Below are 59,670 nucleotides of genomic sequence, written 5' to 3'. Positions count from 1 at the left end.
TTTTGTTACTAACTCAAGCATAAGGTATGTAAAATTTAAAGGATTAAATATGTTTTTGGTCTCTCAAGTCTCAGTGAAATTTGAAATTAGTCCTGCATCGAAATTTTTGACCAATTTAGTCTTTCATCTTTAGAAATGCGTGGATTTAGTCATTTTAATCAAATTTTGTTAAGTTTATTTGAAGTTTCAAACACGTTTTATGATAATATTTGAGTTAGTATTTAAACGAAAATGGGTTAAATAATGTAAACAATTCAAATATTATTATGAAATGTGTTTGAAATGTTAGATAAACTTAACAAAAAAATCGGGTTAAAAGTACTAAATCCATACATTTCTAAAGATGAAGGACTAAATTGATCAAAAGTTTTAGGACTAAATTGGTCAAAAGTTTTGAAGATGAATCAATTCCAAATTTCATTGAGGGATCAAAAATATATTTAACCCAAATTTAAATAACACGATAATAACACATGTAAAAAATTGAATAGTAAAATATGCGAAAAATAAAAATAAAAACTTGATGGTAAAATGTGCGTAAAAAATTTAAATAATAAATTTTACTAAGGACAATATTTGAGTTATAAAATGTATGAAAAAAAGTAAATAATAAAATTTGTTAAAAGTAATAATTGAGTAGTAAAACGTGAGCTTCTTTTATATGTAAGAAACTCCAGCCCAATATGTATGAAACTCCAGCCCAAACACTGTGCGATTTTGTAGAACTCCTGACCATTTATTTTTGGCATTTCCTCTTCTTCGTGTGATGGGCTAAATTATGCATTATGGACTAATTTGAAATATAATTTATATATTGGATAATTAAAAATAGTCTTCTTTTTATGATTCAATTCAAAATATTGTTTTTGATCACCAAATCTGAAATTATGTTTGAATGGCATAATGTTGTTTTTGTTAATATAATTCTATTTCTAATATAATAATATTTACTGTTAAAAGAATTTTATAGTATATGTTGTTGGATAAGATAATTTAAGAAAGTAATTCATTTATTCATTTGGTGAATTTGAATTTTTGAAGTGAAGTAACTTGTTTGGATAATGAAATTAAAAAAAATTAAAATTAAGAAATTTTTAAAAAGTTATTAAAAATAATTAAAATAATAGAATTTAAAATTAATTCAAGAAAAAATGGAAATTGAAATTTCACAAGTTGTAAAAATGTTCATTGGCCACGATAATAAAAGTTCATAAGTCCAAAAAGTCGACTCATATTGACCTTCAGTTTGAGTTGAAGGTTAGATGAGTGGGTCCGGGTCGAAGGTCGAATTAAGTCAGCTTAGATCGGAAGTTCAAATCAATTAACCTTAGTTGAAGGCCGAAACGAGTCAATCTGAATCAAATTAATTTGAATTGGCCCAAATCGATTCGACTCAAATTGAATCGACTCAAATTAGGTCGAATTGACTTATCAACTTTAACCAAAAGTCAAGACTAATTGTCTCCACTTGAAAGTCGAGTTAAGTTAATTTGAACTCAAAAATAAAATTGGATTTGTTTTAAAATAAAAGTTAAATTGTTTTCTTAAAAAAAATTGAAATCTAAAATATTTTAATTAATTATTTAAAAAATAAAAAATTTCCAAGTAATTAAAAAACTATTGTATTTTAATTTATTAGAATTATTGAAATTTTTTATCCAAATACAATTTAAAAATACTATTTCCTATTACATTCATGTAGAACCTGCTAGTATTTCTACATCCTTTTATCTAACATGAAAATTATTGAAAGATCTAGTTTATTGGGAATATAAAAAATGTGAAGTTGATATGAATAGTTTGAAAGTTGGTCTAAATTGTATAATAATATATAATATATATTTGAAATTATGTAATCTTATTTGAAATTATATAATCTAAAATTTAGCCTAAATTATATATTATTTAAATATTTTGGATTATTTAATTCAAAATACATCTACATATATATTAATTAATTTTTATATCATGAGAATGAGAAGTGGAATAAATAACTTGATGTTCTCAAACATCTTGTGTGGCCCATTTCTTCACTGAACTCATGCACAGAATCTCTGATCACCGTTGATGCTGCTGTCTCACACTTCACCTTCAATCATTCATTCTTATCCTTCACTCTCAAGTTGTGAATCAATTTGATCATACTTCTCACTAAAGAAACACAAGTTAACAATAAAATTCCTTTAATTACCTTTCAATACACTGATTAAGGTAATATACAAAATTTAATAATTAGGTTCAATTATTTATTTTATCTTTATAATTATTTTAATTTTAAATTCACCCTAGATTTAGTCTTTATATATAGGAAAAGTTTAAGTTTTAATCTTTTACAAAATAACAAAGTGTTAGTTTCACATGTATACAAGTTCATTTTTTGTTGCTATTCCTAATATTAGAAGGCATTTTTGACATTAATAAACTATTACAAAAGCTGTGCAAAAAGTCATACTGAAATTTGAACTCTTAAAAGACAAAATATATAAAATGGATAGACCAAAAAAAAAAAAAAAATTAATCTTAAAGCTGTATGATAAACTTCAAATGCTTTGCAATGATGACACCAAAAAGTCATTCATTTTGACACTAATATATCACAAAAAGTAAGAAGTGTACTGTAGATACTTCTAAATTGATTAAAAATGTAACTTCTAATTCAAGAATCTGTCATATATATATATATATATATATATATATATATATATATATATATATATATATATATATATATATATATACTCTTAATAGCATTCATAAAATGATCACTCTCTTACAGAGGTTGCTTGTGGATTTTCTTTTCATTTCAGCAATGATAAAACAGGAAAAAGTCTATTTTCACTTTCAAACATGAACAGAAATATTACCCAAAGCAAGAGAGAGAACATGAACTATGCACAGTGATAAATAAAAATGAAATAAAAATAATACAGTGACATGAGAACAAAGTTTATACATTTACATGATACAATAATTTAGGTTTGAAAAAGTTTATATCTCACTAATCGATTTTTAGTTTGAACACTTAATACAGATTTTCTCAAAACGGAAAATCAATGGAACACAGAACGAACTTAAACCAATAATGTACTCTGTTATCCAACTATAAACTACAACATAAAATAAATTATATAAAAGATGATAAAAAATTAGAAGTATTGAGCAATATTTTTAATGAAAATGAGTTATTAATAAAGTTGATAATCTTGTTATAGTTATAGAAAAAAACTGCTATGATGAATTTATCGAATGTTTTACACCATAAGACTGCATATACTTACTGTCATGCCACAACCCTATGAGCAAATAACTTTTTTTAGAAAATATATATTGTCGGTGATATAAATCTCTCTTGTTCAGAGTTAGCATGGAATAGTCATTGCCTCACTGGAGTCTGAGAAGGGTTCTTCATGATCCTATTTATTGAGTTGAAAAGGACCACTTTTCTGAAACAACTTGCAGAGATTGTTACCACCACAGCACAACCATGAATTGTAGGAATCTGATTTATGCAATTGGGTTATTCAATCTGTGTGTGACAAGTACACTCATTCAAGTCTCATTTGGGAAAGCCTCAAACTTCAGCAGATGTTGGTTCCCAGCAATTTACAACTTTGGGGATTCAAATTCTGACACAGGAGCTGTTTCTGCAGCATTCACTGGAGTGAAGCCTCCCAATGGCATAAGCTTCTTTGGAAGCCTCTCAGGAAGGGCTTCTGATGGCCGTCTCATCATAGATTACATTAGTAAGTAAGCAAACATAGTCGATATACTGTATTTTTCGAGTCCAGATTTTTTACTGAGTTTTTGTTATTACCCTTTGTTGAGCATCAAAAGTATACTATATGGGTATTTTTAGAAAGCAGTAAAGTAGAGAATTTAAATTCGTATTTTTCCTTTAACAGATAATGCACTTAACCCTTCTTTGATACAAGCACACATACAGTTGGAGATTGTTTAACATGTTTTGAAAACGTTTCCTACAAGTGTTAGTGTCCCGAAAATGTATGACATAGTGTAAGTCTTATATTTTTTAGCTTTGTACTGACATAGTGTAAGTTTTATATTTTTTAGCTTTGTACTGACATACTCTTACTTGTTGTATGTGCTTTTTATTTAGTATGTATCAATTAAAAAGCGACCCTTTTCACTCATCTGTGATGAGATCATTGTAATCCTATTGACTACTCAATTATTGGACTATGCAAGTTCTGCATTTCTTATGTGCATCACTTTTTTGTGTGTGGATATATGTAGCTGAAGAGTTGAAGCTGCCATACCTGAGTGCATATTTGGACTCAGTTGGATCAAATTACAGACATGGTGCAAACTTTGCAGTTGGAGGCTCTTCCATTCGGCCTGGTGGTTATAGTCCATTCCCTCTTGGCCTTCAAGTAGATCAGTTTCTACGGTTCAAGTCTCGCACCAACATTCTCTTCAATCAGCTTTCTGACAACAGTTGGTTTCTTTTCCACCCTGCATTTTCTTTCATTTTTTTGTGATTTTGTTAGCATGATAGACTAATGTCCGTAGATATTGTTTCCAAGTTCAAACAAGAATTCTGAACATCAACAGAAATCTTATTTCACATGGATTACACAACATCATTAACATCAGTAGAAGACTAATCTTTAGAGATATTGTTTAGTAAGGAATCTTTCCTAAAAACCTCCTCTAGTGGGTCTCATTGTCCCTCTCTTTGCATACTAAACCGTACAATATATTTTCCTCACTTGTGCTTCCACAAACCTTCTTCTGCACACATTGAAACCATCTTTACCAATTTTTTGACCTCTTTTCTTCAATTGGTGTCATAACAATATTTCTTTTGGAATAGTTTAAGTCTGAGTCTAAGTCTCAGATCGGTAAAAATAACAAAGTTATACACCATATATATATATATATATAAGGAAAACCCACAAACCTATTGTCTTGACCTACAAACCTAATGTCTTAGGTATTGGATTAAAAGTGTTGTCAGTTTAACTCAGGTGATATTTATGTAATCTCTTCCTAGTGAACCCCTCAAGAACAGGCCCATCATTTCTTCATGTTCAATCCCTTTTACAGTCTATCCTTTCTTGTGTAGCCACACATTCATCTTAATGTTTCTGACTGCTTCCACCTTAATAATGTTGATTCTTAACCTGTGGTAACAGTGAAACTTGAACCCGTGTGATGTTTCCAGGGACAGAGACACCTTTCAAAAGTAGTCTTCCAAGGCCTGAGGACTTTTCCAGGGCCCTATACACATTTGATATTGGACAAAATGATCTTGCCTTTGGTCTTCAGCACACTTCACAGGAACAAGTTATCAAGTCAATTCCTGACATTTTGAGCCAGTTCTTCCAAGCAGTGCAGGTAAGCAGCCCCCAAAGCATTATTGACACTATCAGTTATAACAGAGCAATAAAAGTTGGTTCTGGAACTAACACTTGTAATGGCTACATTTCAGCAACTATATTATGAAGGGGCAAGAGTGTTCTGGATTCATAACACTGGTCCAATTGGATGCTTGCCCTACAGTTACATTTATTATGAGCCCAAGAAGGGTAACATTGATGCAAATGGCTGTGTGAAACCTCAGAATGATCTCGCTCAGAAATTTAACAGGCAGCTCAAGGACCAAGTGTTTCAGATAAGGAGAAAGTTCCCACTTGCCAAATTTACGTATGTTGATGTTTACACTGCTAAATATGAACTAATCAGCAATGCAAGGAGCCAAGGTAATGTTTAAGTCTTCAAAGTCACATAATTTAGGGAAAGACAATGTTTTTGTTCTTATTTTTTTATTTCAATTTGGTTTCTTTAAGAAATTTTCACCATGGTTCTTAAAATATTTCTTTTAGATCAAACTTGGTCAACTAGGTGATATATGCCAACCCTTGAGAGATGTGTCACTCTGTATCTATCTGTCACATTAGTCCAATATGATGTTACTGCAAAAAACTGATAGAAAAACTATTTTGGTTTAACATAAACACTTTAAGGAACTAAAAGAAAACATTTCAAACAAATTGAAAAGAGAAGTTGGGAGATTGAAGATATATTTTAGCCTTTTGTTCTCAACTTATCATTGTTCAATTAACTTCTATGCTTGATTTATGACAGGTTTTATGAGTCCGTTGGAGTTCTGTTGTGGCAGTTACTATGGCTACCACATAAACTGTGGGAAGAAAGCCATAGTAAATGGAACAGTATATGGCAATCCATGCAAAAATCCTTCTCAACATGTTAGTTGGGATGGCATACACTACTCTGAGGCTGCAAATCAATGGGTTTCTAAGAGAATTCTCTATGGCTCCTTCTCTGACCCACCAATTCCAATTGGGCAAGCATGTTTCTGAGCACAGTTCATCTGTTACTAGCTAGCTACTCATATTGAGATATAGAACCATACATTATTGGGGGCTTCACTCTTCACATTGTTATTTCAATAAACAAGGAATTTGTGTAAGAACAATTTGAATGGCATGCACATAACAGTGCCTAATTTATGTTGTGGAAAAAGCTAGTGTAGCTTAGTTTCATGTGAGGTCACACTGCAACGGCTCAACTACCAGAAAATGTTCATATGTCTAAAGGATTGGAATTTGGAAGAGATAATTTGTTGTTCATCCAACCAATATATTTGGATTTTAGTACAGTGCAGGTCCCTTATACAGTTCAGTCCAAAAAGCCTTCTTGACCCAACTGTTTCATCATTTTCACCAAGTTACTCCTAAGTGATATATATTTATTAAAGAACTGTCCTTCAAATACATTACTTTATACATAAACCAAATAAAAAACTTGTTGAAATATATCTGATGTGACAAACACAAATATAATTTTAGAAGTTTTTAATTTTATGTTAGCAATGTTAGAAAAGTAATGATATGATGTAACAGGTAAACAATTAATGTGTATGTTACCTAAACGTGAGAGTTACTCCATCAACTACTACAGTACTACCACGAAAAACAATGCATGTCCTCTACCATTTAACAAATCATTTAAAGATTTAAGAACAAAAATGAATAGTTCAGATAACAGTACAATTATCTGATCTAAAGCCCTATTAATTTCTCAGAAAACATTATCGTTAGATAATATCAGAATGATCTAAATCCTAAAAACTGGTCAAGACGTGCATTACAATGTAAGCATAAGATTTTGATGTATGATGTCAACTACAACAACGGTTCTGCTGTCTGCAGTGTCATATTCATGCTTGTCACGTTCATAAGACCCTTGAATGTAACATTGGAACTTAAAAATACGGTTGCATTGAATCTAAAACGTGGTTAGAAGCAACTGAATTTTCTAATGGGACGTTTGATGTAGCAGTAGCAGCAGTGGTGAAAATTGAGTTTCAACATCTATTTGTATTATACATGGAATTTTGAATTTCCGCCATTTATGAATTCAATTACACAAAGAAAATTATGAATAACCGAAATTTCTCCTTTTCACTATAGAAAATAGCATATATGAAGTAACTTCTGTGAACATCCTTTGGTAACAAACAATTGGACAGTGGAACCTACTTCCACTTTGTTATTGTTTCCTGGGCAAATTAGAAAACAATGATCAAAATGAGTAAATGTATTTTATATACAGTGACATGTTTATAGGACCCTGATGCCATTGCTTTTCATGAGCTGAGAGTTGCTGTCAAGAAGGGTTTCCAATGATCTTCTTGATCTCCTGTTCCTGGCCCTGCCTGCTTCTTTCAACAACTCTTCCAACCTACGTTTCTCATCATCCACATCAGGGTTTGCTGTTCCAAGTTTCTCCTCTCTCATGCCAACAACATACTCCAAAATTTCAATGGCATCATCCACTCTGCAAAAACATCACAAAATGAACAAGAAATGTCATCAAGTTATCTAATCACAAACTTCCATATATGGTAACTATTAAGTTTGTGGATTCTTACAATAACCACCTTAAAAATCATGCAAACGATTACTTCTGATTGATTGATAGTGTAACATATTTTAAACTAACAAAGCATAATTCTTTACACTAACAAAGCATAAAAATTAAACTCTTTTCAAATCAGAATAACAAGACCAGTAGAGAGAGTGAATATGTTACCTTCCCATTGCATCATAGGTTCCTGCTAGATTGCTACAGACTCCTAAGGTGTCTGGATGATATGGACCATACTCTTTTTCCAATATAGTCCTGGCCTCTTCAAACAGATCTGCTGCTTCATTTATAGCATAACACTGCACACAGGCTAGCCCCATTTGGTTCAAAGCAATCCCAAACAAAGCAGTTTTTTTCTCTCCGGTGGCGCGAAATTTGGCAATGGCACTTTTGAAGATGTTGTAAGAGTCAGAAAAGTTCCCCAGCATGTAATACATAACCCCCATTTGGGCCTCAATTCCTGCAACAGTGCTTTGTTGACCAGGAGCATTGGCATAGATCTTCAAGGCCTTTTTGAGTAACTTCAACCCCTTTTCCAAATCATTTATGGATTGATAGATGGCAGCAACATCTATCAGACCACTAGCAATCTCTTCTGAGGAGATCCCGGGCTTGATCTTCCCAAAAATTCTGAGTGCATTTTCACAGTAAGACTTAGCCTCCTTGAACTTCCCTATCTTGTTGTAAAGATCAGCCAATCTGACATAGACCGAAGCAACTGTGGGATGATTCTCTCCTTTGGTTGATTTGAACACAGTGAGTGCTTTCTGATAAGAAAACACTGCCTCATCATAGCGAGCCAATGCTAAATAGGCATCACCAATGCTGCAATCCACTGAAGCCACATCTGCTTCATGGCCATTTGCAGCCATAGCCATGCTTGCCAAAACATAATGCTCTAGAGCAGCCTCATAATCACCCTTTGAGTCACAGATAAGCCCCATTAGTCTCCTATCTGCTGCTTCCTCAATGGAAGCAGGAGCCCCATTTCCCCTGTGAATATCAAGAGCCATTTGACACAGTTTCTCAGCATCATCAAACTGCAGTGCCTGAACATGTGCCTCAGCCACATACCGGCACGTCTCACCGAATCTTGGGTCTGTTTCCCCCAAAACCTGACCTTGAATCTCAAGACCTGCTGTGTAAAACAGCAGAGAATTCTCAATCTGACCCATCATTGCATATGTGTCACCCAATTGCATGCATCCTGCAAACTTAGCCAGTGCATGATCTTGGCCATCCTCCAACACAGGAATATCAATGGAACGCTCAAGAATGGGAATGGCCTCATTATACTGTCCTAAATTACAGTATATCGTTGCCAAGACATGCAAGCACATGACCATATCTAAACTTGGTTTCCCATCCGAACAAATCTCGAATGATTTCAAAGCTCTAAGAGCCAAATCGCGAGCTTTTCGTGGATTCTCACCTGAGGAAATCATGTCTCTTGTTTGCTTGAGCAAAAATGGTCCCAAGTCAGGATTGTCTAACCCTGCAGCAATACGCTCCTCAATCTCCTTCATACCAAGGTTCCTCCTATGCTTCCTGATGTGGTAAACACCATTTGCTTTTCTGACACCCTTTTCATTCCTCCTTGGAGTTGGCTTGGATGATCCTTCAATGACCCTGGTGGTTGGAGAAGATTGGCTGTTATTATCCTTGTTTGAAGGTTCCTTGCCACGTGACACAACATCTTTCTCAGGTGTTGAGCCACTAGCATTAGCATTGCCGTTGAAATCCTCTTTGTTCTCTGTAACCACCACCTCCTTTGTAATCTCCAAATCCACAATATCTCCCACTAGATGGCCCAGTTCTGAATCAATCCTAGACTCACCATCATAGGAGTAGAAACTGGCCCTGGAAGGTGAGTGATCAGAGCTCCTCATTTCACACACATTATGATACAATTGCTCAATTGAAGTATCCACCACCCCATCAATAGCCAAATCAATTGAATCACTCTGAATGCTTCTTGGACTCAGTGTACTCCTTGGTGATGCTTGTTGAGCAAAGTTATCCTTACGGGGAGTATAACTCCCGCTAGGTTCCTCTGCTGCACTATTTACATTGAATTCATCCATAGCGAAACCAGGCATTGAATGAGCACAATAATCAACACCTCACCTAAAATCAATAAGCCAAAAAAGAAGGAAGTTAGAAACTGTTCAAAACAGGAAAACAAAAACCAGAGTTTGCAATGCAACAACGTTTGGGGTCTCGTACAAAATCAAGAGCCAATTTTCACTTTTCAGGTGCAGACCCCAAAGCCAATGATGATTTCACGGGTGCCAATAATATTTCAGTAAAAAGAATGCTCCTGTCTTAGCAGAAACAGAAAAAAAAAGAACCAAAAGTAAAAGGGAAATGAATCAAACTTTATAACCCATTACAGCAAACCAAAAAGAGAATAAAGAAAAGCCAAAAGCATCTAATTATATTCCATCTGGTTGATTGCGTGACATTGCTTCTTCCCAGATGCTACATATTCACATCACATCACAATTCACAACACAGCACAAAAAACGTATTCTGAAATTCCATCAATGTCAGTGATCAAACTCAGCACAACAAAGTAATGTGAAAGAACAAACACAATCAAGAATCAAACATTTTTTGCTGCAAATACCAGAAAGCAATGAAAATTCAGCACCAGACTTCTCATTGAGGATAACATACAAACAACAAAAGGGTGTGTCATGTGTGATGCAAGGCATTAAACACAGAACCAAAGCAAAACAACACAATCGAGACAATGAATAGGTTGTTTGTGTTTGTGTTACTATTACCTTTAGCTCTCTCCAAAGAATTTAAGCCAAAATTTTCCAAACTCCCTTGTATGGGTGTTATGCTATGTACAGATTAAGAGATATGGGTCAACATAGCTGTATCATTTGTATTGGCATGCATTTATATATGTGCATGTGGGGTGTGGAACAAGAGGGGTGTCAGGTAATGCAATTTTGAGGACATGTGAAGGGCAAAATGGGGATTGAGTTAGAATTATTGAGTTTTTGTAGATAATATTATGCATTATGATGTGTAAGAGTTGTACTTGCTCCTCAGAGTTGGAATGTTGAAGCAAAACCAAGAAGGTGACCTCTCTCCCACTCTTTCCCTTCATCTTCAACTTCAACTGCTTTATTATTCTCATAAAAGAATCCATAACTTTTCAAAGTATCAATTAAGGATTTTGCCAGATAGATAGATATGAATATATATACATGCATTATCTATTATCAATTAATGATTGTTTTTCTTAGTTGAAAAGAAATAGCTCAATTAGCAGGATCCAGAGCTAAATTAGACATGAAAAATAAATAATATGAATCATTGTTCCTTGAGCCTGAATTGATTATCACGATGTTTGGCATCAAAGTCAACTATATTATTGATCATATTGATAACATCCAAATATTTATTGTAAGAATAAATGGTCAATAAATATCTGATAATTTGCATCCAGAAAAAAAAAATAATAAAATCTTTATATCAAATCAGTAAACGTAAAAGTGTCTGAAACCATCAAGTATACCAATCAATTCAATTATAATGAAAATATTCTAACTTTTGCAGTTTTAAATTTAAGTATTTGATATACAACTGTGGTATATATTTAAAATGAGAATTTTATTTATACAGTAATTTATTCAAGTTAAAAGAAAATATATACGTGGTCTTTTTTTTCTGGTATCTTAATCTCAATCTTTTATATATATATATATATATATATATATATATATATATTACATTTTAAATAACAGAAATTATTTCTTGAAAGTAGCTTAAATTATTTTGCATGGACCTTTAATAAATTATTATAGAGTCAAATTTATTGAAAATTTTAGAACTTTCTTTTTATTTTAAGAAAAAGATTGTTTGGTTGACTTTTAAGACATGGATTTTCTGTTTAAAATTTAGTAGATATTTTCTTATGGAGATTTACTATCCATATTTCGTCATCATTCAAAAATGAAAAAGACACAAGAATTATAACTTATTTATTTATTTATGGGTTATATATATTATTAATTTATTTATTTATTTATGTATTGGAGTTGCAGTTGAAACGTAAGAAGCATAGGTGGCGGTATTAACGGCTTTTGGAAGCGAAAAGACCAGGGACAACGGGGAATAGTAAAGTCACTGGGCGGTTTCGTGTGAGAGTGAAAGTTGGAGAGGAAAGTGACACGTGTCGAAAGTTAAAGCAATGATTGGTTGGTTTTGGAGGAATGTGAGCGTCCACGTGGACCACATTTCCAGCTGGTAACTGGTAAGCAGCAGTGATGGACCCTTCATACCAAGCCGCCAACGTGGGCCGGGCCCGGGCCCACGGGCCTACTTCCCAAAAGTTACATATTCCCTGATGAATATGTCTTTTTCTTTTTGTATTTCATCCACTTTGAACACAACAAGATTGCATTGTTATTAGAATTTAATTTGTTTTTATCTATTTTCATAAAATAATATTCATAAATTAGTTTTTAAGGAAAATATAGTACATCATGAAAGTTATTGAAATATGAAGATGGATAGATACCTATAATCATTATTCTTTACTCCAATAACTAGTTAATTTGGCGAGATTCAATTAAGTGAAAAAAACTATAAACAATATTAAAAATGTTAAGAATAATTTTGTAAAAATACTATAAATTAATGGCAAAGTTAATGTCAAATCAAATTAACAACTTTTCTTAAAGGTTATGAAACAGTGGACACATGTTTTGAAGTATTTAGTGATTGATGACTTTTTATATGAAGACCTAATTGTTTAGTGGAGACCCTCTTTTTTCAATCACTTTTTATGTGAATATTTAAGGTATTGCATAGTTAGGATTTAAGTATATATATTTAATATAAAATATAAAATTATAGGTTGTTATACATTGTGAATTTGCTAATTTTTATAATGAAAATAAATAATACATTGATATTATGAAGTTTTAAATTATCACTAGAAAATGGTCATAGAATTTAATTTTCATGATAATGATCTTATAAATAGTATAAAATGACTTGTATTAATTGATAGTGTAAAATTTTTAAAATTGAAATACATGACTATTAATATCTTATTTTATATTTTAGTCTTGATTAAGGGTGTAAAAACATTTAAACTCAAAATTTATTGATAGTGATATAATTAAATAAATCTTTATTTTTGGTCCTTAAAATTGTAAATTAAATTACCAAGAGTTTACATGCATTCGATTTCACTTTAAAAAACGTTTATCAAACAATATATAACCTATCGCATAAATAATTTTTTAATGACATTTTTTTTATTTAGGAGATTCCAACTTAAATATTATTTTTAATTGCCGGACCCCGCTGTGTTCGTACTAAACTAAACATTTACAAGTATTTAATACGATTCTCTATACATGCAAATAAGAAAAATGAGAAAAGAATATGAATATTTAAATTTTAGTTGAGAATTGTTGAAAAGGATGAAACAAGTCAAGAGTTGTGGATTTTGTGTTGACAGGTAGATAACGTGTTTTGAACATGTTTTTTTTAATAGTTTGTGTTTCTTTCATTTAAAAATGTTCAATGACATTAAAGTTTACAAACGTAAGATTTTGTTTATGAAGTGTAAAGGGAAAAAGTTTTATGAACCTACATACATTAAGAGACAACTGGATGATTCACTTCGAATTTAACGTTTTTTTAAGATGAAAATTATTATTGTCATAATTTGTGTTTTGAAACAGAATTGTAAAAGTAAAAAAAAAAATTGAACTAAACTTTTGTTCTAATCATTTATAAACATTTTAATTTACCATATTTTAATTGTGTCAAAATAATTAAGTATAAATTAAGGATGATAATGTGGTACGGACTAACTTATAATAAAAAGTGCGAAGCAAGATGAGTATTTTAGCCCGTTGCCTCGCTTAGACATGTCTTACTTAACCTGGGACCCACGTGAGTTAACAGACGGGTCATCCCACACAGTTCACATTGACTTAAATATCTGGCAACAACAAAATACAATACATCGTGTGTGTTTCTTATAAGCAAGTTGCTCATTATAGTTTTTTCTCTAGTTCATTCAAAAGCAACTCTATTGTTCGCGTTTCTTTCCTTGTTCTAATCTAGATATAAATCATTTTTATTTTCAACATACTTGTACTTAAAAATTAGGAACTATACAATTTGAATATTACTTTTTTTTAAGAAATAAGCTTATAGAATTTTTTGTTTCTAATAATTTAATTAAATAAGAATGAGGTTATTAAAATCTTACACCTTGGTGAAAAAAATACAAAATAAATAATTTCTCATGCAGGTTGCAAGTCGGCTCGCAAACTTGCGGGCCAAACATTATATAGGTGGGTCAAAGAAATTAGCCTGCACTTTTTATGCAAGGAGGGCCAACCAAGTCCATTTTTTTGCGGGCCAAATGCAAGATGGGCCAAAACAGGACCACATGCCTGCATTGCCATCCCAATCATAAATGTATGTGTGTGTCTTGTAAGAACTCTAAAATTAGAGACATTCTATTTCATGAGTTCCAAGTAGATAAATAAAACATACATAAACAATTCATTAAAATGTGCAGTTATTAAAGTTGGTAAAAATGGAGTTAATCCATACATAACCTTAATATCAACTTAAAAAGATATGACTTAACAAATATAAAAGGTTTATGTACATTAGAAATAAAACTCCAAAAACTCATTAAACCTCCAACTTGAACAACACTCATATGGTCTTTTCATCTCACCTGCAAACATTTCTGCTCACGCCATCATAAGGGTTATTGTAAAAGAGACATGACAATAACCCCAACAAGAAAAAGGATAAGCTAATAATAATTTTAAATATACATATATTTTACATTTATATAATAAACAATCCTTATTACTTGCAACCAAAAACACACATTCTCTAGAAAAATAAGCCAGATACATGATATATTATTCTAGACTCAATATTTCGATTTATGCATTGACTTGGACAAAAGAAACCTTACACTTGACATAAAACATCTTAGTGGATTATAGCAAAGGCCTTGGTTTCACTTGCCTTACCAACCGATCAAATTTCTCTTGACATGGTAAGTTAACCTATGGCTTTGCCAAAAGAAAAATCATACCCTTAATCTCGCTATAAGTACCTCCTTCAACTCTCACCACCTAGATTACATTACTCTATATGAGTTTGAAAGTCTAGTAGAGTTCAAGATGACTTCTGACCAACATGTATCCCTAGTCATTGCATATAATACTAAATTAACAAGGATTTACATTTCACTTTTATAAGCATACAAACATACAATTCAATACTTTCCATCTTTCCATTCCATTCCTTCACTTTCATACTCATAACAACATTACCATTCCCTAACACAATTTCTCAGCAAGTTTCTATCAATCCAAGTTTAAAATTCATCAATAAGAACTAACAGACCTGCTTAGTGTGGCCAATTACTCTCTTAACAAGTTCCTCTGGAAGGACACTCACTTAGTAACTAAATGTTATACACAACAAGCTAAGCACTATAACAAAATATAGATTTATTCGTCTAGTGCAAGTAGACTCACCCAGTGAGGCCTTCTCCCTTGAATCTTTGCCAAACTTGAATTTGGATTTTGCTTAGCAAGAGTTTGCTTGTCCATTGAGCAAGCCTCCCATGACTATTTTCCAAACCCAATTTTGGCACTTGCTCAGCGAGTCTTCATAACGCACACCAACAAATATGCTTTGCAGACAGTACCAAACAACCATATAATTCAATTAATGATTCATTCTCATTATCAACACACCTATTGCATTCAAATCAACTATTATCAACCATAGATAACAATTAAGCAAATTAAATCCAAGATTTTCATCTCAACATTCCTTTTTACACATATCACAGATTTCCTATTAGATACTTTACTCATATCAATTCAAATTAGTCCAAACAATATCCAACGATTTAAATCAAATTAACAGTGTACCAACCAATCAAAACACAATTCAAAGCACAATAAATTAGAATTAACTTTCCTTACCTTGGTTAAACAACCATTTTTTCCTCAAAGATGCTCTTTAGAGATCTATACAACACAAGATCACCTAACTAACCAATACAAATCCCAATTAGAGAAATAAGCATATCATCAAGATCATAGAATAAAGATTCACCAAGAGAAATACGTTTGAGCCACATGCATAGCCCTATAGCTGAAATGCAACCCAAAGATCTAAACTACCTCAAAGAGAGCAAAAAGAGAACTTACTTTATTCAACTCTTTGATCTAATGGTTGCGTAGAGCTTCTCGCTATAATAATCCTAATGTTCTTAATCTTCAAGAAGATGAAGATTGGAGTCACAAACCTAAGAGAGAGTATAGAGAGAAAGTAAAGCAAAAAGGGTTCTAGAGAAATAGTGATTTTACAAAAATCAACTTAAGTTATTAAAAATTTATTTATAGTTTAAATTTTTTATTAATATTAGAATGTTCTCTTTTTAAACCACCACCCCTCACATACCTTTTTCTCTAAGTTCTCACATTTCTAATATTTGATATCATTTAGGAGGTAAAGTAAAAACTGATTACATACATTTTGTTATCTTCTCTCGTCAAAATTTTAACAAAATTGTAATTAAATCATCAAAGTTAAAATTTGAAATAGTTTAGGAGTTAAAATGAAAAATTATCGATAATTTATATACATAATTATCTTTTCACCCATCAAGACACTCTTTAAGAACGATAAAATCATACCGAAATCAATGAGTTTTAGATAATATTATCTTAATAATATTTGTATCACGTATGTTCAAGAACAATATTAATTAATCAAAGACTAACTAAGATAACGGATCATGTCATTCAGGTAAAAAATCCATAAACATAATATTATCATGGAGAGTTGATGTCTTTGCAAAATATATTCAACTCTATATTATTAAAATTTATTGTCTCTTTTGTATTATATATATATATATATATATATATATATTTATATATATAACAACATATTTATCTTTTATTTAAGATTTTAAATATCTTTATTGAATTTTTCCTTATATTATTTTTTCTCAACTTATTAAATATCTATGTTAAAAAATTTTAGGTAAATAATTGTTACTTACGTATTTCATTTTAAGTATAATAAGAAAAAATAATCTTAATATAAATTTTGTTAATTTTATTTAAACTTCATTGAACACATTTAATCTTTATTTAACATATGTTTAAATTAGAAGGAAAATTAACATTTATGCTATTAACTTTGAATAGAAATTTTCATCCTTCTATCTTTTTTTTTTTGTTTCAAATTATTAATGGTTTTCTAAATTAATTTTCTTTAATAAATACCAGTTGAAAGACATGTGTGTTCCTTTTCTTTATTAATAAGTAAAAATAATAAAATTATTATTATTTTATTATACAATTAAATATAAATATTTTTTATAATTTTATTGTAAATATTTTTTATTTTTTTTGTAGATAATTTTGTAAATTTTAAAAAAAAAATCAATTTAAAAAAAGTTGTTCAAAAGATAAAATTAAAAAAACAAAAGTAAACATCGAAAAAGAAAATCTCTTCGGTATATAGATACATTACAATTATTAAAAACCACACAAATGTTATCATCTTATTCATCCATTAACACCTTTCCAACTACCTAAATTAAAATTGTTAATTTTTCTTACTATGCTAAAAATAAAATATATTATTATTTATTATAGCAAACAAACTATTTATCTTTTCTTTTGTTTTTTATATAGTTTTAAGACTGCAATATTTTCATGATTTCAAGGGATGCTTTAACTAAAAATAAAATATATTATTGTTTATTATGTTTAGTGAAAATATAAAAAAACATATTATTAATTTCATGTTAGTTTATTGTTGGTTTTAGTAAAAATAAATAACTTGTATTTAATAACAATTTGAGTGTTCCAAAAATGATGAGTGCTACACCATTATGGCTAAGAAAAAATTTCTCCTAACTAAGAAATAAAAATAACTTAGAAAGATTGAAGGATCTTCTCTAAAAACTTTGCACAAAATTCACATTAATAATTGAAATCATTGGTTCAAATCATATACACTAAAATAGGAGTTCATCTCCAATTGTATGAATGGCCAAACCACCTAATTATAACCTAATTGACTATATATATACATTACATTCCATAATACTCCAAACCATATTATAAAAAAGAAAGAAAAAATATTTTCCAAACCCAACACATAACAACCTTGTCTCTCAATTATAGAAAGCCATTTATAATTTTTCTTTATTTCATCATATTTATATAATTAGTTTATAAGGAAGTGAATCCATGCAAAGTCAAAGGAACCAAATCAAGACAAAATTGGGGAAACACCAAACCTTGTGATCCTGAAACAAATTTTTAAAATAATATTTTAGTAAAGTTTGTTTTATATCTCCTTTGATATTTAATTCAAACAGTTTTTATTTTTCAAAAGGATTATTTTAAGCATCTTATTATTGTTTTTTACAATCACTGAATTATTATAGCCTCTCACACTAACATTTATCTTAAAATAAATAAAGAGGGCCAAATCTCACCTGTTATAAAAAATAAAATAAATAAAAGGATACATATATTTTTGCTTTTATTTTTTTAAATGTTATACATATCTCTCAACTAAGTTTTTTTTAATCTAATAAAAATCAAATATTCATTTGAGTGACTAATATTTTCAACAAATATTATTTAGAAGAAGATATATCTAAATATTAAATCTCTAATTACGACATTGCCAATCAAATACACTATAAGATGTTCCCAAAATCATCAATAATACAATATCTGTCCAAATCAGTTTCATTATCAGACATTTTTTATCTTCTCACTTCACATACTTTATCTTTGTCAATCATTATCCAGGAACAAATTAAACATAAAATAATCAATATTTTAAAGAAATTGAAAACAGCATCTTGTTTTTTTTAAAAATTTAAAACAACAGTGACCATGAAACTAAACAATATACAACTTGAAATCAAATTTACCCTGAGAAACTTACTCTACTAAAAATTCTCATATTACATGAGAATTTTCTTACAAATTTGTTAAAAAAAATTGCAAGAAAAAACTTTTTTCTATTATTTTTTTAAAAATTTTAATTGGCAGATAATTTCTTCATGAATAATTATTTTCTACAAAATTATAAAATTTACAAGTATTTTCTACAAAATTTGTTACAAAAAGTATTTTATACAAAAAAATTGGTAAAAATTTTCTACAACTCTTTTTTCATAACAAAATTTATAAATATTTCCTAAAACAAATTTCAAAACAAAATTGACCAGAAAATATAAATTTTTTTAGTAGTACTAAATACATTTTACTCATTATTTTTATATTGGTTGGGATTATTAATTAGTGGAAAAGAAAGATCACAGGTGAATTAGCAACTAATTCACAAAGAACTTTAAGTGGCCCCCATTAGGGTTAGGGCACAGACATGAATGTTAATTTAAATGAAGTTAAATAAAGACAAAGAAAACACCACCAGACATGAGAGGAATCTTCTGGTACTTTTATTTATTTTTTTATATGATAACGGTATTTTTTTAATTCTTTTTTGAATGAGTTGTGATCTTAAAGAAATAAACAAGGGTATGAAGAAGCAAAGAGGTTATTGTTTCTGGTGATGTATAATTTTTGATAGGGAAGTAGACGTAGGATCCACCATTTCCATGACAGGGAATCTTAAAAATGATATACCAACAAACAATCTTTCATTTTCTTCTTCATTTTTTAACCTAAATTTTTTCCCTCTCTTTAATGGGATGCTTCCTCCATAACCACTATACCAAACAACACTATACTACGGCCTCTATTATACCTACTCAATTTTGTGAGAGAAACTTAGCAATGAAAAAATCTTTACAAAAAACAAAGTATATAAGTTAGAGATTATTTGTATTAATATGTGTTGCATTAAATATTACGAGGTAGAGTTTGTTGTGATAATAATTTTATATATCACTTGCGGTTTATCAAAATTTAGTTGTATACAAAATTCTTTACAAATACAACTATTTATATCTATATATATATAAAGAGATTCTCTCTTTTGTGTCCACATTTCAAAATACTAATTTTACCCTTTAAGATAAATTTTTTATTAAATTTTTGAAAATTGATCATTACTTTTACAAGTCTTTTATAAAACGGTCTATATGTACTTTTTTTTTTATTTATCAACGGTTATTTTTTTTATCTTTTCTTATTAATTTCATTTTAATTTTAATTCTTAATAAATATATTTTTATTTTATATATTAACTTAATAACATTACAATATCATTATCTACTAATATAATATCACACATATTAAAAAATGCGTACACACAGACACGATAGCGTTTGTCTTTACGCTAGTTGTCATATAAAAGGAGTTTCTTAAAAATTTTTGAGGGATAAAGTCATCCAAAATTGTAATATATATATATATATATATATATATATATATATATATATATATATATATATATATATATATATATATACCTTCACCAATATCGTTGTCAGTCAAACTTCAAGACCTGTCATAATAATAAAATAAATTGAATTTCTTCGACTACATAGAAATGACAACCAATTTATTAGGTCATTTTACTATTTTAATCTGCAGTTTAAAGAATGAGACTCAAATCATGCATAATTGATCCAAATATCTGTGTAGAGAGTCCGTGTATACAAAAAATACTTGTCAAAATAGAAGGAAGAAATAGAGAAATTAGTTTTTAAAATTCTATGTTCTTAAAATTATTATTTATTTAGTTCTTAATAAAGAGTGTTATTAATTATTATTATTATTATGCAATGCAATAAATCGACTTACCATTTTTTGCCTTATGGCCCAACTAGCCCATTTCAATGTCTTAGGCCGAAAACCTTCAACATATTTTTGTTTTTCTGTATATGTTTGGTATATTTAATTGGGCCTAGTTTACAGTAGGCCCAAGACATGGAGTGATTTGCCAAAACATTGCGATGGTTCAATTAAAGGCAAAATAAAAATTTAATACTTTCTTTTTCAGAAAATAAAACATAATATATTAATTCAAAATTAATATCTTACGATTGATTTTAGTTTTTTAAAAAAATTTAACCAATATATTTATTTTTGAGATCAATCATTGAAGTTGGTTTGACCTCATCTAATCAACAAGGTCTTCCCTTCAAACACAACCATTATCAATAATAGCAAGGTTATTACTTTGTATACATAAACATAGCTAACTCAGTACACACTTTCAAAAGTTCATCACCATTAACATTAACCATAACAACATCATGAGTTTGTGATAAGTTATGGTCATAGAATGGGATAAATAACCACTTTTCCTGTGGCTCTTGAAGTTTCTAAATAGGAAATGGCTTCAATAAGCTGAGAAAAAGGCAATGGAGTCTTGGGATCAAGTATAGGCTTCACTTGACCACTCTCAAAGTAAGGTCTCAGTTTCTCTAAGTTTGATCCTTTTGATGTTAGTGCAAAAAAGATTGCTTGTGGATATCCAGGTGGCACTATTGTCACAACTTTTCCACCTTCTTTAATGGCCTTAAAGGCTCTATCAGTTTGCCCTATAATATATATACACAAGTTTTTGTTTTTGGTAAGCAATTAGGGTTCATGAGAACCAATAAAGATAACATTCATTGGTTCAAAAGTCTCACCTACTGCATCATACACCAGATCATATTTTTCTGGAAGATCTTCAAAGTTGTACTTTGTGTAATCAATAGGAAAGTCAACTCCTATCTCCCTCAGAAGTTCAAGTTTTCCTGTGCTTGCGGTTGCTGCTATCTTAGATGCCTTATAAACATGTTTGGCAAGCTGCAAAACCAAAACAAACACATAGCAATTCACCATCTTAGAAAAGATGATCAGATAAGTTTTTGGACACAGATTAATCATATCATAAAGTAATAGATATTTTACATTAATGTCACAATAATGAAAAAATAAGAGTTAAATATATTTTTAATCTTTAAATTTAGATATGAAATTGAAATTTGTTATCATTTTAAATTTTGATATATTTTGATTTCTAATCTTAAAAATTGAATAAATGTTAGTTATTTTAGTCCAATGATATTAACTTTTTTTACGTGTTAAGGGGTTTTAATCTGACATTTCAGTTATAAAACGTGTCAAATAATGTAAACAACTCAAATACTAATTAGAAATATTATTTCGCACCTCAAAACAAGTTTTACGCAATTAAATTAGAAAAATTATATCTATTCATGTTTAAAGTTTGATCAATCTGTATCAAAGTTTGAGATATAAACGTAAAAATAAGGGTTAAATTTGTTATTGTTCTAAATTTTGATTTATTTTAATTTCTAAACTTAGTAATTAAATGAATATTAATCATTTTAATTCAATAATACTAACTTTTTTTTACATATTAAAGGAGATTTTAGTTTGACATTTTAATTAGAATGTATCAAATAGGATTTAATTCAAATGTCAATAAGAAAAATCATTTTACATGTAAAAAAATATTGAGTTAGAAGAAATTTACTTATGAATTTAGAGAGTAAAAACATATTTATTCTAAAATCCTTTTAAACAAAATTTGGATATGATTTTGGCAGCAAAAATATATGTTAAGATGTACCTGAATGGCATAGCTTCCAACTCCACCAGCTCCTCCCAAAACAAGAACAGATTTGCCAGCAGAAAACTGGGCATGCTCAAAACCTTCAAGAGCAGTCTCAAGTGCCAAAGGAATGCTAGCAGCTTCAATGAAGCTTAGATTGGAAGGTTTATGAGCCAATAGTTTCTCTTCTGCAACAGTATACTCTGACAAAGTGCCAAGAATCTTGAGATTCGACAACCCTTCCTCGTTGATGTCACCATATACTTCATCTCCAACCTTAAATTTCCTTACTTCTCCTCCCACTTTCACCACTGTGCCAGCAACATCAAAACCAGGCACAATCTTCTCACACCATTAACAAAGTTTTAGACATTGAAAGTTTTAGAATGTTTTATAAGGAGGAATGAAATGAAATATCAGAAAAGAAAAAGTGGAGGTGTGTGTACATACAGGTAGATAAGGGTCAGTATCCTTGAACTCCCCATGCATCCTCTTGTAATCAACTGGATTAAGGGATACTGCTATGACCTTGATGAGAACTTGATCATGTTTGAGTTGTGGTAAGGGCCAATTAGGATCAAACTTTAGAACATCAGAAGGTCTACCATGTTCAGAGTAGTACCAAGCTTTTGTGTGGGTTGGAATAGTAGAATCAGTGCTTGATTCAGCTTCTGCCATGATAGATCTTTGTTTGTAGTGATTAGCAAGAGATTAGGGAGAGATTAAGAGAATAAGGAGTTATGAAGATGAAGAGCACAGAGGCAAAATTTATAGGTCCTAATTTGATGGAAAATTAGAATCTCATATCATATATAGAATATTCATGCATATTCTGGTTAGAGAATTTGTATTCTTGTATTTGAAATTTTTGTGATTTTCTTTAAACTAGTTTCGTATTTGGGTAGCTCTCTACTTAAAAATTAGTGCAGGACAAGGATGATATTTTTCGTTTGGAAAAAAAGAAGAAAGAATAAAACTCTATACTTTTTTCAATGAACAAGCATTCATTTTTAGCACTTAGTAATTGAATAACATATATATGAAAAGCTTTATGTTGGATGATCATATTTTAGTTAATTTAAAATATATAGCAGCCGGACAAAAAGGTATCTTAATTGTTTAGTGCCCATCAATTACCTACCCATTTTTTTAATATGAAAATAGTGATATTAGCCTCCACATTATTTAAATACGTGATTTGTTATAGGAACATGATATTATAGGCAGCGATTTTTTTGAGTGAAAAAGTGATATTTAAAGTAAGTAAAAGTATTTTGACTTCGTTTGATGTGAGTTTAGGCTTACTTAAGTGGGACAGTAATTTGTTTCATAAGACGCATTTGGACGGGTTTGTTTGAAGTCTTACATCGACTAGAGATAAAACCAAACCACAATATATAAGTGGATGCAATCCTTATCTTACAAGTCGGTTTTGTGGGGTTGAGTTAGGTTTAAAGTGCACTTCTAACATGGTATCACAGTCAAGTTAGAGGCTATCCTAGCGAGCTTTCTTGGACATTCTGTTCCACCTGATATCAGGCCGCTAACAGACCTACTAATTTCTTGTCCCACACACGCGATGAATATACCTCGGCGTGAGGGGGTGTGTTGGAAGTCCCACATCGACTAGAGATAAGACCAATTCACGATATATAATTAGGTGCAATCCTCACTTTACATGCCGGTTTTGTGAGAAATGGCTTAAGTTATATTTAGAAAATGTGCAGAAGATAATGAAACATTTCAAAGGTGAAAAGTTTTAATATTTCTTAATTATAGAGTTATGTATTTAGAGAAGTCCAACTAAAAGAAGGTGATGCATATATTATTCATATAAGATTTGAACTCAATTAATACACAGATGGAACAAATTACATGAAACATGGTAAAAGACAGACACAAACCTTAACTATAAGGAGTGCATAAACACAATACATTTATATCAATTGGGTATGGGATAAACAACCAGTTTTCCAATGGCTCTTGAAGTTTGTAAGTAGGAATAGGCTTCAGCAAGGTGAGAAAATGGCACTGGAGTCTTTGGATCAAGTAATGGCTTCACTTGACCATTCTCAAAGTAAGGTCTTAACTTGTCCAAAATGGAGCCTTTAGAAGTTAACACAAAGAAAATGGCTGGTGGAAGTCCAGGAGGTATTATTGTCACAGCTTTCCCACCTTCCTTCACTGCCTTCAGAGCTCTATCAGGTTCTCCTGTGTTTCATCTTTTCATCATCAAACAATGCTTCCATTCACAGATATATATACAAAGTGAATGAACTATTAAAAAACAACACAATAGTGTCAAATAATTTCTGGTTTAAAGAACTGACCTATTGTGTCGTACACTACATCAAACTTTTCTGTTAAGTCTTCGATGTTCTCCTTTGTGTAATCTATTGCCCAATCAGCTCCCAACTTTCTTAGAAGTTCCAATTTTCCAGTGCTAGAAGTTGCTGCTATCTTTGATGCACCATAAAGATGCTTCGCAAGCTACAACCAAATATTTACATTGAAAAGATATGTTATGAGATCTCCTATAATGTTAACCAAAGACAAATTCATTCACACTTTTCAAAATTAACCATAACCAGCACAGTTTTTCCTATAGTTCAGAAACAAATTTTAAGCATTTTAAGTTCAACTCAATCTTAAAACCTTTTCATGTTGGGATATCTACATTTCAAATGTAAAACTAAACATTAATTAGTAATTTGATAGCATTATGATAATGCAATATATACATTTTGAATGTAAAACTAAACATTAATTAGTAATTTAATAGTGATCCGATAACAGATGGAACAATAAACTTACAAACAACAATTTTCATTAAAATAATCTCAATTCTTGATTCTTATACTATATTAAAAATATATTTTTAATCTAATTCAACATGATAAAACCGAACAATCATAATCAAGATTCTTTTCCAATCTTCTTCATTATAGTTTGTCAGAATGCTTATGTGGGTGTATGCATGAGAAGACTTACTATTTATATATTTGATTTCATATATATATATATATATATATATATAGATAGATATAGATACATACCTGAATAACAAAGTGACCAACTCCACCGGCTCCTCCAACAACAAGAATAGATTTTCCAGCAGAAAACTCAGCCCGTTCAAGGCCTTCATAAGCAGTTTCTAATGCTGCAGGAATGGCAGCAGCTTCAATGAAGCTTAGATTTGGTGGCTTCAGAGCTAATAGCCTCTCTTCGGCAATGGTATACTCAGACAAAGTTCCAAGAGCCTTTAGGTTTGTTACTCCTTCCTCGTTGATATCACCATACACTTCATCACCAACCTTCAGTTTATGCACTTCTCTTCCCACACTCACCACCACACCAGCAACATCAAACCCAGGAACAGTCTTCTCAATAGCCACACAATTAAAAACAAAGTTATATTGTTTAGTATCCCAAACAATTAATCATGAAGAAACTGTAAGAGATTGAATGTTAAATGATGACTTACAGGTAAATGAGGGTCATAATCCTTGTACAAGCCGTTCATCCTCTTGTAATCAATGGGATTAAGGGATGCTGCAAGCACCTTGATGAGGACTTGATCATCTTTGAGTTGTGGTAATGGCCAATTATGATCCAATTTCAGAACATCTGGGCTACCATGTTCAGAGTAGTACCAAGCTTTTGTGTGGGTTGGGATAACAGGATCAGTGCTTGATGCATCTTCTGCCATGTTGGATGAATATATAAACTAAGAAGAGGTAGTAATAATAATAAGGATTTAGATGAAGATGAAGAGCATGAAGGGATATATTTATAGGATCTGGTTTGAAGGAAAATCAGTATTAATTGGGATTTTTAATCATGTGAGACTTCAGTTTGATTTCCTCTTTGCATGTTTTTCATTTCTTAATCACCATGTGGGGTATCCTTTTCTCATGCATTCAAATTTTAGTCAAATAGACTTAGCTCTGTATTCTTTGAAATTTTCTTAAAGTAATAATTAGTTATCAATTATTACCAACATATATATATATATATATATATATATATATATATATATATATATATATATTGTTTTTTCTTCTTTTTTTCTGCACGTCATGCATGATGTGGTTTTGCATTCAACTTTTTCATCCTCGCAATAAACTAAGCCCTAACTTTGAGTAGAATAGGTCAACTCTTCGTTGAATAAATTCTGTAAAGCAACAATTTTTGTTTATCGCTGCCATATATATGTTTCTTTCTGCATGTCATGCATGATGTATACCATTTTTGTTTTGCAATCGACTTTTTTTAAGGGTTAATTGAATTATTCATATCATGTCACCAGTCAACGAGGGATTTAATCAGAGGAATATACTTTATATAATTTTATTTGTTTGTCTTGAGATTTTTTTTATTTGTTTACTGATAAATGGCAAAGGATGGAGGAGACGAAAACGACAAAAACCATGAAGATAGTAGGGTTGAGAAAAAATATGTTATAGCATCGATCTAGCCAACACTTAGTATGTGATTTAACAAAATATGTTATACTGCGTAATTATGTAAATTGAAAAACGGGGGAAATTTAACAAAATGAACAAAAAGGGGGTGTGAAAATGAAGACCCAAGATGGATTATTGGGCTCGGGGTTCACGCACTGGAACCAGATGGGCCTCTGTTCATCTTCGCAGTGAAGCAGAGATTCATACTGCCACCACAAGACTTATTTAAATTGAAGCGATTTTAAAAATGTTGTGTTTTCTAAATCAACAAAATTAGTTTATTTATTTTTATTTAAATTTTTTTATTTTAAAAATTATTTATGCAAAAATTATAATTGAAGTATATAGTTATTTTTATTTAACTTTTAATGAAAAACATAACCAACCGTTTCTTTTAAAATGTCATTTTGATAAAAAAAAAGTACTAATTTTAGTTTTTATGTAATAATGAGTATATATCTGTTGTGTATCTTTTTTTATTATTAGTTTTTTTTATCATTATTATTATATATTTAAATTTTTTTATTTATAAATATAAATACAACTCGTCAGTATGTGATTTTTTTTTTAATTTAGGAGTTTTTAATACAAAAAGTCATAACGGACCTATTTCATAAAAAAAGGTATTTAGTATTTTTTTTCATTGATTAATCATATTGCGAAGTAATTACTTATTTGGTAGAAGTTAATATGTTAGCATTTTTTTTAGGTTAATTAAAGTGACTTTTTAAGGAATTTTTTAATTAAAGTGATCTATATTCACCATATGGGTTAAATCCTAAGTTTTGTATCTACCTAGTTTACAGAATAGTTTCAGTCGATAACACTAATCCCACTGTTACAATTAAGAGGATAAAAAATAGAAGTAACATTGAAGCTAGTGACATGATTTTCAATAAAATAATGGTGTATTTATTGTATCGAAGTGGATTTATTGTATTGATATTGATGATCCAAATTGATATATACAAGAGTTTCCTTATACAAATTAACGTACTCACATGTGCGATAGTATGTATATATAAATATAGATAATATTATATTATAAGTAATGATAATATAATATTATTAAATTAATATATAAAATAAAATTATATTTATTAAATAAAGCAAAATATATAAAAAAAGATGAGAGAATAATTGTTGATAAATAGAAAAAAAGAGAAAAACAGATATAGACGACTTTATAAAAAAGTTTATAAAAATAACGGTCAATTTTTAAAAATTTTATAAATAATTATATTTTAAAGAGTAAAATTAGTATTTTAAAATGTGGACAGGGAATCTTCTTTATATATTATTATAGATAACCTACTTAAAATTGTATACTTCAAGATAATGTAATAAAATAATAAAATAATAAATTAAAATAATAAATAATAATTATAATAATAAAATTATATTATTATAATTTTTTGTTATGATTTAATACCATTGAATAACTTGTCAACGTAAGAATTATTTGATATATTTTTAGTTAATAATAATTTAAGTAATAATATGCAAATTACTATTTATAGGAAAATGTATTTAAAATTTATTCTTACAAATTCCTTTTACTAATTTTAATTTTACTTTATTTTATTTTTTAAAATCATAAATAACAAATTTAATTTTATTTTAATATAATTTTCACTACATATGTTTAAATTTATATCATATTTCTCTATAAAGATAATTTGGTAATCATCTATTTTTATAAATTAAAACATTTTTTTAATCTATCAAACATACTCATCATTAAGAAACTCCCACAAACTTTTTCTTGAGATCCCTTCATCCATCTTTTCAAATCCCCTAATCCAAACAACATTACAATATCCTTTCCATTTCCTCAAATTCATTTACTCACTCCCCTCCCCTCCCAAACTTTTTTAATTTCTTTTTGCTTTTTCAATTTTTTAAATTATATGTGTTTAAATTTTTTTAATTTATATGTATCGTTTAAATTAGGTAGTAGTATATTGAAAAATTGATAAAAATTAAATTAAGTATTTTTTTTTTTTATTTTATAAAGTACAATATTTAATGTTAATAAATAGTAAAACATAAAATTAAATATAATAAAAAAAATTATTAAGATAATTTTCATTGTTTTCCTGTAATCTTTTGAGTTTTTCATATTTTGTACTCGTCTCTCACCTTTATCTAATTTCTTTTGTTATCGAAGAAAAAAACAAGTTAAATAGAGACTCATTTGTTGGTAGGGGGAGCTACTTCACCTATAAATGAAGAATGGTTTTGATTATGTTTTTGGATTAAAATAGATAATAGTTTTGGTCTAGTTAGGTTGTGCATTAGGCTAATAGTTTGTCTTTATCATATGTAAATCAAGCCTGCACCAGGTTGTGAATTAGGCCTGCATTGTGCTGAAATGGACCATTACACTCTTGCTTGTGCAAACATGAATGGTTAGCTGTTTAACTAATGGATTAGCTGTGAGTATTGCACTAAGGCAGTGAAAATACACTCACGATAATCGATTAGGTAAATTGCTAATCCATTAATGACAGCAGAGAAGTCTGTATAAAAGCTGTTTTTAAAATCTGTTTTAAGCCTGGAGAAAAATTGATAGATCACAGAGATTCTTTCTGAAAGACAGCCTTCTAAGAAACACAGAGATATTGAGCCTTCTGGAAGATCATTCAAGTGCAGATCCAAGAAGATTGATAGTTGATTCTACCATGATGGGTCTTGCTTGAATCAAGGAGCATATTGTTAAATTTGCACAACATAGGTGTATTCGTTTCTTGATTCTATTTATTATATTTCTGATTACAGTTACTTCTTTGTGTGAAGTGTAGGTCTAGGTGCAATTGCGTGGATGCATTGCTCCTAGGAGGAGTTCTTGATTGGTAAATCAAGTTCTTGGGTTTTTAGGGTCTAGAATTATATAGGTGTTCTTGTAATTCTTGGATCCTATCCGTGTTAGTGGAATCCTCCTAAGTGAGTTACTTAGGAGAAGACTGGATGTAGATTCATCTTGAATCGAACCAATATAAATTGTTGTGTATTGCTTCTTTCTCTTCTCTCACAATCTTTCTTGATTAAGTTAAAACAGTCCATTAACCCAAAACTGCAAAATTGATTAATTGAGGTTTAAAACTTAAAGACTTCGTCAAGATTTACCTTAAACCAAAGAAAAGATCATTAATCAAGATCCCTTCTTGGTTAAGATAAGTAGACAGATCTAGTTTTAACAATTGTTATTTTTGACTCCATTTTTTTATATCTTTTCTTTCATTTTTAAAGAAAAAAAAAGTAACTTTCTCTTGTCTCACTTGGTAGTAAAATACTTGTTTAATATTTAGCACTATTTTTTATCTCATGACATTTTGTATATTATTTTTTATGAATATAGAAGAGTAAGTAATGTATTATGTGACTTTTTATAGACAATTTTTGGTGGACTTGATCATTATAATTTTTTGTAGTAGTTATGTCTCTCAATTTTTGATTAGATTATGATAAATTATATTTTAGTCTTAAACTTGTTTTTCAAATAAGTATATTGATGAAAAACAAAAGAATAAATTTATTTTTTAAAATTGATAAAAGAAAAATGAAGATCAAAACATGACAATATCATTGCTCATAACAATAAAATGAAACAATGTTATGACTTTTAACAAAAATAGTTAAAAAATTTAGTTATTATTAAATTATTTGATAAGTTTAAAAATATGAAAAACTGATAAACAATCTTTTAAATATTTATAATTTTTTTATAATTATAACTATACTAAATTATGTATTTATTTTATTAAAAAAATAAATAACAATAATATTAAATATATAAATTTTAAATATATTATTTTGACTCTTTAATAAGCCTATGTTAACTATTTGAAAAAGTCATATATAAACAATCCTCGATGCTTATTTTCTCTCTGCCAATCCTGATCGATACAAAAAGATCAGCAAAGTTTTCCATCAATGAATGTTCAGTTCAGAGGAATAGTATCATTAGCTAGGATAATAGATGATTTAATTCAACTAATAAATTATTTAATTTGAACAAAATATTTCAAAATTATAAATTTTAATAATTTAAAAAAAAATCTATAATTCATTTACTTCAATTCAATATAATGAAAAGAGAGTTGGATTTAATTGAGTGTAATAAAAAAAATACCAGATTCCATTAAATCTAATTTTTATGGAGTTGAATGATAGATTTATTTAAAATTTAACCCCACCCCACCTACCATATTCATTCTTAAGAGAAGTTAACAAGATAGTTGAACATCACATCATAAAACTTGCAAACAAAATCATCTATGAAACTTGAATTTGACGATAATGATTAAAAGATGAGTTCATCTTTTTTGTGGTCTTTTATGCTCAAGGGATGGGATGTATCACCACTTTTCCAATGGCTCTGTTAGTCTTCAAATATGCAAATGCCTCCACAGCCTGAGAAAACGAAAATGGACTTTTAGGATCCAATATTGGCTTCACCTTCCCACTCTCCAAATAAGGTTCTAGTTTCTCCAATACAGTACCATCCGAAATGCGCATTACGAAGATAGCAGAAGAACTTCCACGTGCTGCTACTGTCACAAATTTTCCACCTTCCTTAACAGCCTTCGATGCTCTATCGATCTCACTCTGCCCTGAATTTGGAATCATTCGTACACAACAACTTTTCAATAATGTTACTGCACAAAATCTGACACACGTACAATAATTTATACAACATTGTTTTTTTTTATCTATCTGTGTATTGTTGCAGCATATTCATTGTACACGACAAAAACATAGGTTCAGAGTTTCAATGTCTCACCTACTGTATCGTACACCACATCAAACTTTTCTTCCAGCTCTTCAAGCTCCCCCTTTGTATAATCAATGGCTAAGTCTGCTCCCAAGTTCCTTAACAAATCCAGTTTCCCAGTACTCGCTGTGGCTGCAACCTTTGATGCCCCAAAAACCTGCTTCGCTAGCTGCATCATCAAACACATATATTAGAATACCCAATTACTCAGTTTGATTAAAAATGTTTTTACTAACCAAAGATGATTAAATATAGTATATGAAACCTGAATAACAAGGGATCCAACTCCACCAGCACCTCCAAGAACAAGAACAGATTTGCCAGCAGAAAACTCAACTCTTTCAAGTCCTTGATAAGCAGTGATGATGGCTAAAGGAAGGGATGCAGCTTCAGCAAAGCTCAAATTGGAAGGTTTGTGAGCCAATACTTTTTCTTCAACAGCAGTATACTCTGCCAAAGATCCAACACTTTTTGGATTGTTTATAGGATTCTCATTGATGTCACCATAAACCTCATCACCAACCTTGAATTTCTTCACTTCACTTCCCACTCTCACCACCACACCAGCAACATCATACCCCGGAACAGTCTTAATTCATTTCCAGCACCAAATTCAAGATTTAACATTGCAAAACGAGAAAAGAAGATATTATTCAATGACACAAAATGAAAATTCACGTACGATTACATAAGATAAAATGAAATCCTTACGGGCAAGGGAGAGTCGGTGTTCTTGAAAAAGCCAAGAGCTCTCTTATAATCCACAGGATTAAGGGCTGCAGCAACAACCTTAATGAGCACCTCGTCTTCCTTGATCTGTGGTGTAGGTATGTTGGATTCAAATTTCAGAGTCTCTTCTATGTTTCCATATTCTGAGTAAACCCAAGCTTTTATGTGTGATGGAATAGTAGGAGTACTCGCCATTGTATGAGTGGTTTGAAGGGAAAAAGAGTAAGAGGATGATAGAACTGAGTTTTGTGGATACCAATGATGTTGCAAGTTGCAACACCAACCATTCCTCTATATATAAAGAAAGAAAAATATTCATGTACAGTTGTCACCACTTGGTTCTCTTCTGCTTTCTTCTTTGTCAATGGCCATGAATTTTGTTGACAAACTATGCAAGAGTTCATGATGACGATTTTCTGGGAAGGTTCATGATGTTATGTACAGCATCTGCAATCAATGACTATATTCATCATTTTGTAAGAACTTTTTTGTTGAAATATAAATGTGATGGGTTTGAGGTATAATTTTTTTTTAATGTTATTAAAACTAAAAGAAAATTAATTTAGTAAAATAATTAAATTAGTGTTTTAATTTTTTAAAAATTGGAATACAAAATAAAATATTATAAAATATAATATAGATTTTATACTATTTTGTGATAATATAAAACTTGTTTAAGATGGTTTTAAAAATTATGTAAATAAGTGATATCTATTTTTGAGTAAATTACACCTTATTATCCGATGTAAATGTTACCTAACACTTAATCCTCCTTTATTTGACCCCATTAATTGTTTTTTTCTTAAGTTTAAAGTGGAAAAATATTTAATGCGAGAAAATTAAGGTCGATCAATAATGCTACGGATTTAAGGTTCTTTACATAAAAAAATTTTAAAAAATAATGATGTTTTGATTACTGAATTTTGATGATTTTATTTAATATTATGAGGTTTCATAAATAATTTTAAAATATCGAAAATAAAATAATAAAAAATTACTTCAAAAATATTGTCTAAGATAAATTTGTCAAAACTTAATAATAAAAAATAATTTTCCAAAATTGAAAAACGTGCAAGTGACTTGATACGTAAATAAAATGTGCAAGTGTGTTGACCTACTTATGTAAAATTGTAAGAGTTTAATTTTTGTTTTTCAGTAATTTAAATTGTTAAACTATTTATAACTTGGGTAGCACAGTGTTTAGCTTGAATATATATGAATTAATTACTTGATGAACATAATACAAGAGTCTTGTGAGAAGTTGGTCTCTGCTTCAAATTAAATATCTATTGATTAACTGAAGAATAAGTCAGTAAATTTAAATATAAGATAAGATAAAAAGAAATTGAGATACGATAAAATTAAAATGAATTTAAATTTTATTGAATGCTTAATAATAATAATAATAAATTACTAATGTTATGATAGTTGGCGATGTAGATGGTAAAAAAGAAAATTAAAAAAATAAAATAATAGTAATAGTATTGACATTATGGAATTGAAGTGTCAAAATTTTATTAGGATAAGTGACGGTAAAATACGATAATATAACAACTAAATTGATAATTTTTTATATAATTTGAGTTGATATACTTTAAATAAATTTGAAATAAACAAATAGAAAAATAGAAAGTTACTTTAGAAAGTTACTTAAAGACGGTGCAAAATCTGATTAATAATAATAAAAATGATAATAGTAGTAACATAATGGCTCTTAGTAGTAATGTAATGATTGTTGTAATAAGGAAACAAATGGTAACCATAAAGGTGCTGAAAAGTGATAGGGTTAACAATAGTGATGATGGTAAATAAGAAATTATAATAACAATAATAATATATATTAACAAAATATATATATATATATATATATATATATATATATATATATATATATATATATATATATATATATATATGTTAGGAATCCTATTTAGGATAACAAGATGTTGAATCGCTATCGATAGTATTTAATTATTAATCATTTAAAAGAACCCATCTCATTATTCATTGTTGGCAAACAATATTTGTGAATTTTTTTATGTCCTTAATTTAGATATTTTTATATTTTATTCTCTTAAAATTAAATAAAGTTATCTAAAATTTAAATAAAAATTTAATCTGAAAGTAGAATTTAAATCAAATTACTCAATTTTCTAAAAACCAAATTTAAATACATTGTGCTAAAATATAAATTTAAAAAATAATCTTTTAAAATATAAATATAGGATCAAATAAAAAAATAAAAATATATATGAAGTCAAATTATAAAGAATTTTTTAATTATAAATATTTTTTTTATTGATAATTTGTTAATAAATTGGTAATAAGTATTTGTAATTAGATACATGATATTAATTCCTTCCGTAAGAAAATAGAAGTAAGTATGTAATTAAATATCCATATATTCCCATATATTTATTAAAAACATCTTCTTAATTAGTATTGTTAAGATTTTTTTTTTCATCTCTACCAATACCAAATAAATGATTAAAATATGTTCTATCCTACTATATTGCCTCTTGTTTAAACTCTAAGGACTTATTCAATGAAAAGAAAAAGAAAAAAGGTATTTTGAAAAACTATCTTAAACAACTATTTATTGAACCTTTTTGATATACAAAATATAAATAATTTTTTGAAATAAAATAATAATATACATCGTTGCATTGATTGTATAAAATAACAAAAAGTTGTCGACCTCACACACTAGAAACTAAAAATGTAAAAATTAATTAAAATTTATGTTTGAATATCAAAGGATGGAAGAGGGATGAAATTTAAACCATTTTAGCTCGATTTCTAAATTATGTGAGAGCGGTAATAACAATTTTTTCTCCTATTTTTAATACAGAAATTAAAATAACTTTTCTAAGCACAGAGATAGAAGAGTAACTAAAAATTAAATTCATATAAAAAGAAGCAAATATTTGGTTGTACGTTGTATTAACAGAGTAAGCAAAAGACAATATTATACTGCATAATGTTACAGATCATTATTTGACAAAACAGAATAATTAATGCAGGAAATTCCAAAGTGTAGTTAAAAAGAGATCAGGAGATCCAACACCAATGAGACCTGAACACAATCACATAAGGTATTGACACCATTCTCAATTCAAAGTCTTAAGGCAATGTATTTATAAGTTTTTATTCTTATACAGTATTTCACTTTCTTATTTTTAGTTAATGTGAAACTTAGACTCAGACTTGGATTCTTAACACCGTTAACGTTAAGAGAAAGCACAAGAGATATTATAGTACATAATGTTCAGATCATTATTTGACAAAACAGAATACCACATGCAGGAAGTTCCAAAGTGTAGTTATAAGTTTACAACACAGATAACAACCATTGATATCTCTAAGAGATTTATCACAACACAGACACTGAAATAGGAAATACATGCATGCATGCATATTATGGAATGGGATATATAACCACTTTCCCAGTAGCTCTGTTAGTCTTCAAATATGAAAATGCTTCCACTGTCTCAGAAAATGGAAAAGGACTCTTAGGATCCAACATTGCCTTCACCTTTCCACTCTCCAAGTAAGGTCTCAGTTTCTGCAACAAATCTCCATCAGAAGTCAGCAAGAAAGGTATAGCTGGTGGAGTTGCAGGTGCCAATATTGTCACAACTTTACCACCTTCTTTAACACCCTTCAATGCCCTTTCACTTTCTCCTGTGTTAATATCATAATATATTCTGTTAAAAGTCCTACTACTTTGTAATATATAAGTGGGTGAAAATCGATAAACTCATCTCATAATATATAATTGGAATGTGGAATGCAAATCTTATCTTACAAATGAAGGGTCAACAATATTATGTTAACAAATTGATCATGTAAAGAAATTGAACACTGAAGATGAATCCAAATAACTTACCTACTGCATCGTACACCACATCAAACTTCTCTGCAAGTTCTTCAAAGTTCTCTTTTGTGTAGTCTATAGGCAAGTCTGCTCCCAAGTTTCTCAACAATTCCAGTTTTCCAGTACTAGCAGTAGCTGCTATCTTTGATGCACCAAACACATGTTTGGCGATCTATCTCATGAAACACACATTCACATTCAGCATACAATGTTATACTGATCAGTACAAAGAAGAAAACAGGTTTTTTTACAGGAATGGGACAACTTTGTCCTTTAATTACAAACATGGGATAGTTACTAATAAATTATATGACAGAGGCAGGAGTTTGAACGTAAGTCGTCACGTACACGACTTTTTCATAAAGTTTCAAAAATGTTATGACAACTTCTTTGTAATTATATTAGACTGAACTCATCATTGGCGGTGATAGTTTCTCTTGTAAATAATATTTAATCAAGGTCGTCAACCTCAATGACGACTTCGCTTTTAAAATTTTTAAGAAATTATTTTCCTACGTAACAACTTCACTTTAAACACTTTAAATCTAGTCCCATCTGCAAGATATGTTCTCTGTCATATAATTTATTAGCCAACTATCCATTTTTTATAATTAAGGGCAAAGTTATCCCATTCCTATAAAAAAACCAAAATATGATCATAAGAACAATTTTTTTTTTTTTTAAATTAGAAACCTGAATAACAAGGGATCCAACTCCACCAGCACCTCCAAGAACAAGAATAGATTTGCCAGAAGAAAACTCAACTCTTTCAAGTCCTTGATAAGCAGTGATGATGGCTAAAGGAAGGGATGCAGCTTCTGCAAAGCTCAAATTGGAGGGTTTGTGAGCCAATACTTTCTCTTCAACTGCAGTATACTCAGCCAAAGAGCCAATACTCTTTGGATGGTCCAGAGTAATCTCATTGATGTCACCATAAACTTCATCTCCAACCTCAAATTTCTTCACTTGATTTCCCACTTTCACCACCACACCAGCAACATCGTACCCTGGTGCAGTCTTCTCACCACAAAACGATGAAAAAAACGAGATTAAAAAACAACAAAAACTGTTATGCTATAATTAATAAGACAGGGTTAAGAAAAACATATATAGTTACTGGTAAAGGAGAATCAATGTCCTTGAAATCACCAAGAGCTCTCTTATAATCTACTGGATTAATGGCTGCAGCCACAACTTTGATGAGCACTTGATTTTCCATGAGGTGTGGTGTAGGCACATTAGGATCAAACTTGAGAACCTCTTCTATGTTTCCATATTCAGAGTAGATCCAAGCTTTCATGTGAGATGGAATACTTGTCATGGTGTTGTGAAGAATCGATAAGAAGATCCTTTGAGAGTGTTTGTTTGGAGTGAATGAGATGAAAAGAACTGAATGATGAGGATGGGAAGATTATGCAAAACACTATGCTATTTATAGCATACAATAACTATTTTTCATGATTTATATTTTATGAAAACTGCATACATTATTCTCTTTTGTTATGCCGAGTGATGATTTGTGTCATGACATCATCACATTTCAGAATTAAAGAAACGAAGAACCATTTTCCTCTTTACCTTCTTTGTTTGCTATGTTTTAGGACAACATAGACGATTTTCCAGCAAGATTCGTGATGTTTTGCCCATCTTCTTTGACGGATCAGTGTTCTTGGATGTGGTGAAGTTGATAAATAAAGAACAATGATATTTGTACATCTTTGAATTGCAAAAAATTGTTCATCACTGCATTTTTCTTTATTTCTCTTTCTATTCTGATCGTATATATTATTATATTTATATCATTTTTTTACTAACTTTTATTTCTGTGGGATATATTAAACAAGATAAAGTGCGTTCAATAAAATTGATGTATTTTCATTTTTTTCTAATTAGATTTCTCAGAGAAATATTATATATTTCTAACATAAATGTAAAAATTAATACTACGTACTTTTAACTTAAAATTTTAATATTTATATATATATATATATATATATATATTATCTTTTTTAGTAAATTCTCTCGAGAAAAAATCATAAAAAACAGTTTAAGAAAAGAAAGTATATAATAAGATGCATGTATAATGTTACGTAAGGTATGACGCATGAAGAGAGGAGTCAATGTCAATGTCTGAATGATGGTTGGTGACGATAATTGCTTTATCCTTATTATGTTCATTTCTATCGAAAAACATAAAAAAGTTCTGTTACGTCAAATAACAACAGAGAAAATAGAAAAGTCAACGTTAAATATGTTAAATATATGATTTCGTTATTTAATTTCGAATTAAAATTAAAATTAGTCTTTTTTAAGATTTTAACTTTATTAATTTTTTAAATTTTTAAATTATATAAATTTAATTATTTTAATTAAATTTTATTACATTTATTTAATATTTAGATACGTTTTTTAGTTAATATTAAATTAAAGATATATTAAATATGATAAATAATTTAGATAAATATTATTATCAAATATGTTTGAAATATAAAATAAATTAAAAAAATTAAATTTACGTCATTTTAAAATTGAAGAATTAAATTGGATAAAAAATTAAAAAATAAGCTAATTCTAATTTTCAAAAGAATCAACAAAATTTATTTAACCCAAAACTTTATCTGCTTAAGATTTTATAGAATACCTTTTTAAGAAGCAAATAGAAATATAAAAATAAGATAAATATAGAAATAATTGTATGCGTGAGCCTATTAGGGTGTGCAAAGGGAGCCATGCCCCACAAACCTTTTTCCCCAATTTTTTCTCAGTAAAATTAATATAATATAGAAATAAATAAATCTTTTTAATTTTATGGTGTTTTATAAATTTAGCATCTTCAAAATTTGTATTCATTTATTTCAAGGTAAATATATTTTTGTTATTTAATTTTTAATAAAAATTAAAATTAGTTTTTCTTTAAATTTTTGAAATATGTAAATTTAATTATTTTAATTAAATTTTGTAAAATTTATTGTCAAACTTTAAAAAATTTTGATTTTAATCATTTTTAATTAAATTTTATTAAATTTATTTAATGTTTAATTCTGAATTTGAATTTCTCACAAAACAAATCCGTCATGAAATACCCTTCGACATGATTTCCAAAGATCATGAAAACACTGAACTACAACACATACTAAGAAAAATATCACCTGAAATGTGACCGTTTTACAATGAAAAACCTACATATAATCACCTATTTTATGAATCTTAAACCCTTCTGTTCAAACAAGATGACATGTAAAATTTTCAAGAAAATTTTTCTTCTGTTTTTTAGAAAAACTTAAACACGTTTCTTTTCAAATCAATTTGAAATAGTTTTATGATTACTAACTAATATGTTCTTCATATAATCTAAAAACCATTATGTTTTAACTTAATCCATTGTTTTTTTAAATATAATTAATTATGTAAATGTGAAAATTTTTAAATCCCTTAATATAATCGATTATTACCTTAAATAATAAATTATTTCTAAAACATATGAAAACCAGTTTTCATCAAGATAATCATTATTTGAAATAATCATTTATATACTTAATTATTATGTTAAAAAGGAAAAAAAATAATTTTCAACACATTTTGACAACATTAAAATAATAATAAGTAATGGAAAGATAAATTATCAAAAAGAGGTTCATATATCATCAAAATCATTATCAAATTGACACATCATTCTTTATTGACACCTATTATAAGTTTATAAATTTTTATTTTTTAATAAAATTAATTAATAGCATAGTACATGTTAAAACATATTAAAAAATATGTTTTATTTAAGGATTAAATATTATGATCGTAAAAAAATAATGATTATGTTATTATCACTTTTGTGAATTGATACTGATGTTAGTATCATATTATTAATAAAAAATAATTAACGAAAAAACTTTATTCTATAAACTACTTGAACCTGTTCAACTGCTTTCAATTTTTTTCAACTTAATGACTTTATGCTATTTCACCTTTTTTCATATAAATAGCAGATAATTTTAATTTATAAATGAATGTTTATTTTACATTTTCCCCTGCCAATGGCCTACAATTCTAATGATTAAAAAAAAGTCCATCAAAGAGCAAGCAAAAGTATATAAATAAATAACCCTTCATATCATGAGAACCATATTAAATTAAGGGTATGTTTTTAATCCTTGAACTTTGACCTAAAATTGAAATTCGTCCTTGGTCGAAACTTTGATAAATTTTGGTACCTAAACTTTCAAAATGAATGAATATAATTCTTTTAACCCAATTTTGTTAACTTTTATTTAGGTTTCGAACGCATTTCTCAATAAATATTGAGCTAAGAATGTGTCAAATGACATAAACAGTTGAAAATTGAGTTAAAAGGACTCTATTCATTCATTTTTAAAGTTTGAGTAAGGACCAAAATTTATCAAAGTTTTGACCAAGGACGAATTCCAATTTTTTACTACAGTTCAGGAACTAAAAACGTACTTAACCCTTAAATTAATAACAGATATCAAGTTACTAATATAGTACTAAAGACTTTAGAATGATTTTACTATATATGATGCTCTCTTACTAACATTGGTTGTTTTTTCATGTAAACACTTCACTTCACATAGTTTGGTTCTTCTGTGCCTATTATAAAAAGTATATTCATAAAACAACTAAAAAAGGATTATAGATATATATAGTTATGTTTGGCTTTTCAATTCATCTGTGAAACAGAAAGCAACATGGTTAGATTTTATAATGAAGCCTTTCTTTTCCTGGCAAAATTTTTGAGTGCTCCAGCAGCATTTGAAGAAGTGGCTGGAATGATGGCTTTCCGAATCACAGAGACATTCCTAACAGTGTTAACAGCATGTCCTGCACTTGCCAACACATGCTCAGTAGCCTCTCCTGCTTCTTCCCCAAACCTGTTGCCAAACCACCCATTTTACCTAAGGTTACATTTATATATCCACAACATAGGTGTTAATCATAGGGTGTGTTTGTTTTTCTATTTAAACTGTTCAAAACTAAAAGGTTCAAGGTGTAGTTAAGTCATCATCACAATGGAGAAAAAGTCTTGTCCAAGTTACTTAGAGTTCAATTTCAGGCATAAATATTATCAATATGTGGTTCAACAATAAATTTTGGCTATTTTATTTCAAGAAACATAATAATAATAGTAATATTACCGGTTTGAAACCATTCTGGTTGCAGCTTTGGAGGTGGCAGAAAAGGTTTGTTTTTCAGCAGCTTCAGCTGCTTCAAAGACTCTTTCTGCCATTAAAAACAGAGATCAAGTTGATGGTGCTTGTTTAAAAGAATGAGATAAGCTTCATAAGTAGTGTATCCAATACAACAACAATAAGGTTGGTATATGAGAAGTGTTACTTACTGACTGAATCAAGGGAAGCCAATGGCACCTCTCTAGGGAGCATCTTTAGGAATGCCTGTCCTGGTTGGGATTTAAGCACACGCGTCATCATTGATCCACTCATTGTTGCAACACCATCAAGCAAAGATTTGGTTAAGTTTTCTGTCATGTTTGTCAGCTCTCTAACACTAGATTGCAAACATGAAAAGTAATCCAACTTAGTTTGTAATTGTACATATATGAAAATGAAAAGTTCTTATAGTCAATACTCTAATCCTTAAACATGAACTCATTACATAGTATAACTCAATCTCATCACATGTTTCAATACCGTTTGAGGTTTTCGTTCATTCCACTGTTCTTTGTGGCATCATTCCTCTTGTTCATACTTTGTCTGACCATGTTAGCATTGTTCTTTTCCGCAGCACTATTCAGGATCGCTTCCCCTATTTTTTGGACCTGCTTTTCTTAACAGGTTTTTGATGAAAAGCATAATGATTTATTTGTTTCTTTTCAAATGAGGGGAAAAACAACAAAGCATATACCTCAGTTTATTCTAATTTGTAACCACATAGTTTGATGTGTTTATCTATCTCTATCTCTAATACATTTCAAATTCTTCCTCTTTTTTCTTCCTTAACTATAAATTGTTGGATGATAAACATTTCCCTTATAAAACCAAGGTTTTTCTTCTAAGAGGAACAAACAGTTTAGTAACTAAAACATCTCATACCAGAAAGTTTCTCTTTTTTGACAATCATCTCTAAGCCAAGCTGTTGACTGAGAATCTCATACTTCATTATTTTCATAAACAAGGACCTTGATGCACCATACTCACAACTAAGAATTCTCACATTCAATCTGACTTTAACACAACATAGTCGGTGTTTCAATCTCACTCAATCTTCCTAACATCAAAATTTCATATTGTAAGAACTAAGGAGTAATATAAGAGAAACACCAAAAGATTTCATATTCTAACACAACATAGACAATGTTTTTTTCATTGAATGAAAAAAGTTGCATTGACTTATGCTATCAACCTACTTTTAAACTGAACCCATTTAAACATAAATCATTTCAATTCAAAATCATTTTTAACCATAATGAAAAGAAAAACCAGTAAAGTGCCGGTGTTATTCAACAGATAAACCAAACCTGGTTGGTGTAAGCATTGCTGCACATGAAGATACCCTTAACGATCTGACCAGTTCCTCCTGCAATGGCCCTGGCAAGAAAGTGGTTGTAATCCTTAACCCTTGGGGCAAAATCCTCCCAATCAAGATCACTCTTATTGCTCCTTTCCAACCAAGAAAAGCAACAATGATCCTTCAGAAAAGAATCCAGCATCCTCATGATCCCATAACACTGTTCCGGAAAGGTCACACCATAGCTCAGAGGCTCACCACCGTCTTTCACAGGCAGAGAGAAGAGATAGTGAAGATCATCCACCTTCACCACTGGCTCGTCCTTTGTCAAGGGCCACTGAAAACTGCTTCCGACTTTTATGACTGTTGCCAGTGCCACGTTCTGCTCCATGACCCTCATGATTGTGAAGTGCCCTTGAGCCAGTTCAAGGGCTTCTCCTTCTCCCATCAGATGAACTTTGCATCCTGGGATCTGTAGCACAAGTTCTTGGGTGGGAGTTTTGGGTTTCTGCAACTCTTGAAAACCCATCTCTGTTTTTCGTCTGTTTGCCATGTTCTTTCTTTGGGTCCTTTTTCTTTTCACTGTCTGTATTCAAAATCTATTACCAATAAATATATATTTTATTTATTGATAATAAATTACCCATCTCAGTTTAGTTAATTAATTAGTAATTAGTTTTCCATAAACTTTCTTTTACCACACGAGTTTGAATCGCACATGATCCTCCATCTCACGTTTTTGCTTTTTCTCTAGCACCATATTATACCGACTCAAACATCGAGGCGACCCAATTTCTTATCATTTTTCCTCCACTTTCAATTCTTTGCTTTTTTACTATTATGTTTAATCAATTTCATACAGATTAAAGATAAGAAAGGCTTAAAGTATTTAATAAGTAAATTTTAATTTATAAATCAATTTTGTAAGATTAACATTTAGATTTAAAATTTATTTTTCAAAATGATATTGATATAATTTGATATGTATTTTAATAACATTCATTGTTTGTTACGTATTATTAAAAAATTAGTTATCATTGGATTCAATGCATCACTCTATCAAATCACTATTAATATAGGAGTGATCGTAAATCTCATCTTACAATGTTGTTTTTGTAGAATTAAATTAAACATAAAATATATTTTTTAAGAATTCATTTTATTATCTCATTTGTTAGAAATTTTTGTTTTGTATTATTGAATTAGATTTAAAATTTACTTTTTAACATAGAATTAGCTTCACTCAAAACTTATTATAATAACATATGTTGTTTGTTGTGCTATAAAAATATGTTATTTGTCAAGTCTATCGTGTGACATGTTATCAAACCATCATTAATATTTAATAAACTCGAGATATATGTGACATGTGAGTTAGATATTCATATCAACTAGAAATAAACGAGTTTATAATATATATATATATATATATATATATATATATATATATATATATATATATATATATATATATATATATATATATATAAAAGTGTAAATTTCATCTTATAAATAAATTTTATAAAATTAAATATTAAACTTAAAATCTACATCTTAATAATTCATTTCATTATCTTATTTGTTAGAAATTTCGTTTGTTATCGGGTTAATGGTGGATGTTTGGTAGATTTTCAAAATAATTCCTATTACTTATGTGATATTCTCAAAAGAATAAGTTTTATCTAAAGATATTGTTTGCTGGTCTATAAAATGAAAGACTTGTTTTGGAATTTCTTTGGTTAGTTGATGTTCATTTTTATGTAACGGGTAAGACAGTGATCTCCCAAAATAATATATTGTTCTAGTTTGAATTTTTTCTTTTTTTCTATTCGAACTAAACATAACATTGCACACTCAAAGCTAAGTATTTATTTGTGCGTACAACAAATATTTACTTAAATTCGTATTTTGAGACATAATTGGGATGCAGACTTATAAAATTTTAATAGTTATATTATAATATGAAATATTATAAATCATATAATTACATTATGAAGAAATAGTATAAGTGTTGAAAATTTGTAAAAATTGTGAAAATATGAGAAATATAAAATATACGATAAATATAATATATATGTTACAAGAGAAACTTCTTATTTTATTTTATTCATATACGTAACAAAATATAAAGTCAAATAATTCTTGTGAATTTTTTTTTAAAATAAAGTCATAAAATTATTGATCTGAGAATTTTTTCTTTTCAAATGCAAATTTAAACGAAACACATACTTAAATAAATACAGACTTAAAGTAATGTTTAATGTATATAAGTTTTTAGTGAGAGAATGCGTGCATGCATGCCAATTTCTCTACTCTTATAAGAGTTATTTTGGATATTTTCCATTTCTGCGTCACTTTATGATAAAACTCTTAGAAATTGTTACGATAAAACTCTTAGAAATCTCTTGTTATAAAACTCTTAGAAATTGTTACGATAAAACTCTTAGAAATCTGTTGTTATTGTCAGATTTTAAAAGTAAGACAAAAGTAAAATTTAGTATAAACATTTTGATATTAATCAATTTGAAGTTGGTTAAATTAATAATCGTGTCTCTATGTAAAATTAAATAAATGTACATTTACTTTTATAATTAGCTTAATGTGTTCAAATCGCGTTATACTAATTAGTTTAATGCCATTATGAAAAATTCAACTTAAAAGCAAACACCTAAAACCTGTTAAATATTTTGTAATTAATTTTACATTCAAAATCAATTCTTCAACCTATGAACATTTACTTCTAATCACGTTAAATGATAAGGTGATTATGAGAAATTGAATTTTGAAACCAGAAGCTGTAATGTTGAATAGTCTGTGAGAAACTTGTGTGTTCCTCTGCTCCCGTATACAAAACTGAAACGTGCTAGTAGAATTTCATTTCCTTCTTAAACCAGAAAGCAGAAAAAAAAAAAAAAGATCTCACCATAACTTTTGAAAAGCATTTGATTATCCAGAAGTGATATAAAACTTCATCAATGTTCACACATGCAGCTGTTTTTGTGTACAAGACACTTCATGAGAATATGTATATAATTATGATATAGAGCAATAAACTAGTTGAATCTGCAGAAGATGAAAGCTGAAACAATAGAAGTAGATGCAAAGACCACAAACGCAATGAAGGATAAAGCAACGGATGCCTTGGCAATTTCCAAGAACTTGTCTCCATCTGAAACTTCCTTTGACCAATAATGTGCTGTGGTCGCAGCCGAAGATGATGCTGATAATACAAGATATGCCATCACCTGAAATTTTTCAACCCATCCAACACCTTTATTAATTACTATGTCATCAAATATATGCCATCATCATCCATGAATCCCTGATAATAATTTACCTGATCCATAGCAAAGTTGAGGTAAGCACGTAGTTTGGGATTCATTGTGTGTCGTTTAGTGATGAAGTACTTCCCTAGATCAAATATTTGTAATGCTGAATACACAAATCCAATCCCATTCACTGATAAGCAGTACCTGATACACAATCACACCCAAAGATTACCAAAACCTAATGCCAGTTGCACTAAACTGAAGCAACAATGATAATAAAATTACGGGGTTAAAACTTATTTGGTCCCTCAACTTTAAGTGAATTTTGAAATTAGTCCATTTTGAAACTTAAGACTAATTTAGTTTTTTATATTTCGAAATACGTGAATTTAATCCTATTAATCAAATTTTGTTAAGTTTATTTGACATTTTAAACGCGTTTCATAACCGAATTTGACTTAATATTAAAGCAAAAATGTGTCAAACAGTATAAACAACTCAAATATATTCTTGAGATGCGTAGAAAATATCAAATAAACTTAACAAAATTTGATTAAAAGCACTAAATCCATATATTTCGAAAGATGAAAAACTAAATTGGTTCAAAATTTTGAAATGAACTAATTCCAGAATTCACATAAAGTTAAGAAAGTTAAGAGACAAAAACATATTTAACCCTAAAATTACGTGAAAGCTTTCATTTGATACACTCAAAAACCCCATTACTTGATTAATGTGATAGATAATTGAAGACATATACTTAAGCAAAAATACAATAATATGAGTGTGTTTTTGTGTGAATGGGAGAGAGACTAGAGTGGAACTTACTTGAATTCCTCAAGATCATACCAATGTAATTCATCAGAGTCTAGTTGAGTCGTTGCTGGTGTTTCAACGGTGAAAGTATACCACGTGTCTGGTGGAGACTCGTTCCATCTTTTCGACGGTGCTTTACGCACCTTTTTCTTTCTATCAGAAGCCAACACAGAGAACGCTATCTTGCAGAACACAAAAGCAGCAATTCTGAGACACAGCAGAACAATGTACCACTTACTCACTTTCTTCTTCGACACTCCATCCTCGTCACCATTGTTATTAGCATGATGACGTGCACCTTCTTCAACGTTTTCCACAGCCATCACTGACACACTCTTCACAGTTTTATTCACTGCCTCCTTCACAACCTTGATGGCATCGTCGCTGATGGACTGAGAGTGGCTCGCCGCCACTATCTGAAGGTCACCGTCGCTGAAAGAGTGGTTGCTGTGGGAGTTGTTGAAGGAGTCTTGAAGGGTCGGAGCTGAAGGAGGTTTTGAGATTGAGTGGTGGTGGTTGTGGTTGTGGCGGTGGTGGCTTTGTTCTTTCTTCTTTGAGGGTTTTAATTCTTCTTCTTCCTCTGTCTTCTCTGAGTGCCTTTTCATTCTGTCACCTTTCTTTTCTTGAGATGGAGCTTCACTTTTGGTTGTGGGCATGGTGAATGTGTTTTCAAGAGTGCTTTTCAGATTAATTACAACACTTTCTTCACTCAAAATGCTTGTTGTATGATTGATCATAAATATATATATATATCCCACTTTGGGAGTTGATGGTAATTATCTAGGAATGGAATATGATATTGTGATTTATTTTGTTAAGCTTATTTTTTTAAGTGGTTTAGTATAACGTATTCATTTTTTTTGAAAAAAAAAATATTAGTATATTAATAATGACTCACACTAAATAATATTAAAAAATAAAAAGTAAAAATTAAAAAATGGAAATAATAATATCATTATCTAATTATTTAACCTATCAAACTACCAATCATGTATACTTCGGTTTTTAGTATATATATTTTGATGATCTGATAATTATATGGTATTTTGAAAAGATTAATTGTATGACTAAAATATTAGTATAAAGTTTTGTAAGGTTGATCCAATTTAATTATTGATCTTGAATATGTCAAATAATCAAAGAGAAATGGTTTTGTTGTTTATATATGATGTTAAAAAGTACAGTTAGGTAGAGGGTTTAATTGTGTGATTATATTATTTATTTTGATAATAATAATTGGTGAATGGAATGAAATAAAAATTGATTAAATCGTTCTTATTTCATTAAGCATATACAAATTTATCTCAAAAATAAATTTAAAGATTTTAAGAACAGGAAAGAATGAGATAAAAGTTTTCTCTTCAAACTCAATGATATATGTTTTTTTTTTTTATGTTTAGTTATAAAATAAATTATGTAATTATGCAATTTTTAACATTATTTTAGAAATTTAGCTATTTAAGTTTTCTTCTAACACACTTAATAATTATATTTTCAAATTATACGTATTTGAACTCTCTTTTTATAACTAATAAAATCTAACTCGTTTTGTATTCATTCTATATTTTTTTTACTGAAACTTCAAGGGCCTTAAATCTATCTAGAAACTAGTCAAGAATTACTCAAAAATAATATTGAATAGAACTACCATTTTCTAATCTGACCTTTGGAATAAGTGAAATTGCATAAAAGCATATGCATGCCATTTTTGCATAAAATATTAGTTAAACTTAAGCCGGCCCTTAATTAAATCATTAATGTGCCCTTCCATTAAAATGCTATTTGTACCTCTAACAAGTAATTAAACAATAATGCTGCTTTGCTTTCTTTTCTTTTCTTCTTCACAGTTTGCAAATCAAACACCATTCCACAGACACAAGAATGACAATTTTAGTTTATAAAAAAATAAGGGTCACGATTTAAGAATTTTAATTATACAATAAATTAGATAATGAAATTTTAATTTCAGCTCTAAAAGAATTCAAACATCATCTTCAAAAATTTTATATCCAATTCCTTCTTCTAAAGGTACACCAATTATTGCAACAGTTTCTACCATAACTATGGTCATAAGTAAGAGCCAAAATCTGAAGTTGACATTTTGAGTGATGAAGCCAACGAAATTGTGATTGAGAAATGTGTAATTTTATTTTCAAGTGCCTTTTCTTCTGCTTCAAACTTTCAAACTTATGGGTTCTACGAAATGTTAGTTTATATTATTGATTCTAAACTTTGTAGCATAACTATAAGTCACAAGTAAGGGATCAAATTTATTGTTTATGCCATGAACTCCATAATATTGGACCACTAGGTCAACTATCTATCTAATAGAATTGTGTTTAGGGTAGAATTTTGGAAATATTTAACCTAAACGTAACTTTTGATCTCATTGTAAATTTAATATATTTGGGATGAAATACGATTTTCGTTCTTCCAAAATTTTAAATGTTTGTTTTTGTTACTCTAAGACTTTTGGTACATTCAGATCTTTCAAAAATGAAAAATGTTTTGATCTCTGGACTAATGGTGATGTGAATGTGGAGGACGTAAACGAGAATACATAAAAAGTTTTAATTTTTTTTTAACAAGAATCAGTGTTATTGGCAATTAAGAAAGATACAATTATTTCATATCATTTATCTCCATGTCTCTCAAACTAAAATTCTTTTGTTTCTCTTAACACAAAATACTTTACCAACAATTAATCCTATCAAAATATTATACGTATCTACCCATTTTTATCCACTTGAAAACACGATAACCATATATTGTTATCGTTCACAATACCACATTTTAGTTTTGAAGGATCTAAATAAAATATTTAGGAACGAAAAATGAAACTTTAGGATTTTATAATCACGAAAAACATATTTTACCTCAAAATTTGTTTTTATCATGATCTAAGTTACAAAGTGAATCGATTAAGCTTCGAGAAATCTAGAAAAAGAACCTCGAGACTAGGACGATCACTTTGATTTAATGAACATGAAATGTATTTGTTTATCAGTGAACTCGAAAAGGCAAGGAAGTAGCAGAAGGAGAAAAATTAAATAGTAAACGTATTTGTGTACTCTTTTCTGCATATAAAAAGGATCTAAACGATTGAGCTTTTAATTAATGAGAAATAAATCAATAAAACACAGTCACGAAACAATGGATTGGATGAGTTCACAACACTCAGACCGTATGGTGATTTCTTCTTTTGAACACAACACAGTAGACATCAATTTGTCTTCTATGAAACTACATATCAAATTATCAATAATCATCAAAACCCAGACACAAAATCCGAGCAATCCAGTGCCCTTTTACACTTATATGCAATGTTCCAATGAATTTATTTTACATTGCATCAATTGCTGAATATCCATAATGGGGGAAAGTCAATATTCCACAATCATGGATCCCAGAAATTCCTGTGCAACAGCTCCAGTAGGGTAGCTATTTAACAACACTGATTTTACATTGTACAGATAGATAAGCTGTGGGTAGCTAAAGACCAGATCAGTGGTCATGACTCAGTAAAGAAGAATTCATGAGCTTCACGATATCGTTCCAAGACAACATTAAAAAGGGGATGGATAGGTTCTAATAGATTAGAGTAGGGGCCCAGTACTAGCTTAGGAAGAGGTGGAGAATCCGGGTGCTTTGACCAGCTATATTGGCACAATGAGAGCCCACTCAAACAGTAACATGTGTGATAATGATCTCTACGTTTACCTGGTTTGTCTCTCAGTCCACCTTCTTGCTCCTACATCATGTAAAATAGAAATGCAAATTTTAAAAAGAAATGTAGTAATGGAAGTGGAAAGGTAGAATTGGTTGAAGAAAGGATATCAGTCAAATGTCAAAAAATGGAGGATGGTCTAATCAGCAAAAAATATCAGTTACCAAAAGCTTAAACTTCGTTTTTCAACCGTAGGAAAATGAAGTCAACTAATTCAATACCCTTTTTGTTTTGGCAAAATATCAAATGATTCAACTAAGATTTTGGTTGTGTTAAAGTTCACACGGATATTTAAAATCTCTAACTGTCATCCGTCTGTGGACGTTTACAGAACAAATGTAAGACCGATCAAAATTTCAAATGTTCAAATTAGTGGACCAGATGAAAACATACAAAATTGAATTCTCATTTCAGGCTTTCAAGGACTCGGCAAGGCATATTTAAGCGACAAATTAGAAATCTGAGGATTTAAGATACCAAACAAGTGGATAAACTGCAGACCTGGGCACACAAGAGAATATATTGCTGTAAAGCAATACTGTGAAAGAGTGGTTCTTGTGCTCTCCACTCATTAATAAATTTATAAGCAATGTTTCTATAATCAGTTGAGCCAGATTCAGTAGTACCTGCGAGAATTAGAATTTAAAGAAGTATTAATATCATGAGAAATGAAATTAGAAAGAATGTAAATATTAAAGTCATGCATACCATAGCAAGTTGCATGAGTAGAGGTTCCATCCAAACTTTCTTTATCTTTAGATACATTAGATATATTAAAAATCTGCGAGGTCTCTTCCATTTGTTTGTCGATAATTGAATATAATCTTTGCAATAGTGCAACAGCACCTCCCTGATTACATTCAAGTTTCAATTCAACTATATTCCAAAGGTTGATTTATAAAGTGTAAAATGTCAATCACCTGCCAAAAGGAATAGCATCCATCCACTAATTTATTTGTTCTTCCCTGGAATCCACATTCCTTACCTTGCCGGCATACCACCCAGTCCTAATGCAAAGCCACAGATGATTAAATCATTAACATCAAATGTGGGCAGCTTCAAAGGTTCACATGAATAATTGGAAGCTAATAAATAGGAAGGAAACAATTCTCTTACAATTAACCGAGGCAGGTCCAAGCGACTAGCCTCGCCAATCAGAATCATTGCAGCTAATCCACAGAAGGTGTACCTAATAAACAAATTGCCAAAAATAAGAATGTTTTGCATACCTCCTTTCGGTTTTATTTAATTCCACCTATATTGGTGAAGAGGTATAATAATAGGAAGGGAGGGTGTGAGGGAACGAGTATGATACATACCCGCCATGAGCCTCAGAACCAGGCTCACCTCCAATGCCACCCTCATATGTTTGACAGCTGCAGAAAAGCACCAGATTATAAGGCATCTGTTTACATAACTTTACATGACAATTATACAAGTAATTAATTATGGAGAATGTTAACAATTGTCAATGTAAAGAAAAAATTGTACGGATAGTGTTACCAGTTCACTACTACTGTGATTTCCAATGCAACCCCACCACGATTTACAATGAAATTCCATTTATATATTATGGATAATGTTAAAAATTGCATTTAAGAGACTCCAGTTAAAAAATAAAAAAGTAGAAAATTATTGATAGGTGATGTGCTACTACTGTGATTTCCAATGTACCCCCACCATGATTTTGAACAAAAATTTCTTTTTCTTGATTCCTTAACCAGTATTCTAAAGGCATTCAATAGTAGAACCCATTAATTATTTCATTTTGAGCTGACCATTGAACTGATAAAGCCACGGATATATGGATGAGTAATTAGCCATCTAAATAATGTTTAATATAACAATTGCCAAAGGCATTTTAAAGCATTAAAATGTGGAGAGAATTTGGTAACCATGGGCATAACATACCACTGTCATCATTGTGACTACTCGGACTTTCATATTTCAAACAATACAAGTGTCAATCCATTTAAGGCAAGAAACAGTTAAGGAAGTAATCATAAAATAGTTTTCTTAATGCTATAATCCATTTAGAGCACCAAAAGAATGGAAAATGGAGAAAATTCAGTAATAACATTTTGTCTAATGCAGCTTCCAATTAGTAGCAGTGGCTGTACTTGAAATCACATAGGAGGCCACACATAATTAATGAAGAAAAACAGTTTGCTTCAATGCAAGCATATTTTGAATGCTTGCGAATTAATCTTAAGGAAAAAAAAGTCACGAATTTAAGTTGTAAGAAGTTTCTATGCTATACATTTCCCTCCAAGCTGGAAACATATAGATAGACTTAGCGCCAAAATTGAAGTTATTGCTAAGCTAACCTTAAAATGTAGTCTCCAACATTCTGGATCAGCTCATCATCCAAAATGTTCACAATACTTGCAACCTGTATCCAACAAGATTAATTATGTCAGCATATATACTGTTTTATACCAGATCTAACATTAAAAGGCCCCTACCACAACAAAGATAATGTATGCCATAATGGCAGTACAAAGGTCTTATTTAGCCAATTGCTTGTTTTTTAGCACTGTCATTCTGCCTTGGTAATATACTATCTAAGCCACATCTAATAAAATGAAATGTCCATTGACATAAGAACTATTAGGTATAGTTATATACAGAGTAAAATCGCATTCACACACACAAGCACATGGTAAATAAAGGGAGAGATACCAACTTACAGAGATTGCAGTGTAGCAAGCTCGAACATCAATTTCTCCATCATCATGCATCCTGAATAAAGTATTTGATGATTGAAAAGAAAAGATTGATTAGAAAAATAAGGGTTCACAAACAACTCTGCATGTCTCAACAACAAAGAGAATAAACTGCATTAAAGAAATGCTTTCAAAAAGCAGATGAATTCACACCCTTCAGACAAGTGTGCGGTGGCAGATTGGTTTCTGCACAACACGGGCTCCACAAACACAAGAAAATAAAATATGTCACCATTCATAGGTGTGAATGGTGGTGCATTGCATTTGTGCAGAGAGCAAATACATGGAATTGTAAGCCACAAAAAGTTATATCCTACTCTATGAAAGATTTAAAGAATAGCTATCATCAGATATAATTAAAAAGGGGTACATGATATCAGTATAATTTCTTATTTTTAATTGAAGTGACAGAGATGTATAAGATATCAAACCTGAACCCCCCATTTGGCTGCTTCATCCTTCGCAGAAACCCATGCAATTTATCTCTGAGGATAATATGTTCAAAGTACCAAACCAATCAGTTCCACACAAATAAAAACTAGCTCCGTCAAATAAATAATGGAACATAATATGATAAAAAAACTTGCGTTGAGCACATAAACTGACCACCTATTAATTGATGCCAGGGATTTCTGACCACCCAAAGTAATAAGTGTATTAACTGCAGCATAAGTTGTGGCAATATGAGGCATCTGTAGAGAACATTCCAAGGATATAAATAATTCATTACTCTTCTCCAACACTAAAGAATAGAAGTAGAACCTAAACATAAACTCCCTTTGTAATGTTCTCTTTACCTTTGCAAAAGCACAAGCAATATACTATACGTAGTTATAGAAGCATATTTTACATCATAGCTAACCACAATTAGTTTTCTATTGCATTAGAGTGGAAGCAAGAGACAATAAGATGAAGTGTTAGAAAGGGGAGAAGGAGAAGGTAAGAATAAAATTCAATGAAACCATAGCTCAGTAATGAAGTAGAAATCAACAAAAGATAAGAATAGTCACTTGCTTGGCCTGGTCCTCCAGCATATCCACCTTCTGGATCCTGTTAGTATACAAAGAAGAAATCTATAAGGGGGTAGAAACGGGACGGAATGGGAAAAAAGTGGTCAGCCAAGAAACTCGGTCTTAAATCACAAGATTTTAAAACTTATAAGAATCAGGTAGGTCATGTTTGGTACATATATCAACAAAATCGTAAAAAGTCCAAAATATTCCTGCCTTGTAAAACAAAAACAAATGGTTTAGACTCGGTAATACACTGTGGTATAGTGCATAATAGTAATTTTTCAGCCATAAGTATACATACATGATATATCCAGCATCCAACGTAAGCAGGCAATGAAATGGGTAGACAGACAATCAATAGTAAAGAGAAAACTAAGAAAACATATTAATTGCATACATCAAACTCATCCATCTAAGATCAAGGTTTTATGGTTCTAGGAAATTAATACTATAATTATGTTGTAAATTTGTAACTATTAGCAAAAACATAACTGAAAAATGAAAGCAAAGAATAAACCAAACACCAGCTCATTTTTTACATCAACTGTCTACTCCTATATTAAAAATTAGAATTAGAATACACCAGTTGGAAAGTGAAGTTCTCACACTCCGGTTCTCTCAGATAGACATTATCAATACTTTCATACTTCTCTCCTACGGAAAGAATTTCACACACTGGTCTCCTTCTATACCATGTCAAACTACTCCCAACGGCTCAAACCACTCTCCCGCTGTATATTACCATTTGATATGTATATCCGAAATTTGATATTTTTAACCATATATCCCTTTCAATCTATGATATTTTTCCTCTCTGCATAGAATTTCATTAGTCTCTTTAAAGAAATAGTAACTCGTTAAGAACAACTTTACTTGTTTATAATTATGAATTTTGTTTGCAATTTAATTAATATAGAAAGAAAACAGTTTTATGTTTGCAATTTAATTTATATATAAAACTTGTATCTTTGGTCACCAAAAATACTAGTTTACAATTTACAAATAATAGAAGAGAAAAAAAAAAGCAATGCAAGGAAAATAAGAATCAGAGTCACAGTCGAAAACCTGACAACGGTTAAGAAATTCGATAGTGTTATCTTCGAGTTCATCTTCGACGGATTCTCCCAATAAAGCAATGGAGTGGAAGATCCAGTAGCACAGCCACGGTCGACTGCATAACCGCAACGTTTAATTCAATTGAAATAAAAGAAATTGCGATACCAACAGCACAACAAAACACAGAGAGAGAGAGAGAGAGTTACTTTGAGTCCAATACGGAAAACGCGGAACTGAGGTGGCGAAGTCCTTTGGAGAGATACTGAACGTGATTATCGCGTTGCAGCTCCAACCTGAGGAGAGAAGAAGAAAAAAACGCTGAGAAAAAGAAAATCAAAACGTAGAATGAAGAGAATAGAAGAGATATTGCAGTGAATGACATACATGAGGGTTTGAGCGTTGGGAGGAATGGTGGCGAAGAGGTGGTAAATCTGAAACACCTGTGATTCTACCATCCATTGGTCCCGCTGCGTCACCGTCGGACACGGTGGCGCCGCCTCTGTCGCCGGCGGATTCGTCTCTTTTTCGCTCACTTCACTCATGGTATCGCCAGAAACTGAAAGAAGTGACTGAAGGCAACGCTCCTTCATTTTGCTTTTTCCATATTGGGCTTCCTGGCCCGTAACTAGTTACTATTTTAGCCCAACTTATACGGATCAAAGCCCAAACTAGGCTCGCCTCAAGTAGCTTCTTTTGGTACCTAAACATTTTTCTCCCAAACTCAATATTTTATTATAAGAAAATAATAAGTTTATTAACTCTTATTTTAAATTGAAAGAGAAATTTGTATTTAAATGAGTTTTGAATATTAAACAATATAAGATAATTGAATATGCTTGAGCAATAATTATATTAAAAGTTATATGAGCAATTGATACCTCAAACATCATCAATCTTCCAATCTTATACAAGAAAAAAAAAAATCAGTCTTTTATTATTATCCTTGCTCTTTTCTGTTTTTAATTGGTTTAGTACAAATAGTGATATTGCTTCTATAAGATTGATAAATTTAAAAATAATGTTAATAAGAATTGATCATCAAAGCTTGGTCCATTTTTTATTGATTAATTTCCAATCACTCGTTTGTTATCCAATACATACTAAGTTTCTTGCAGTGCAAGTAGCACATCCAAATTTGAAAACACAAAATCAACAATACACGGAACATTGAGAGTGTTCCTTACACTTTTATTTCTTTTATCAATTCAAAGACAAAGCAGAAACATTGTGCAATTAGAGTGCTCTCTAGATCATTATTTTCTCGTATGTTAGCCTTAAAAATGGAAGTTCCTAAGGCCACGTTAACACATTCATACTTCATCGATATTGGCTTGCGAGTTGACCCTCCTTCACAATGTAGTTTTGTTGAGGAAAGTCTTCACCCCTGAAGTGCCTATCCAACATGTCTTTCACACCAGCAGCATAACGTAGCTGCACAAGTTTCATTATTATGAATATCAGTGTTACATTACACGGAGTGAAAGAACTTAATCAAGTACTATAAGTACCTGTGCATCTATGGTTGTGCCAGAAATATGAGGAGTCATGGCATGGTTTGGCATGAACCGCCATGGATGATCCTTTGGAGCTGGTTGCACTGGCCAAACATCCCCACCATAACCTATACAAACATCGATTGTTCATCACAAAAATCATTTCTTGTGATTTTCTCATCGCTGTTTCAGATCACTTATTTTACTCCTAATGAGAAGTGAAATCTAAAAACTTGTGTTGTTGGGTCAAACCATATATAAATGGTTTTGAATCATAACAAATTATGGTATTCTTTTGCTTAAAATTATGGTTTTAGAGTTACCTGCAACATGGCCACTGGTGCAAGCATCAGCAATTGCCTGGGTATCCATAATTGCCCCTCGAGCATTGTTAACAATCACCACACCCTTCTTGCACTTAGCAATTCTGTTTTTGTCAAACAATCCTCTGAAACACACAAAACTTTGCTCACTACTCATCTCTACCCTCAAACAATCTGAATATTAACAAACCATGGAATATACATAATATACATGATACAAACCAAAACACCTTTCATTCTTATGTTCTGATAGCTATGATATGAATGAATCCTTGTGAAAGTTACAGAAATTATACACACCATGAGATTTGAAGTGTAAAATCAAAGGAGGATTTTGAGTAATTGAGATAGAAAAAGTATACCTTGTCTGCTCAGTGAGAGGCATGTTGATAACAATCACATCACACTTTGGAAGCATGGCATCAAGATCCTCCTCAAACTTTGCTCCAATCTCTTTCTCCAATTCAGTGTTCATCCTAAGTCTATCATAGTACAAAAGATTACAGTTAAAAGGTTTCAACCTCTGCAGCAAAAGTTTCCCAATTCTTCCAGCACCAACAGTTCCTATTGTTTTGCCTTCAAGATCATAAGCTCTGTGTGCAATGCCAGCGACATTCCATTCCCCATTAACAGCTTGATGATACCCTGGCAAGAAATTCCTCACCAGAACAAGGATTCTCAGGAGTTCATCCTCGGCAACCGAAACCACATTGCTTCCTGTTACCTCTGCCACAGTTAAACCAGCAGCAGCAGCAGCGTTGAGATCGACGTGATCAGAACCGATTCCAGCAGTCAAAAGCAGCTCTAGATTCTTGGCTTTCTTTATTCTCTCAGCAGTGACATATGCAGGATGAAACGGAGTAGATATGATGATATGTGCATCGGGTAGGTGCTTATCAAGTTCTGCATCAAGGTAACACATAAACCCAACAATTTATAGCCATTGATTTTACTGTGATGATTATTCTTCTGATACCCTTGTTTGGAAAATTACTCAGGACATGTTTTCTGACAATAATATTACATAAATTTAGAGAATTTAAACATAGCAAGATACTAACCAGAATTGGGTCCTTCTTTGTCGTCAGTGACAATATACTGATGACCCAGTGATTCAAGCCACTCACGAATACCCAATGCTCCTTCAACACATCCCACAAAATTGGGATTCAACTTAGCATACTCATTCCCTTTGTAGAACACCCCCACAATCTTCTTCCTCTCAGCAGGAGCCTATTCTCAACCATAGGGAAAAAAAAATACATTCACAGTCATGCATAAACAAAAGTCGAAGAACTAAATACCATTCATGATCCTGCTTAAGAAAAATTGATCATGGTCATCATCAGAATGAATAATTTAGTATTTTTACTTTGATAAAAAAATAAAATTGTGCCAGTGATTAAAATCGATGGTGAGCTTCCGATCCAACTACAGGAACATAATGGAAAAGAATTGTTTTGGAGAAACATGAATTTTTTTCGATGAATAAAAAGTGAAAGAAAGAAGATGAAGATAATTTGAAGCTTATTTACATGAAGGTTTCTGGAGGAGGAAAGGAGAGAGCGAATGGCAGAGGAAGCAGCACTTTTCATGGCCATGGTTATGATGGAAACGTAATTCAGGGAAAAAAAACTGAAATTGTAAGAACAGAGAACAGAGAAAAGAGAGAAAAAGAAGTGTGTGAAAAGATAGAGTGGTGTGTGAGGTTTATATAGAACAAGAAAAAAGTAAGAAAATGACAGAGAGAAAGAAAATATCTGCAGACACAACAGTACGACGATGAAAACACACTTACCTAAGCAGGGCAACTAGGGAAGGGAAGAACTAACATATGCAGCAGCCTTTACTTTTGTATATGTCTGTATGTAATAAAATCTAATTATTTTATAACTTTTGTCAATTAAAAGAATATATAACTTTTTAAAAAATAGAATCTCAGAAAAAATTCAAGAAATGTAAGTTACACAATCTCTCTCTATTGCACGTTTTCTATTCTCACGTTCTCACTTTCATGAGCAGTGTGTTTGGATCAACTGTTGCAATCATTGTGGGGGCATTCCACTGTTTGCATTCACAATAAATGATGTAGTGTTTCATTATCTAAAAGTTACGACTAATGTGAAATGTTTTATTTAACTAATGTAAAACTAAAGTGTAGTAATTGGGACATTTTGTTTAATCGACCTATGTTTCGTGAAATGCATGGTATTGTTTTTCAGGTGACACCTTCATATGTTTCTCAATCTAATGATAGAACTAAGAAAAAAAAAATTATTTAATACGGTGAATATTATGTTTATATTAAATATTCGTTTAAGTTCACATTTTAATTTTTTTAATTTTGAGAGTTTGGTGTAAATTTAAATGAGATGCTAACTTATTAAATTTTGATAATCATGT

The 59,670-nt window shown here is 30.1% G+C and overlaps 10 protein-coding genes across 13 annotated transcripts; 1 reads left to right on the top strand and 9 right to left on the bottom strand.

Annotated features, from left to right (window-relative positions):
* Positions 1 to 3,298: 3,298 nt before the first annotated feature.
* On the top strand, positions 3,299 to 6,643 carry LOC114181314 (GDSL-like Lipase/Acylhydrolase superfamily protein). The gene is made up of 5 exons (XM_028067736.2): positions 3,299 to 3,743; positions 4,255 to 4,455; positions 5,186 to 5,358; positions 5,453 to 5,723; positions 6,109 to 6,643. The coding sequence occupies exons 1-5, from the start codon at positions 3,485 to 3,487 to the stop codon at positions 6,342 to 6,344; spliced, it is 1,140 nt and encodes a 379-aa protein (XP_027923537.2). The 5' UTR covers positions 3,299 to 3,484; the 3' UTR covers positions 6,345 to 6,643.
* Positions 6,644 to 7,422: 779 nt separating this feature from the next.
* Positions 7,423 to 10,906, bottom strand: KLCR2 (Tetratricopeptide repeat (TPR)-like superfamily protein). 2 transcript variants are annotated; one of them, XM_028068917.2, is made up of 4 exons: positions 10,704 to 10,792; positions 10,141 to 10,234; positions 8,080 to 10,041; positions 7,423 to 7,824 (listed from the first exon to the last, which is right to left on the bottom strand). In XM_028068917.2, exons 3-4 carry the CDS (start codon positions 10,011 to 10,013, stop codon positions 7,608 to 7,610), a joined length of 2,151 nt encoding a protein of 716 aa, XP_027924718.2. In that variant the 5' UTR covers positions 10,014 to 10,041; positions 10,141 to 10,234; positions 10,704 to 10,792; the 3' UTR covers positions 7,423 to 7,607. The 2 variants fall into 2 exon arrangements, with proteins under 2 accessions (XP_027924718.2, XP_027924717.2); XM_028068916.2 differs by lacking the exon at positions 10,141 to 10,234 and having other exon boundaries at positions 10,704 to 10,906.
* A 10,205-nt stretch (positions 10,907 to 21,111) lies between these two features.
* On the bottom strand, positions 21,112 to 23,354 carry LOC114181459 (2-methylene-furan-3-one reductase-like). The gene is made up of 4 exons (XM_028067923.2): positions 22,969 to 23,354; positions 22,537 to 22,860; positions 21,587 to 21,746; positions 21,112 to 21,493 (listed from the first exon to the last, which is right to left on the bottom strand). Exons 1-4 carry the CDS (start codon positions 23,194 to 23,196, stop codon positions 21,228 to 21,230), a joined length of 978 nt encoding a protein of 325 aa, XP_027923724.2. The 5' UTR covers positions 23,197 to 23,354; the 3' UTR covers positions 21,112 to 21,227.
* Positions 23,355 to 24,322: 968 nt separating this feature from the next.
* Positions 24,323 to 26,305, bottom strand: LOC114181449 (2-methylene-furan-3-one reductase-like). Its single transcript, XM_028067913.2, has 4 exons — positions 26,003 to 26,305; positions 25,575 to 25,898; positions 24,849 to 25,008; positions 24,323 to 24,729 (listed from the first exon to the last, which is right to left on the bottom strand). Exons 1-4 carry the CDS (start codon positions 26,225 to 26,227, stop codon positions 24,461 to 24,463), a joined length of 978 nt encoding a protein of 325 aa, XP_027923714.1. The 5' UTR covers positions 26,228 to 26,305; the 3' UTR covers positions 24,323 to 24,460.
* A 4,797-nt stretch (positions 26,306 to 31,102) lies between these two features.
* On the bottom strand, positions 31,103 to 32,849 carry LOC114182582 (2-methylene-furan-3-one reductase-like). 2 transcript variants are annotated; one of them, XM_085672742.1, is made up of 5 exons: positions 32,473 to 32,849; positions 32,027 to 32,350; positions 31,771 to 31,930; positions 31,490 to 31,600; positions 31,103 to 31,400 (listed from the first exon to the last, which is right to left on the bottom strand). In XM_085672742.1, the coding sequence occupies exons 1-5, from the start codon at positions 32,683 to 32,685 to the stop codon at positions 31,369 to 31,371; spliced, it is 840 nt and encodes a 279-aa protein (XP_085528868.1). In that variant the 5' UTR covers positions 32,686 to 32,849; the 3' UTR covers positions 31,103 to 31,368. The 2 variants fall into 2 exon arrangements, with proteins under 2 accessions (XP_085528868.1, XP_027925280.2); XM_028069479.2 differs by having other exon boundaries at positions 31,103 to 31,600; positions 32,473 to 32,840.
* Positions 32,850 to 35,742: 2,893 nt separating this feature from the next.
* LOC114182354 (2-methylene-furan-3-one reductase-like) lies at positions 35,743 to 37,782 on the bottom strand. The gene is made up of 4 exons (XM_085672743.1): positions 37,485 to 37,782; positions 37,061 to 37,384; positions 36,380 to 36,539; positions 35,743 to 36,174 (listed from the first exon to the last, which is right to left on the bottom strand). The coding sequence occupies exons 1-4, from the start codon at positions 37,686 to 37,688 to the stop codon at positions 35,909 to 35,911; spliced, it is 954 nt and encodes a 317-aa protein (XP_085528869.1). The 5' UTR covers positions 37,689 to 37,782; the 3' UTR covers positions 35,743 to 35,908.
* A 3,092-nt stretch (positions 37,783 to 40,874) lies between these two features.
* Positions 40,875 to 43,435, bottom strand: LOC114181066 (senescence/dehydration-associated protein At4g35985, chloroplastic-like). The gene is made up of 5 exons (XM_028067396.2): positions 42,855 to 43,435; positions 42,028 to 42,155; positions 41,718 to 41,884; positions 41,515 to 41,599; positions 40,875 to 41,250 (listed from the first exon to the last, which is right to left on the bottom strand). The coding sequence occupies exons 1-5, from the start codon at positions 43,395 to 43,397 to the stop codon at positions 41,079 to 41,081; spliced, it is 1,095 nt and encodes a 364-aa protein (XP_027923197.2). The 5' UTR covers positions 43,398 to 43,435; the 3' UTR covers positions 40,875 to 41,078.
* Positions 43,436 to 45,809: 2,374 nt separating this feature from the next.
* On the bottom strand, positions 45,810 to 47,693 carry LOC114180272 (CASP-like protein N24). The gene is made up of 3 exons (XM_028066560.2): positions 46,942 to 47,693; positions 46,182 to 46,317; positions 45,810 to 46,089 (listed from the first exon to the last, which is right to left on the bottom strand). Exons 1-3 carry the CDS (start codon positions 47,664 to 47,666, stop codon positions 45,898 to 45,900), a joined length of 1,053 nt encoding a protein of 350 aa, XP_027922361.2. The 5' UTR covers positions 47,667 to 47,693; the 3' UTR covers positions 45,810 to 45,897.
* Positions 47,694 to 50,156: 2,463 nt separating this feature from the next.
* ERA1 (Prenyltransferase family protein) lies at positions 50,157 to 56,072 on the bottom strand. 2 transcript variants are annotated; one of them, XM_028069586.2, is made up of 14 exons: positions 55,836 to 56,072; positions 55,658 to 55,744; positions 55,461 to 55,566; positions 54,393 to 54,432; positions 53,992 to 54,043; positions 53,814 to 53,867; positions 53,347 to 53,398; positions 52,984 to 53,048; positions 51,976 to 52,032; positions 51,773 to 51,845; positions 51,577 to 51,663; positions 51,365 to 51,506; positions 51,158 to 51,282; positions 50,157 to 50,680 (listed from the first exon to the last, which is right to left on the bottom strand). In XM_028069586.2, the coding sequence occupies exons 1-14, from the start codon at positions 56,039 to 56,041 to the stop codon at positions 50,441 to 50,443; spliced, it is 1,386 nt and encodes a 461-aa protein (XP_027925387.1). In that variant the 5' UTR covers positions 56,042 to 56,072; the 3' UTR covers positions 50,157 to 50,440. The 2 variants fall into 2 exon arrangements, with proteins under 2 accessions (XP_027925387.1, XP_027925386.1); XM_028069585.2 differs by having other exon boundaries at positions 53,992 to 54,074; positions 54,397 to 54,432; positions 55,836 to 56,068.
* A 410-nt stretch (positions 56,073 to 56,482) lies between these two features.
* On the bottom strand, positions 56,483 to 58,989 carry LOC114182500 (formate dehydrogenase 1, mitochondrial-like). The gene is made up of 6 exons (XM_028069381.2): positions 58,803 to 58,989; positions 58,329 to 58,500; positions 57,630 to 58,170; positions 57,268 to 57,392; positions 56,960 to 57,072; positions 56,483 to 56,882 (listed from the first exon to the last, which is right to left on the bottom strand). The coding sequence occupies exons 1-6, from the start codon at positions 58,866 to 58,868 to the stop codon at positions 56,769 to 56,771; spliced, it is 1,131 nt and encodes a 376-aa protein (XP_027925182.2). The 5' UTR covers positions 58,869 to 58,989; the 3' UTR covers positions 56,483 to 56,768.
* Between the last annotated feature and the right edge of the window lie 681 nt (positions 58,990 to 59,670).

The sequence above is a fragment of the Vigna unguiculata genome, chromosome 4 (assembly GCF_037176805.1).
Source record: "Vigna unguiculata cultivar grain cowpea cultivar isolate G323 ecotype 2 chromosome 4, ASM3717680v1, whole genome shotgun sequence".
Lineage (NCBI taxonomy): Eukaryota > Viridiplantae > Streptophyta > Magnoliopsida > Fabales > Fabaceae > Vigna > Vigna unguiculata.
This window is presented reverse-complemented; position numbering and strand designations above follow the sequence as displayed.

Bases quoted from the DNA above. Each gene is read 5' to 3' on its own strand.
- LOC114180272 (XM_028066560.2), bottom strand. From the start codon at position 47,666: ATGATCAATCATACAACAAGCATTTTGAGTGAAGAAAGTGTTGTAATT. The intron at 46,318-46,941 runs GTAAGTTCCACT...ATTGTGTATCAG, and splicing joins TATGATCTTGAGGAATTCAA to GTACTGCTTATCAGTGAATG. The intron at 46,090-46,181 runs GTAAATTATTAT...GAAAAATTTCAG, and splicing joins TCAACTTTGCTATGGATCAG to GTGATGGCATATCTTGTATT.
- LOC114181449 (XM_028067913.2), bottom strand. From the start codon at position 26,227: ATGGCAGAAGATGCATCAAGCACTGATCCTGTTATCCCAACCCACACA. The intron at 25,899-26,002 runs GTAAGTCATCAT...GCTATTGAGAAG, and splicing joins ATTATGACCCTCATTTACCT to ACTGTTCCTGGGTTTGATGT. The intron at 25,009-25,574 runs GTATGTATCTAT...ATTTGGTTGTAG, and splicing joins TTGGTCACTTTGTTATTCAG to CTTGCGAAGCATCTTTATGG.
- LOC114182582 (XM_028069479.2), bottom strand. From the start codon at position 32,685: ATGGCGAGTACTCCTACTATTCCATCACACATAAAAGCTTGGGTTTAC. The intron at 31,931-32,026 runs GTTTCATATACT...TTGATGATGCAG, and splicing joins TTGGATCCCTTGTTATTCAG to CTAGCGAAGCAGGTTTTTGG. The intron at 31,601-31,770 runs GTGAGACATTGA...TTCCAAATTCAG, and splicing joins TGTGGTGTACGATACAGTAG to GGCAGAGTGAGATCGATAGA.
- LOC114181459 (XM_028067923.2), bottom strand. From the start codon at position 23,196: ATGGCAGAAGCTGAATCAAGCACTGATTCTACTATTCCAACCCACACA. The intron at 22,861-22,968 runs GTATGTACACAC...TGGTGTGAGAAG, and splicing joins ATACTGACCCTTATCTACCT to ATTGTGCCTGGTTTTGATGT. The intron at 21,494-21,586 runs GTGAGACTTTTG...TATATATTATAG, and splicing joins TCTGGTGTATGATGCAGTAG to GGCAAACTGATAGAGCCTTT.
- KLCR2 (XM_028068916.2), bottom strand. From the start codon at position 10,013: ATGCCTGGTTTCGCTATGGATGAATTCAATGTAAATAGTGCAGCAGAG. The intron at 7,825-8,079 runs GTAACATATTCA...ATGTTTTTGCAG, and splicing joins ACCTATGATGCAATGGGAAG to AGTGGATGATGCCATTGAAA.
- LOC114182354 (XM_085672743.1), bottom strand. From the start codon at position 37,688: ATGACAAGTATTCCATCTCACATGAAAGCTTGGATCTACTCTGAATAT. The intron at 37,385-37,484 runs GTAACTATATAT...TGTGGTGAGAAG, and splicing joins ACATTGATTCTCCTTTACCA to ACTGCACCAGGGTACGATGT. The intron at 36,175-36,379 runs GTAAGTTATTTG...ATATTAACACAG, and splicing joins TGTGGTGTACGATGCAGTAG to GAGAAAGTGAAAGGGCATTG.
- ERA1 (XM_028069585.2), bottom strand. From the start codon at position 56,041: ATGAAGGAGCGTTGCCTTCAGTCACTTCTTTCAGTTTCTGGCGATACC. The intron at 54,433-55,460 runs GTTTTCGACTGT...GTATACTAACAG, and splicing joins AATTTCTTAACCGTTGTCAG to GATCCAGAAGGTGGATATGC. The intron at 52,033-52,983 runs GTTAGCTTAGCA...GCTTTTCTGCAG, and splicing joins GTTGGAGACTACATTTTAAG to CTGTCAAACATATGAGGGTG.
- LOC114181066 (XM_028067396.2), bottom strand. From the start codon at position 43,397: ATGGCAAACAGACGAAAAACAGAGATGGGTTTTCAAGAGTTGCAGAAA. The intron at 41,885-42,027 runs GTATTGAAACAT...TTTGCAATCTAG, and splicing joins ATGAACGAAAACCTCAAACG to TGTTAGAGAGCTGACAAACA. The intron at 41,251-41,514 runs GTAATATTACTA...GTTTGGCAACAG, and splicing joins ACCAGAATGGTTTCAAACCG to GTTTGGGGAAGAAGCAGGAG.
- LOC114181314 (XM_028067736.2), top strand. From the start codon at position 3,485: ATGAATTGTAGGAATCTGATTTATGCAATTGGGTTATTCAATCTGTGT. The intron at 3,744-4,254 runs GTAAGTAAGCAA...GGATATATGTAG, and splicing joins TCTCATCATAGATTACATTA to CTGAAGAGTTGAAGCTGCCA. The intron at 4,456-5,185 runs GTTGGTTTCTTT...TGATGTTTCCAG, and splicing joins CAATCAGCTTTCTGACAACA to GGACAGAGACACCTTTCAAA.
- LOC114182500 (XM_028069381.2), bottom strand. From the start codon at position 58,868: ATGGCCATGAAAAGTGCTGCTTCCTCTGCCATTCGCTCTCTCCTTTCC. The intron at 58,501-58,802 runs GTAAATAAGCTT...GGTTGAGAATAG, and splicing joins CCTCCTCCAGAAACCTTCAT to GCTCCTGCTGAGAGGAAGAA. The intron at 57,393-57,629 runs GTATACTTTTTC...TGTGTGTTTCAG, and splicing joins CCTCTCACTGAGCAGACAAG to AGGATTGTTTGACAAAAACA.